Source organism: Phaseolus vulgaris, chromosome 5 (assembly GCF_051622355.1).
Source record: "Phaseolus vulgaris cultivar YP4 chromosome 5, ASM5162235v1, whole genome shotgun sequence".
Taxonomy (NCBI): Eukaryota; Viridiplantae; Streptophyta; class Magnoliopsida; order Fabales; family Fabaceae; genus Phaseolus; species Phaseolus vulgaris.
The window spans coordinates 11471759-11543211 of record NC_143502.1 but is presented as its reverse complement, the minus strand read 5'-3'; the positions used below and the strand labels follow the sequence as shown (position 1 = coordinate 11543211).

At 34.4% G+C, this 71453-nt stretch overlaps 5 protein-coding genes and 1 long non-coding RNA gene across 14 annotated transcripts; 3 read left to right on the top strand and 3 right to left on the bottom strand.

Annotated features, from left to right (window-relative positions):
* Nucleotides 1–4018: 4018 nt before the first annotated feature.
* Nucleotides 4019–5261, top strand: LOC150027481 (uncharacterized). Of its 2 annotated transcripts, none has more exons than XM_090302171.1 (3): nt 4019–4272; nt 4362–4478; nt 4833–5261. In XM_090302171.1, the coding sequence occupies exons 2-3, from the start codon at nt 4396–4398 to the stop codon at nt 4954–4956; spliced, it is 207 nt and encodes a 68-aa protein (XP_090158297.1). In that variant the 5' UTR covers nt 4019–4272; nt 4362–4395; the 3' UTR covers nt 4957–5261. The 2 variants fall into 2 exon arrangements, with proteins under 2 accessions (XP_090158297.1, XP_090158298.1); XM_090302172.1 differs by having other exon boundaries at nt 4061–4260.
* LOC137835163 (E3 ubiquitin-protein ligase RZFP34) lies at nt 4986–7710 on the top strand. Its single transcript, XM_068643538.2, has 5 exons — nt 4986–5119; nt 5372–5405; nt 6589–6680; nt 6836–6905; nt 7283–7710. Exons 1-5 carry the CDS (start codon nt 5085–5087, stop codon nt 7436–7438), a joined length of 387 nt encoding a protein of 128 aa, XP_068499639.1. The 5' UTR covers nt 4986–5084; the 3' UTR covers nt 7439–7710.
* Nucleotides 7711–10254: 2544 nt separating this feature from the next.
* LOC137835162 (protein SOSEKI 3) lies at nt 10255–14115 on the bottom strand. 2 transcript variants are annotated; one of them, XM_068643534.2, is made up of 7 exons: nt 13847–14115; nt 13391–13745; nt 13211–13280; nt 12934–13049; nt 11980–12847; nt 10765–11063; nt 10255–10660 (listed from the first exon to the last, which is right to left on the bottom strand). In XM_068643534.2, exons 2-7 carry the CDS (start codon nt 13581–13583, stop codon nt 10635–10637), a joined length of 1572 nt encoding a protein of 523 aa, XP_068499635.1. In that variant the 5' UTR covers nt 13584–13745; nt 13847–14115; the 3' UTR covers nt 10255–10634. The 2 variants fall into 2 exon arrangements, with proteins under 2 accessions (XP_068499635.1, XP_068499636.1); XM_068643535.2 differs by having other exon boundaries at nt 13391–13761; nt 13847–14113.
* Nucleotides 14116–19975: 5860 nt separating this feature from the next.
* Nucleotides 19976–45996, top strand: LOC137835159 (uncharacterized). 5 transcript variants are annotated; one of them, XM_090302184.1, is made up of 9 exons: nt 19976–20114; nt 20233–20565; nt 42211–42310; nt 42389–42505; nt 42582–42683; nt 42769–42999; nt 43087–43324; nt 45346–45444; nt 45621–45996. In XM_090302184.1, the coding sequence occupies exons 2-4, from the start codon at nt 20234–20236 to the stop codon at nt 42407–42409; spliced, it is 453 nt and encodes a 150-aa protein (XP_090158310.1). In that variant the 5' UTR covers nt 19976–20114; nt 20233; the 3' UTR covers nt 42410–42505; nt 42582–42683; nt 42769–42999; nt 43087–43324; nt 45346–45444; nt 45621–45996. The 5 variants fall into 5 exon arrangements, 3 of the variants coding, with proteins under 3 accessions (XP_090158310.1, XP_090158312.1, XP_090158311.1); XM_090302186.1 differs by lacking the exons at nt 45346–45444; nt 45621–45996 and adding an exon at nt 43421–43598; XM_090302185.1 differs by lacking the exon at nt 19976–20114 and having other exon boundaries at nt 20136–20565.
* Nucleotides 39308–41100, bottom strand: LOC137835160 (uncharacterized). The gene is made up of 2 exons (XR_011085027.2): nt 40753–41100; nt 39308–40613 (listed from the first exon to the last, which is right to left on the bottom strand). It is a non-coding gene; the product is annotated as an uncharacterized LOC137835160 (long non-coding RNA).
* On the bottom strand, nt 45058–53668 carry LOC137835158 (Polynucleotidyl transferase, ribonuclease H-like superfamily protein). Of its 3 annotated transcripts, XR_016520904.1 has the most exons (10): nt 53514–53657; nt 53358–53427; nt 53173–53251; nt 52829–52910; nt 51524–51632; nt 49453–49571; nt 46084–46172; nt 45912–45976; nt 45736–45814; nt 45058–45369 (listed from the first exon to the last, which is right to left on the bottom strand). XR_016520904.1 is itself a non-coding variant. In XM_068643532.2 (9 exons), exons 1-9 carry the CDS (start codon nt 53565–53567, stop codon nt 45199–45201), a joined length of 798 nt encoding a protein of 265 aa, XP_068499633.1. In that variant the 5' UTR covers nt 53568–53668; the 3' UTR covers nt 45058–45198. The 3 variants fall into 3 exon arrangements, 2 of the variants coding, with proteins under 2 accessions (XP_068499633.1, XP_090158309.1); XM_068643532.2 differs by lacking the exon at nt 49453–49571 and having other exon boundaries at nt 53514–53668; XM_090302183.1 differs by lacking the exon at nt 49453–49571 and having other exon boundaries at nt 52829–52902; nt 53514–53654.
* Between the last annotated feature and the right edge of the window lie 17785 nt (nt 53669–71453).

The following is a 71453-nucleotide window of genomic DNA, read 5'->3' as shown; positions in this document are numbered from 1 at the left end:
TTCTTGCGAAAATTTTATAAGCTCAATTCACCCCTCCCCTCTTGAACTTAGACACTAATAGACCCAACACCTGTTCAATGGCTCAAACCACAATGGTGGCGAGCTGCAACTTGAGAGTCGCTATGTACCTGTTCGGGTGCTCGAGCCACAAAGGTGGCGAGCTGCGATCAGGGGTTCCCATGTCCAGATTGTCTCTAAGCCAAGGGTCAGCGCACCTGAGTTGCAATGTCCCTATTCGAGGGTTATAGCCACAGTGGTGGTGAGTTGCGATCAGGGTTGCCTATGTCGAGATTGTCTCTGAGCCAAGAGTCAGCGCACCTGAGTCGCAATGTCCCTATTCGAGGGTTATGGCCACAGTGGTGGCGAGTTGCGATCAGGGGTGCCCATGTCCAGATTGTCTCTGAGCTAAAGGGTCAGCTTACCTGAGTCAAAATGTCCCTATTCGAGGGTTATGGCCACAGTGGTGGCGAGTTGCGATCAAGGGTGCCCATGTCCAGATTGTCTCTTAGCCAAGGGTCAGCGCACCTAAGTCGCAATGTCCCTATTCGAGGGTTATGGCCACAGTGGTAGCGAGTTGCGATCAGGGGTGCTCATGTCCAGATTGTCTCTAAGCCAAGGGTCAGCGCACCTGAGTCGCAATGTACTTGCACGATTCCAGACTTGGCGTGTTCCCAAAGGGAAAATACCTTTGCTTATTCGAACACACAACACTTTTGTGGATATCTTTCCAGCCAAGTCGTCATCCTCCATGTCAACAGAGTATAATGACAAAACATATTTCATAAATCATTCTCCATTAGGTGACCTCGTTAAAAAACCCTTGTAAGGGAAAAAGAGTGTTCCCTTCATTGTTTTAAAGGACAATATGCATCAGTTAATGTAAAACTCGAGATCGGCTATCAGTAGCGATCTCCACACGTGAGTCTTCTTCAACTTTTGGGGGTCGAGTGGCGACCATAGACACCCCTGGTTTGTTCTTCAAGTTGTTTTCATAACACTTGTGTGCCGCCTTCTGGTCAGACTTGATCACAATTACGCCTCCCTCGGGGGAGGGTAATTTTATCTTCATGTGCCTCAATGAGGCCACAACACCCAACCTGTTTATAGCAGGTCTGCCTAGAAGGATGTTGTATGTTGACGCGGCGTTAACCACCAAGTACTTTATATTAACAGTACCGGAGGAGGTGTCGTCGGTGAAGGTTGTCCTCAACTCCACATACCCCCTCACTTCCACCTAATCGCCTGCAAAATCATACAGACAACCGTCGTACGGTCTCAGTCGATCTGGTGACAACTGTAGTTTGTTGAATGTTGACCAAAACATCACATCTGCTAAGCTCCCTTGGTCAACAAGAACCTGATGTACCCTTCTCCCTACGGTAACCACCGAGATCACCATTGAATCATTATCATGGGGGACCACATCCCTCAAGTTGGTATGAGTGAAGCACAGGTCGGGCTCGGCGGGCTGATTAGACGCCCAGGCCCCCACTGTCATTACCTCATTGCATATTTCTTCTATTGGGAAGCGGTGCAACCTCCTCCGAAAAATCCTCCAGATATGGTGTTGATTTCGCCATGGATAGGCACCTCGTGCCTCTGCTCCTCCTCTGACAACTCTTGCTTTGATTCCTCCTGACCTCCCACCAAATAATCTAACAGAAGGCCTATCTTCATCATCCCTGACAACTGATACCCAAGGACTATGCAATTTTCCACATCGTGCCCAAAGGCCTTGTGGAACTCACACCAAGTATTTTTACCTGGCCCTAAAACCTTGTCAATCTTTGGGGGAAACATCAGTTTGCTCACTATGTCGGGCATAACGAGCAACTCCTTGTACGACACCTTGAACTTGGGTCGATAAGGTAGGTTGTCTATCGACTTTAACCTAGACTGATTCTTTTTTGACTTGTAAGGCGTCCGCCGCATCGATGACTTCTTCTCCGTTGCAGTTTCGTGTACCCTCATGGGTTGGGTATGACTTTCGTCGCGTGGCTTGTGTTTCCCAACACCCACGTTCCCGCTTTTCGTTGTCACAGTTTCCTCCGCGGCGATGTGGGTAGTAGCTCGCCACCTGATCTCACCGAAAGTCCTTGGTCGATTCCTTATCAAAGAATCGTTGAATGGTCCTGACAAAACCCCTCGCACAAAGGCGTGGACCATTAGAGCTTCATCCTAGGTGTTGAGCTCTACCACAAACGCTCCAAACCGGTTCAGGAAATCCTTTAAAGGCTCTCCCTGCCTTTGCTTCACCTCAAATAGGTCGAAGGGAACAAGGGGTGGAGGCTGGTTGACAATAAATTGTTCCTTGAACAACGTAGAGAATTGGTTGAACGAAGTTATGTGGACATCTGGGAGGCCAATGAACTAGCGCAACGCCGTACCCGTAAACGTTCTTGTGAGTAACTTACAGTGCATAGCCTCCGTGCCTCCCGAAATCATCATCTGGGCATGGAAAGCCGTGAGATGAGCCTTTGGATCTTTTGTACCTGTGAACGTAATTTTAGGAGTCACGAAGTTCATTGGGACCACGACCTCCATGATTGCCTGCGAGAAGGGCATTGTACGGGCCCTAGCTCGGGCAGGCTGAATCTGCTCTCCCATGGAGCGTTCTCCCAAACATTAAAATCCCTACGCAACTCCTCGTTGGTTTTGCGTAACTCATCATTGGTGACACGCGAAGCCTCCAACTCGAGCCTGAACTGTTCTTCCCTATGAGCCTGTTCAGCCCTAGATGCTGCCACTGACTCTTGGAGAGCGGTGAAGTTCTCCATGAGTAATTGTATGGTGAGGTCGTCGCCCCCTTCTGATCCTGTAGGACCTTGTCTAATTCTCCTCATGCTGCTGAGTAGCTTCAATCACAAATGTGGATGGGAGCTAGTTTTATTGGCCCCACGGTGGACGCCAAATGTTCTTGTCGGTTGACTTGGTCACCGATAGACTTCTGTAGGCGAGCTCGGAATCCATCTGCCTCGTTGTGGAACTTGTGCTTTCCTTAATGTCTGGATGTTGTTCCTGTTAAGACAGAGGGCGGCCTCACGGCCGGTCGCACTCCGGCGGTCAAGTTAGTACAGGGCTATAATAAACAAGAAGTATCTAATTTAATGCTTAGTAAAGTGTTAGCAAGCGTTAGAAACAGCGTACCGTAACCAGGGATCTTGAGTCCCTTTTATAGAGTGTCGTTAGGTTACCTCTTGCGGTAACAACTTTTGTACGAGAATCTTATCTCGAGTAAGGACATATTCAATGGGAGAAAATCCCGCTTCAGTGTGTGTAATCTTAATAGCACAACTGCGCAGAATCTTATCTTCTAGGAGTGTATCAAATCTTAACATAATAACCACCTGGATACCCACTTGGGTATTGTTCCCCATGATCAAATCTGCTTTCAAGTACATTTACATGCTTTGTGTATCATAGTACCATGCATATGCCATTACGTATCCTGTATGCCAATGTTCTATCAAACCCTAGCACACTTGGGCTTAGGTTGACAGAGTACGTTTTACTTATACTAGACCCAAATGCACTATATGCACCCCTAGGCCCATTTAACACACTTTCAGACCTACCGGGCCTTCTATGCGAAAGATTATACCAATGCATGAACGAGAGATAATAGGGACATACCTAAGCCCAAACATGTAACCCCTTGTTCTCGACCCAACGGCCGAGCTGACTTGCTTGTTGCAGGCGCCAATGTCTGATCTCCGAGAACTGAGCTCTACGCGCTCTGGTCCACTACAATAATATTTTAGATTAAGTAATTCATAAGTCATTTTCAAAATTCGTAATTAACTTCTAAATTACATAATCTGTAAGTCTTTTTTTCATAAGCATGATTAGTTTTCGGATTACATAATCCAAAAATATTTTCTAATATGAGATTAGTTTTCGGATTATGTAATTTGGAAACCATTTTTCAAATACTTGTCTGAATTACGAAAAGTTACTCTCAAATACAGACTTCTAGATTAGACTTCTAGATTCGGTGTCTGGAATACAAAAAGTTAGACTTCTAGATTATATAATCATAATATAATTCTCCATAAAAAAAATACTTTCATGGTTAGTGAGAGAAAAAACATATGAAGTTAAAGGAAGAAAGGAATTCGCTCATCTTCATTCTTCACCAAAACTTTCACAGGAATTTGACACTCTGACCCAAAAAAGAAAAATCTGCTGGGAATTAGGGTTCGCAAGTTTCGATTGGGTCGTAGCATTGCAACAAATTCGTGGAAAAAGAAAAAGATTCGGGTGAGGTCCGAGGTAGTTCATTCATCTGATTAATCCTTGCATATTCTATTTTTGATCAAATGTTTCTACGATGTGATTTCATCCTTCTAAATTCTTTTTAGGGTTTGCTATAGCAATTTGGTATCAGATTGATCGATGGCCCGCGCACGCAATCTGATGGTTGCTGGGGGTTTAGTAGCTTTCGCTGCAGCAGGCATGTCATTTCCCTTCTACATGGCGTAAGTTTACACAATTCATTGTTTTTCTTTCAAATTACATCCTCATTACTTAATAATGCGTCATTTTTATTTTTCATATACCTTCATTTTACACTTTCAACAAGTATTTTTTTTTTAAATATAGTTATGGAAAAGTCAATAATTTTACCTTACAGAAGTTAAAATCAAATTATAAATAAGGAGAGGTAATTTGTAATCTCTTACATTATAATTTTTTTTTAAATTATATTTAAGTTATGCATAAACTAATTTTAATTTACGAAGTCAATTTCATTTCTGGACAAGTTCATCTAAACATGTGCTCTGTATGATAGTTTTTTATTGAATTGCGTAAAAGTTGTTGTTATTACTCAGTTCATCAAAGAAGCCTGTTATTGATCCAACAAAGCCACTTTCACCACAAGCAACTTTTCGAGGGCCTTACATCAACACAGGCTCGCGTGATGTTGGTCCTGATGTTGGTTCCCAGAAGAAATGAAACAAGTTGAGTTAGATGATCAAGCTCATATTCATATATATATGCTCATTGTTTGAGAGATTTTTTCTGACCACAGTTTGGTGGATTGTGATTCTGAAGCACAATCTTGGAACTGAGAAAGTTTGGGAATGGAATTCCTTTTCTGGAAGAGTTCACTCAATCTGTATGTATTAGCGATTTTGATAAAAAAGATGAATCATGTTATTTATCGTGTCAATTCTATATGTTTCTTCTGTTTCCGAAAAGACATATAGTGTATTGCATGCCTTTGTGACCACAATAACAATAACAGTTTTTTCTCGCTAGGTTAGGTTGGTTATATGGATTACAAGATACCATTTAGTTCAGTTAAAGACCAAACGAGATTCCTCTTAATCACTTGTTCTAATGTTTTCCTGGTCTCCCTTTTTCATAGGACTATAAAAATATGCAATCTACTATCATCACTGGTATGTTTTATTCTTTATCTTGTGACCATAAAATTGCAAAAACATTAAGCTCTTTAGCAATTTGCGCCTTTAGCTAAGCTTAGTTTGTGGTTGGATTTGAGTTTGCAGATTTGGTTTTGCATAACTGATGCCTATCCTTAACGTAATTAGTTGTTGTTTCTGGCAAAACTCAGGTTTTGTGTTTAAAGAACTGTTTGCAATTGTTTTCTGAACATATGGTATCTATGATGCAAATGCCTATGGAATGTTATGTTAGCTTTTTTCCGGTGGGAATTCAAACAAACTAGTAGTTGCTGCTACTTGCAGTTTTGCACCTTGTTTTGATTGAAAATTGGCTTAATAAGCTCTAGCTTTGGTGTGTGTACATTAAAACCGTATTCAGGCTACTGACTGCAGTTTTATGTTTATGGCAAGTTTGTTTCAGTTTACTTTTTGCGTAATATTTGTTTTTTCTTCTTCTTAAAAACTATGTCAAGAAAAAAAAATATAGAAAATGGTTAAATTGTTTTTTTTTTTATTGAATGATCTTCGAGTGTTGATACTCACATTTTTATTTGGTTTTCATGATTGCTTAATTATTAAAATTGATCCAGTAGCTCTAGATTTTGCCCATTTATGAAAAGGGTCGCAGTGTATAACCCTACCTAGACCACAAAACTGCTCAAATTCTCTAATGGTGTAAAACCACTTCCATAGAGAATCTAGTGTGCGTATGTCTTTGAACGTCACAACAACCAAAGACAAACATTGTTGTGAAAGTCAAATTGAAAGGAGCCAGAGCAACTGAACTAGTTGGACACCTAAAAAGCGAACAGAACAACAGAATATATAGAAAGGGAGTGGAATTGGTCCCTTTTGCTTTGTATTTCTTTTCTATATCTAAAAATTGTTACTGCATTTTTGGATCAGCTTACTTTAAAAAATAATTGTTGTTTTAAAATTTCTTGAAAAATTTAAATTAAAGCTGTTGTTTCCCTAAATAATCTTCAACGGACATGTTCTTCACATTCTTTTTGTTTTCATCTTAAAAAAAATTCCTAAAAGAACTTCACAAATTGAACCAGTTGTTCTGATAGGCAACACGAATTGATGTAGATGCATTATATACTTATTTCAGAAGCACTTAGTGGTAGAAAAAAAATGTCGGATTCTCATTTAGATTACTTCATTTCCCCCCATGCAGTATCTATGTGATACAGTAAGAGAAATCAGTGTCTTGCCTTGCGCGCATACTATACATTTAGACTGTGTCAAAGAGATGGAAAAACATCATAGGTAAGGCATTTGCATCTATCTACATGTTACCAATGAAGGACTTAAATGGTCTACACCTTCATTAGTTTCATCATGCAATATTCTGCCATGAGCTTGAGAGAATTTTCATCATTTAGCCAGTGTTATTAATTCTCGTTATTTGAAAATGGATATAGGTACTCATGTCCTGTGTGCTCAAAATCCATCTGTGACATGTCCAGTTTGTGGAAGAAGCTTGACAAAGTGGTATGTAGATGTCATTTTCATTCTATCAGTGACGGAGCTTTGTTGTGAGTGAGGGGGACCTTATATTTGGTACCCCCAAAATTTTTGTACATCTATTTTGGCATCTGCAAAATATTTTCTGAAGATCCACCACTGCTTTCTATTAATATATTTTTAAACAGCGTATGATTGCATTTGCATCAATATATTCAGTTTTATAACATTCTGGAATTAAAACTTTTGCTGAGATTGCCTTAACTCCAATGCCTGAAACATTCAAAAACAAGATGGTAAGTAACAAGTGCCAATTCTAAAGGTTTAGAGCCAGGAATTAAGGGTAGCTTAGTAGCTCAGCTTGTGAGACATATCTAACTGTATATTTGTATGCAACCAACCAGGTGTGGATACTGTGCAATGATTGTGGAGTGAAATCTCGTGTACAATTCCATATTGTGGCCCATAAGTGCTTAAGTTTCAATTCATACAACACAAGACAAATACAAGGAACATCTGCTACACCAAGTTCGTCTAGAGTGACCGAAATGGTGATATGAACATTAAAGGTCTCTTGTTATGGAAACATTCTAGTTGAGCAGAGTTACTCAGTTATTTATGAAACACTAAAATCAAATTCTAGTGGTCAAACATAGACAATTGAGGATAAACTTGGTTTAGGCTGTGTTGTAATATGGTATTAGTGCTATTAAAGCCTAAGAAACAATTAGGTCTCCTTATCATTGTCATCATGCCATTATCTTAAAATTATGCAAAGATTCGAAGCTCCCAAAGTCAAATTGATAAAGTGAAGAAAATCGTATTGCAAGTTGTCAAAGGCTCATGATAGAAATGGAAAATCAAAACATAGTTCATTAAAATCATACACATAATTGAATTTTTATTCTTTTTTTTTGTGAATTAAAAATTAACAGCGCATAGAAATTAAATGAGAATATAAACATGTGATGATTTTAAATTATGCAATATTTTTTGTGTGAAAATGGGTGAAAGTGAACAGACTGCACCCATCATGCTTAGATCTGACCAGTGTCCCGTGTTAACTTGTTTTCTTTTTAGTTGGGCTTTGCTTCGGCTTTTGGGTCTATGTTCTGATCTGTCTTGTATGATGTGTTGACCAAAAGAAAAGAGGTAATTGTTTTTTGCACCCATTGAATCTGTGACTTGCACCCGGTGATGTTTACGTGAAATGACAAAAATGCTTTAAATAAGAGGGGATACAGATCAGAATGTATATATTCTGAAATCCTTTTTCCTTTTTAGTAATAAGGCTCCGAATTTGGATTTCTTGAACACTTTTTCTAGATTTCAAAATCCCTTTCTCGAAATATATTTTGAGATCTTGTTTTCTATAATATATATTTTGTATTATGTTTACCTTTTCATAATAGAATTTTAAATTTTCAATTCTATTCTAGAATTTTATTTCTGGAACACAAGAATCTATTTTGGATTTATTATTTTTTAATTTTTTTATTTCAAAATAAAGGAAAATTTTAAAATTGGATCGGGCGCAGGTTACAATTCATCGGGGTGCGGGAAGAATTACAGAATGTATTAAAAGTGTTTTAAATTACACCTTTAAAATACATTCATACAAAAAAATTGTGAAATGGATTCCAAATGTGTAGTTTTACTAGCAACATTTAGCAACCAGAACCATCAATACTATTGGGCGAAGTGAGACACCCAAGGTCCATGAAAGTGAGCTCAGAAGTGAAGGAAGAAGCCAAGCTGAATGAGTGAGTATTATGCTTAATCACCAACTTATCATGTTTTCTTCTTTCAATTCTTAGATTCCATTTTCTATTATGAGCCTTTGCTCATTTTTTATAACAAACTTTCAGGGTGGACAAAGTCAGGAAAACAACAAAGTGGCATGAATGAAATTGAGTATTTTCTCTGTTGCAAATTAATTTTCTCTCCTCTCAAAATCCTACAACTTGATCCTTGCTAAAAAAGGAAGACAACATGTGTCTTCTTACTGGATCCTGGAGGATCATTGGATGAGCTATTGGAGAAGAAGGGACCCTTGTATCAAGATGTGGACTCTCAGAAGGTTTATCTACAACAAACCAGCGAGGCATTGCAAAATATTATATTATAGAGTATTAAAGTGGAAAAATTCATTGACACTGCTTCATGCCTTTCACTTCTTCTCTTTGTGTAGCAGCACAATAATTGTTTGTTTCCTCCACCACCCTTCTTCTACGACAATATCAACACAGTCCTTTCTTCTCTTTGCCATTCCTCTTTTCGCCCTTTTCAATATATAGGCAGTAGTCCTTCCAATCAAAGAGACAATCCATGAATGTGTGTGATGCTTCATTTCACTTCTACATTTTTTGTATGTGACATTGTGCTTTTCAATATCTTTCACGTGAAAGAATATGTTCAAATTTTAAAAAACACAACTTAGAACAATAAAAGAGAAAGAACAATGTCAATCAACTATTTTGTGAACAAATGGGAGTGTTTTAAAGAAAATGAAATGATTTCAATCATTAAACAGTGGGTGGTTGATTTAAACAGTACATATTTGAATTTCCTCAAACCAAGTGTGATAGGTCTAGTGCCATCATTTGGATGTTCACAGCTCCAGTAATAATATTACCTCCACTAAAAAAACACCCAGAGAGTTTGATAACAGAGAGAGGAAAAGAGGTAAGATTGCAAAACAAAAATTACTCTATAGGTAGCATAGTGGCCTACCTGTCTTGTGCCTTGAGTAAAACCAAAGATATGTGAATTGCTTAGCTAATGATTTCATGGGTCAAGATCTCAATAGCCAGACAGAAGCATGAAAGTACTGAGCCTGATTTACTGTTCCAGACAAAAGGCTTTTGGACATAACCTGTTTGAAGCTAAAGACACTTCCACGTCAATCTATTCATGTAGCCCATACATTTTTGGAACATATTTGTCTACCATAAGATTCTTATTGTCGTTTCAATTGATGCCTTTTCAGTAAGGTCAACAAATCGTGTAGTGTGCCAATATGGAACCAACAATATATAATCAGTCAAATGTGCCCTCTAGACTATAACTATTAAAATGTCAATTTGTCTACCTAGACATTTTGGTTTCCAAGAAAGAAAAAATCATGACTTGAAGCACCCCTTTTAAAAGGGTTTATAAAATTAGCTTTTCACCAACTTTTTCTAGCTTTGAGAATTAGATCTGATCATATAAGATATGTTACATTTTGATGTTAAGTAGAACGCATCCAATGTCAAAATCAAGGTCACATTCTTGACAATTGACATCAGCTCCAGTGCAAACAGATGGGTTTGAAAACGACTTGCACTAGTTTTTTTTTCTGCACCTGTTGCTCTTGAAGGTGAAAGCTAGGTAGTTTGCAATAACCAATAATTTGAAGCAAGGAAAAGCAAGGGTACAAAAGGAAGTATCAGGAGTTACAGCAGAATGTGCAATGACTTCATATCAGAATACCAGTCCTTCTCTATCCAGCACAATATATATTGAAGGTAATGGACCACTGGGACCACACCTGCTCTAGTAGCTGCTCCATTTGCATTGAGTCAATTGTCAAAATAATTTTAGTTTGTAAACTTAGGAAAATGTCACGTGGACCCACCAAGATATAGATTATATACAATCATGTTGAATTCAAACAAAAGCTGAAAAACCAGCAGTTTTTCTGTTGTCTAGGTTCTGAAACTTGAATTTTTCAACAACTGCTAGATGCTGTGTCTGAAAATGGTTTGGATTGGATTATAACCCGAGCTCCTGAAGCAAGCCTGTTGAGTAAAAACCAATTGTTTCAGTTAACGTTGCTGAAATGTGTAAGAATATAATGATAGTGTTAGGAGCCTTAAGAAACAAGATGGAGTCAACACTTAACTTTCTTCAATTTTGATCACTTCCTCCTCTTCTTTAAATGAATCTATCCTCTTTGATTGTTTTTTCCCTGACAAAGGTTCTGTGATTCTTTTGCTGCTGCCATTAGATGTCACTGAGGATATGCCAGAGCCATCAATTCTATCTGATGAATGGCGTGGTCCATCAGAAACAGGGGATCTCATGGATTCACTTCGGGGATGCTTGGACAATGAAGCCTTAATTGATCGTGGAATGCATTTTGAATGTCCTGAGGATGATGATTCCTCTTTGTCTTCTTGTGGTTTCTGTTCTTTAAATGTCCTGCACAATTGTGAGTTGATTTTGTAAGACATTGGCCACGATTCAGATGCCAATCAAAACTCTAAAAACATGAATCCAATAAACCAAACCATATTTGTATGATGCCAACTGCCACGTCATTTTTAGTGGCATGTTACGTAGATAAATATACCAAGGAGCCTATTTCATAACATAGAAAGAGAACTAGTAACAAAGTTTACATTAAAATATGATAAATGGGTCTCTCTTCATTATTTCACAGATTCTCAATCCAGCTTTTTTTCTAGTCAATGTTTTTAATATTTCAATCATTCCAGTTTTCATATTACACACTAGCATCATAAAGCAGCAACAAAAGACATTTTGTTTGTACCTTTGAAGCCTCATTTCCATGAGACATCTCACACAATCAGAAATAGAGATATAAACATGCATGTATTGTTTGAAATCTATTTGCTTCAAACACCAATAAACAAAAACGTATGAACATATAGATTTTGCAACCATTTTATTGAACGAATGAAATGATCAGGGGTACATAAGATGATCAATTGTTTTTTTAATAAAAAAATGTTGAGAGATATTTTACAAATCTGACAGAGATGAAATCATGCATTTAATGCAAGAGAGAGAGAATTTAACGCAACAGGAAAAAGGATTTCAGATTTGAAAGAAACTCAATTAGCCTTGTATGACCAGATTCAAGCATTATCACCTTTTGGACCATTGCATAACTTGTCTGGCTTTTCAGTCTAATCTGACAATAATCTAAAGAATTACAACATCCCAATTACTATTCCTATTATATTACCGCATCAAGGATCTATAGCTTTGAATAAGTATTAAGAAGTGACTAGTCTTTTCTAGCATAATTAAGAAAACACCAGCAAGTGCTAATTATAATGTCGCTAGGGAAATTTTTAAAAGCAAAAGTTACCTCTCATCACTGTAGGAAGAAGAGCGTTTCAAAACATTGAGTCCATTTCCTTCCTTCAGTTTAGTCTCAACTAAGCTTCCACTAAAATATTCTTTGTCTTCCAATCTGAGGCTCATCAACGTTGGATTCTCAGATAAGCAATCTAACTCCCCCAACACGAAAGAAGTTGAGAACAGTGGGGAAGGAAATTTTGAGCTGGAAAACCTGGGCTTATAGGAAGGAATAAGTCCAAAACTGTGATTTTTCACTGATATTGAGCCACATGAGATCAGTTGCATCAGCAAATTTGAAGCCTTCAGCCTCGTGTTGGTTGGCTCCCGCATGCTCTCCTCTTCAAGAATCCTAAAGCTGTTTACTTTACTAGCATCAGCTCTAATCAGAGATTCCAAAGTTTCAGCCTTCCCCACAAAAGACGAGGAACTTGAAGTTGATGGAGGAGAAACAGTATCCCTACAGATTTGTGGAGTATCTTTCACTTGTGGATCTTCAACTTGACATATTTCATGACATTCATATTCCAATGATCCATCCTCCGTTGATACACCCCTAGTACAAGTTTTCTGACTTCTGGATCTGCTGATATTTTCTTCAGTCTGAGTTGAAGCATCAGCCAGTCCATCAGTTTTATAAATTTTGTATTCTGTCAATGCCAGGCCTAGAATATCACCCTTTTCGACCCTAGCCTCTGGAGAAACATCAGAGGAACCAGATTGTTGTTCTTGGGAAAGCTCATCATCTTGGGAGATTCTTGTATCTTTCCCGTTCATGCTAGAAGAGGATGAGGCTTCATCATGGCTCCTAGAAGAAGCTGGTCCCGGCAACATCTTCACGCTTTGTATTTGAACATTGTTGACGGGACTGAAACGATCTGCGAAGTAAAATCCACTGACTAAGGTTGCACGAGCTTTATATCATTTAGGACCTAACAATTTTTCACCTGTGGAAGATATTTACCTGAATTTGATTCATCAAAGAGCTCAGAACCCTTGAGAACATATTCATTTCCATGAGCTGGAAGAATTATATCATCTTCACATAGATCATGCCAAACAAATCCATGTTTGTAGCTCCTGAATTACAAGAAGAACATATACCAGTGGTGAAAAAATGCCCTAAAGTTAAACAATATAGGTTGTTTATCTTAAATTGCAAATTTAATGCAGCCTTGACTTCTCTAAAACGTCACTGGCACAAAGAAATATGAACAAAGAAAATGCAACAACTTGCTCACCTCTTGCAAGACCATGAGTATAAGGAAGCCATTCCTCTTCCTCTCAAGACATTTAGTCTATCAATCACATCTGCACACAAAACAGCCGTCAAAATCCACAACCCACAAAGTAAAACAACTAAGACAACACCCACCCCAACAAGAAAAAACAAAATTGTGTCTTCCCATTGCTCATTCTACCTCTCAAGTATAGCCCATCCGGTGAAGAAAGTGGGACCTCCATGAAATGAGGGTGCTCTAGCTGCCTGTTTCGACAAAGATAATAAATCACGGGTACCTTCAGACTCTGGTGGTATTTTGGGGACTTCTCAGTCCACACTTTGGCCCTCTCCGGACTCACTTGCCGGTTGTACTTCTTCATCCTCGTTTCCATTCCCACATGCAAAACAACCCCACCACCGCTAAAAATTGAACCTTTCTCGTGTCCTCACCCCTTAAACCCTCTCAAAGAGAACCCCATTTCTCCATTTGCTTCATTCTGCGCAAAATCGTTACTGGGTCGGCGTGGAGATTCTCAGACTTTCCACCGCCATCACTGCAATAAATCAGATCTAACAAGCTGGTAAGACCAACATGCGTGTTGAAAACAGGAACGTTTAACAACAACTAAATAAAGCAAGAAAACAAAAAAAAAACCTTGAAAAAAAAGGGAACTGAATAAGAAGTTGATGAGAGAAAGAGAGAGTAGAAATGAAGGCCCAAAATTGAAGCGTTGGAAAAGAGTGAAAGTGGGAGTGAAAGGGGATGAAACAGAGACAAGAGTGGGTCAAGGAACTCAGTTTGAGTAAGTTTAGTCCTTATAGTATGGTGATGTTTTTGGCCGATTTGATGGACGTTTGTTGATGCGGTTGAGAAGTTCGGATTTTTGTGTTTGTGTTTGTGCTGTGTTGTGTTCGGTTGTCTGACTTTGTTGTTCTTTTTCCACCTTTTATTCTCGTCTTCTGTCCTTTTTCAAACTACCATATTTGCCCTTCAAATCATGCGCGGTAAAATTCAAAGAATATTTATATCAGAACCTCCACATTGCTTATTTACTGAAATAATATTTATCAGTGAAAACCATAAATATATTGTTTCATGGATTTATGTCAAAGCAGTTACAAATTAATTTTGGGAGCTGTAAAGTGTAAAGTAAACCAATAATTTTCTGTCACCCAACAATGTGTCATAAATATATCTCAATCGTACAAAAACTTTGTTTCTTTTTTCTGGTAAACTGTTTCGAAATCTGGGTTTATGGAAATGTCTGATATTATATAACGTAACAAGTTGCATGGAAATAATATTCACTTTGCTGAATGAGAGTTATCCATTGTCGATGGTGGACTTATAAAATGAGTGCAAAAATTAGTATTTAAAATTTGAATAAGTTCATGACTTAAAGCAATTACTATGGAAGAAAAAGATTTGGCCAAAACCTACAAAAGTAGCTTTACTTTTATAATTTAATGATCTTGGAAGTGAATGTTTAGAAAGGAAGAAACATATATGATTAGGAAGAATGGCGTAGTTATGTCTGAAAAGACTTATATATCATTACAGTTTATAAACAATGATTTGACTGTCATGACCTGATTTTTCCTTTTAAAGAGTGATTTTCTTATGGAATAACAGAGATACTAGGCCAGCTCGTGCTTGCAATTAGGAAAATCTATAGTAATGGAAATTGCATGCTCCCAGTTTTAAATAGCATCAAATATATATCATGTAACCACATGCAAATCAAATAAATAGCCATGAGTTAACTTTACACTCTCTTTAGTGTAGGTGAGAATTGTAACACACTCTATGAGAAAAATGAGTAAAATATTTGGGAAAATGATCAGGATTGGTGGACAACCATCAAAATGTTTTTGTATACTTGAGTCTTTAAAGAAGTTCAAGTGGTGTTTTGGATTTTTCGCAACAATAATTCTTAACATAAGTTCAAAATATCTAAGGCATTCATCCACTTGATGGTGGTTTGGTATGATATAAATGTTGATGCTTTTAGGATATTTGTTAATAGCTTTATTGTGTTGAATGTTTTGCCTCTCTTGTCTCACTATGTTTATGAAGTTGTCATAATTTGAATTTTATAAGGAAATGTGTTTTTTTTTTAGAATTTAGTGTTAATACAAACTATGATGTTAAAGTACATGAGAATCATGTGAGTGGTTCTTATGAGTTTAATGACCCTTACACTTCTTTTGCTATTTGAGAGAAAGAACTAAACTATAATGATTGTAGATGTCATTATGAAACACAAGTGATTGGGATAAGAAGAGATCAACAAATTTCAAAAAAAATTGTTTTACATATGTCTTCCTACTAAGTATTTAATATTTGATAATGAAAAAAATTCTTTTACAAATATATTTTTATAAAAAAGAAATGTTTTATTTTTTTTATTTTTCATGACATGAATAAATGTTTTTTTTATAATTACTTGAGTAATTGTCATTTCTTAATTAAGGATAATTCATAGCATGTAATTGAAGTATAACAAAAAGGAATAGTAAAATAACAAAGTATAGAAACACAAAGAGAAATTGTGTTAATTTGAAGTTGCTATATTAATATGTTGGATTGTTGTTCACAAGTTGTATATTTTTTTAAGTAATATAAATTTAATTTTAACGAAGTACACCTTCTATGAAATATTCGTAATTTTCATTTTGTAGAGAATAGTGTTATACACACAAAAATGAACTACAATTTAAAAATTGAGCATGCATTCACTCAAAGTGTAAATTATAATAAAGTTTGAATAAAAAAATATTCAAAATTAGATTATCTCAAAACTAATTTTGTGATATTTTCTTACCAAATATGACAACTTAGTACATCCTACAATGAAAATAAAAAAGTTTGGAATTCATCTATACTTCGAAATACAACATTTTACCGATACAACCATTCTTTAGTTTAAAAAAAAAGTTATGAACATACCAATTGGTAATGGTTAAATCATGAAGTCGATATAAAGGACATTGTAAGTACACGAAGATTGTGTTATAGTTTCTTAATTTTCCAAAAACAACAATTCCTATGAGTGTACTTCAATAATTCTAAGTTTTTCATTCCAAACCTTCCTTTTTGGGGTAACACAAAAATGAGTAAGAACGCAATTATGCAAACACCACCATGATTAAAAAAAATCCAAAACTCTAAAAGGAATAAATTTGCATAATGTTAATTGTTTTTATCGAATATGAGACTGATTCATCTGATATGGAGAATCTGGGCGGAGTAAACGAGTTGATCTCTTCCTTGAAGGATTGTTGAGCTCCAATGATAAAAGTTGAGTGGAAATCCACCTGCAGAAGCCTGTCTGATGCTTAAGTTTGTAAAATTATAATGATATATGAGTAATGAGTAAATGAAAGTATTAAGTGAGTGGGAAATACTCTCTGAATTTACATTTATAGGTTCATGTCTCTATGATGTGTATAAGTAACTATTTCAGTTATTAGGAATAAGATTGATCTCTACGAACATGTTGAGGTGGTTATTTTCCAATATCAACGATATACACATTAACTTGGGATGATTAAGTGTCACATCATATTTTCGATATTGGGCAATACACTAACGATGCCCATGAGACATACCTTACATAAAATTACAATATTTGATTGTGCAAACAAAACAATGAAAAGAACATTTTTTCAAGATTTATAACACACTATCATTACCAATAAATATACACAAAAACTTTTAACAAAATCAAATTTATTGGGTTTCATTATCATTTATCTACTATCCAAAATAGAAAGACATATATAAGCAACGAAAAGTGTGTGGACTCAATCATGAAAGTCATTAACTTGTAACAATTGAGATTACACAGGAATCTGTGTAATCTCTCTGACTCTTTATGAATATGTTTTTGATATTGTAGTGTTTTCCATGAATCAGACGATTTGTTACGAAAAAAATGACTTTTTACCTCTTGAAAATTTCAGTCTTTCAGAAAGATTCTCTCATCTCAAATTTGTAACTAATGCAACAAGTCATAAATTAGTTGTTGTCAAACGAGTTACTTCTAAATTTGTTTCTCAAGATTTGGTCTTACAAAATTATTTTGAATCTCTTTCAAGTGATGAACAAAAGACTCGAGAGTCAAGCATGTCCTACCATCTTGGCAGCGGGTATAGTTGAATTTACCTCAACTGGTATTTTTTTAAAAGAAGTTAGTTTGGTCTCTAAGTTATGGATGAAAAGAGGGATAAAGAAGAATCATTAAGTGAAAATGATGAATTAGTTCAAACTCTAAGGAGACCGTGACGTCCTCAAAAAGTTAGAGTGAAAGTCAATAAGATGACCTTCAAAACATATCAATCAAAGAAAAAGTATAATGGTACTAGGATTTTATTACCACTGCTAAATGAAAACGAGATTAGATTTTTGGAATTCAACCGTTCTTTTGTATTTATGGGAGCTACACAATATAAAATGTTCTTTTGTTTGACTTATTGTCTTTGTTGATTTTTTTTTTCATTTTTTATTTTAATTCTCAATGTAGTTGTTTAGACTACTCTTAAAATTTCTTTTTTTATTAGTTTTTATACTTTTTTTTTATTTTTATGTTATTTTTCATGTGAAATATGAGTTTTATTAAAAAAAATATTTATAAATTCAAGTGCCAAAAAGATAAAAAAGATAGTTATTTAGAAATTTATCACTTGTTAGTTACAACTTTTAAAGACTCAAAAAGTACTTGAAAAAAAATATAGATAATAGTTTAATTATAATATTTGAATAAAAACAATTTAATACTTAGATCGATAACTAATATTAAGTTTTTCAACTTATATCATGAGCCAAAAAAAGGTTATCACACTTAACAGTTATTATCCATTTGTATAAGATTGTAAGCATGGCAAGGCAAATTTTTTAAAGGTTCCCTCCAAACAGACTTACTATCCTCACATATAATTTAAGGCAAAAAGATATAAATGAAAGTGAAATTGAATATCAACTAATTTCTTAATTATTACAAAAACGATCGAAAATGCATATTTTTCGTGAAAAAAGTTAAAATATATATAATTTAGTATCATTCTTTTCAAATAAGCTATAAGTATAATACTATTAATGTGATAGATTAGGATAGATAGGAAAAATATAGTGCAGTAGAAAGTACTGTAGAATTGTATTGCATGAATTACGAAAAAAATTGCATCATTGTTTTATCATTTTTACAGGTTAAGCAAGCATCCTTGACATTAATTATTTGAACTTTTTACGTTATTTTAATATGATTTGAAATAAAATAAATAAAATTATTAGAGTCAGAAACTAAAATGATAAATTTATAAAATCTAATAGAGAAAAAAGAGAGCAAATTCTTCGGTTTTTGTCACTGGTGTAATTTGGTTCACTTCCCTACTTCCCTCACCTACTTCATCATAGGTTTTAATTTCCCCTAGTTAATGATGCCAAACGAAATCAAAGTCACCACTGAAAGTGTTAGCTTTAGAAACCAACATTGACTCTTAAATACATTCATCTATTCAGTTGCGCTCCCTTAATTAGGTTGTTTAATGGTTTTGAATTACCCACATAAACATGGTTGTTAAACACTCATTATGAATAAAAGATGGAATTATGTATAATATTGTTTCAATCACTTCTAAATACAAACAAAAATTACACTGAGTATTTATTATGAAATTGTTGAGCTTCATTTTAACTGCATAAATTAGACAACACATTACCTAATCAAATGAAAACAAAATCTGATAGGTTCACTCGCTTGTACCTATATGCTATCAGTAACTAAACTGAAAAAGTGGTTCAAGAAAACAAATGGGAAAGAGTGTTGTTTTTCACTGATGCAGATTTTTTTTTGTTTAACAATTTCCTCCATCACAATGATCAATCACTCATTCACTTATCACCTTCCTCATGCAGATTATACCACGTAATTATCAGCCATAATAAGCAAACCTTAGTGGCCAATTAACTAGATAATCAAGTGTTCCACATCTGTATATGAATGAGTATATCCATAATGTTTTGGGGCCTTCAAGATCATGACATAGAGAGGCATGGTCATGTACACTTGAGTGTATACTTAGTGAATTATATTCAACCAGCTGTCAACACATAATGTCATTATTTGTCATCAACAATCTCAAAAGGATTTCCCCAGTTAGAGACTCATCACATAGATTCTAGTTGATCTTATTGCTAATAATATTTTGCATGTTCTGTTCCATTTTCTGGTTTAAGGAAAAATAGGATCTGTGAAATCAACACACGAACTTGATATATACCTGATAACAACTTACCATTCAGTTTAAAAAGTAATTGTGTTATCATGAATCACACTCATCTGAAAAAAGGGGTTGAAGTAAAGTGGTGGAAGTAGCATTTGGTGAAGTTACAGTCAACCAAACACACAGATAAATTAATCTGCTTTCATGCAGACATGTGTATGATGCGTCTTTGATCATTATTAATGGCTAACTACAAACTTGTCTAGTGTTTATGATGAATTGAAATGGGGTAAAGTTATATAATGAAACTCTCATCTTAATGGAGGCCCACAAGACAATTCAAACAATTATTCCCTTCTATTCCCTACTTTTCTCACTCGACATGAAATTTGCCACACACAACTGTATCATTTATAAGGTTTATTGTTAAAATGTTTATCTTTTGGGCTCTCTTTGTTTTGGGCTTTTTCCTGCTTGGCCCATTTTTTTACTTTTCTATTTTGCTTATTATATTTTCTTTTTGTAATACCGCATGTAACACACTTTTCTGATTAATGAGATTATTTTTTCTTTTTTTTTGTGCTTCTTTCTTCCTCTCAACGCTTCTGCATTTTTCTTCTTACTGTGCAGTTCCTGCTTCTAGGGTTTTATGCTTGATACGCTTCTTCTCATATTGTGTGATTATCTCTTTTATGGTGGTATTAAAGTTTTTATTTTTGAGGAGCTTTGTTGCGTTCTCTAATTTTTTCATTCTCTTTGAATATTTCTTTTCTGTCTTGATTTTTCGTTTTTATTTGTTGTGTTTGCGTTTTTCAGTATGAGGAAAGAAGAAGAAGAATCGACTTCATACTACTTGTACCTTTATCCGAACGAAAGTCCAACCAAACCTCTTGTTTTATGGGTGTTCGATTCTAATAACTACCGTTCGTGGAGCATATCCATGCTCACTTCGTTGAGTGCCAAGAATAAAGTTGAGTATGTGGATGGCACCGCTTTTCAACTAGCGAAAACCGATTCCACTTTTTCAGCATGGAATCAGTGTGATAGTATGGTGGTTTCTTGGCTTTCACGTTGTTTCCATCTCTATTCGTCAAAGTATCATTTGGATGGACAAACCCCCCAAAAAAATTGGAATGATCTCAGAACCAGGTACGCTCTAGTTGACCTCTCGTGTATTTCTGACCTCCAAATGGAGACATCTTCTTTAAATCAAGACGAGTTTCCATTACCGAGTATTTCACCAAATTAAGGGTTATATGGGATGAGTTAGAAAACTTTAGACTCAAACTTGTTCACATCTATCAAAAGAAATGTTCTTGTAGTGTTTGCTATATCATTTCTTAAAGAAAAAGAGAAGACCAAGCCATGTAATTTTTAAGGGGTTTAAATGATTTGTAATAATATTAAACCTCATATTCTTTTGAAGAACCAGTTCCCATATAACATATTGAAAAATTATTTTTTAATAAATGCTCATGGGTTTTAGATTTTGGAGCAACCAATCATGTATGTTTTATTTTATTTAATTTTACTACTCATCATTGCATGAGTCCTATTCTCATAAAATTACCTAATGGACATTATATGTTTTTGCTAATTATTTTGGAACTATAAATCTTAACCATATGATTCTTCTCACTAATGTTTTATATGTTCAAGATTTTTCTTTTAATCTTATTTCTATCTCTAAACTTACCTTTTCCCTTAAGTGTGATTTGATTTTTTCTTCTAACGAGTGTGTCATAAAGGACATCAAAACCAGAGACAAGATTGGTTCAACTGAGTTGATTAGTAGTTTATATATTTTTGATAGATCTTTTAAACATCATACTTCTCATATCTTAAACTGTATGGTTAAAAATTTTGGTCTTTGGCACCATAGGATGGGGCATCCTTCTGATGAAAGACTAAAGATTTTGAAAACTTTTTATCCTAATTGTTATGTTGAAAGATCTTATTTTTGTGATGCTTGTCATCAAGCTAAGCAAAAAAAGCTTCATTTTCCTTTTAATAGTTCTCAATTTGCACAAATATTTTATTTGATTCATATGGATATATAGGGGCCATGTTTTGTTATCTCTATGCATGATTATAAATATTTTCTCACTATTGTTGATGATTTTTTCCGCTTTACTTGAGTTTTTTCTACGCATGATAAATCTAAAGTCAGAGCTAATGTTGTGAACTTTAATTCTTACATTTAAAACCTCGATAATGGAAAACAATCTTAGTATTTTTTCAACATTGAGTGAGACTCATTATATATTAGTATATGTGTATAAAATGAGAAAAAAATGGATTAGTTTTCTGCTTCCCTCGTTTTGAATGGTCATCGAGAGCCACTGAATATTGACACAGATTAGTGGAAGTGTTTTTTTTATATAACTTATCTTCTTTATGTGCAATTATGCATCCAAGTGTTGTGTAGTCATTATTTCTAAATGAAGTTTAGGTGTATTTAGTTGGAATAAAATAGAGAAGTGTACTAGTAATAATAAATGTTCCTTAAGAGCTAGATATTCCCTTGCATGTGGTGTTCTCAATCTCAGTCTTTGTTTTTTAGTCTTTAGTCTTAATCTTCAGCCTCGGTCTTTGGTCTTTGGGTCTTCGGTCTTAGAGGGATACCTGCGTTTATACTCCAACATTCAATTTTGCTTTCAGTCCGAGTAAAAAGTATATGTAGAAAGTCAAAGATTCATTACTTTTGACCTTAGGGTGTCCACCTATTTATAGTGATTATATTGAGTCCTACCTAATCGAATGATTAAGCTAGGCCCAAGTGCTCCTAATCATGTTTTGTAGGTTGTTTACTATTCAACATTTGTTAATTACATTGTTAGACCCTCAATTTCGGTTGGAAGGACCTTGCTGAGATGTCGAGATACTTACTAGGTTCTCAGTACCTCAAATATTGGGTAGTACACTGATAAGTGCCAATATAGTAGTTTTTATGATTGAGAAAATTGAACACTTTGGAACTTAATTGTTGCTTAATGTAAGAAAATTACCCTAATCTGAGAATTATTGAATCTGATTATATATTTTGAACCAAGAAACAAATGAAGAAATTTAATCTAAATTTTTTTGTAAATTGCAGATGAATATGAAGCATTGAAAGAAAGAAAACAAAAACTTAATTGGATCACAAGAAGAATTAGCTCAAGCTAGAAGATTTAGCTTAAGGTAGAGGATTTAGCTCAAGCTAAAACTGTCCAGATTTGATTAAAGGTGCAGTACTAATCTAGCTCAGACTAAAATTGTTAGCTCAAGCTAAAAATGCACCGAAAGATCTAGCTTAAGCTAAATTGGCTCGCTTGAGCTAAAGTTAATATATAAATTTTGGAACAAAGTGAAAAAATAGGCGGTGGAAAAAAGGTGAGATCTTTAGAGAGAAGTTAGTGAGAGAAGAAGAAGGAGAACTCTATTCTAGGAGAAGAACTTGCTCAGATCAACCCTTCTTATGCAATTCAGATGAAGAATGCAGATTGGAGGAGCTGTCATGAGTGGCTAAGTGCTTTCTAACTTGGGATTGAATATAATATACTCTGTTCAAATGTATTCTTGGTGATATATATATATATATATATATATATATATATATATATAATTTTCTTTTTTACTTGTTCTTGGTATTTTCGTTTCATGCTTATTGCTTGATTCTATCTGATCAGTGGAGTCTTGATTTTGATCGTTAAATTTAACTGGAAAGTACTTTTAAGGATTTGAAATAGACGAAAATACTTGATAACTTGTAATGCTAGGAATAGATTTCAGGTTATTGATTACATCATAATTTCGTTCCTAAAGCTGGATGATTTGTTAAATATCTGAGGAATTAGTGTTTGAGAAATTATCTTATGAATTTCATCTGTGAGGAATCAAGGTGAATGACTTTAAATTAAGCATAAAAAATAAGTAGTTTTGAGTATTATATATTATATTATTCAAAAATACAGATGATTGAGATAGACACAATTCAATCCAAGTATTTTTCTCTATATTTGATAAGTTAGTTTTGGTTTTGGTTGAATCAAACCATAAATCTCTGAGTTATTTGTGAAATCTTTAATTTGGTTATGAACATGTTCTCAAAAGTATTTTCTATACTTAATGAGTTTTATAACAAAACACCTTAATTAGAATTGTTCCCTTTGGGTTCGACATTCGTATTAGAATATATGGCCTTAAACGAGAGGGGGGTGAATTGTTTAAAGGGAGTTTTCGAAAACTTTTTAAGCTAGAACAAAATCTTTTGTATGAAACTCAATCAGAAATTCAATTAGCCAAGATATAAAGCACAAAACAGCAAAGCACCAGAAAAACAATCGGTTGTTTCTTCGAAACAATCAGTTGTTTATACCAGCAAAACAATAACAACTGAATTTAAATGAGTTTGAGGGAAGAAAGAGATACATAAACAGTTTATACTGGTTCACTCTTAAACCAAGAGCTACATCCAGTCCCCAGAATCCACTGGGCAATCCACTAAGCAATCAAATACAGATTACACACAAAACCACCAAAGAAGTGACCTTGAACCCTTCAAGAAACACACTTCCTTTGGCACAGCACACACCAAGAATGTTGATCTTGACAACCTCAAGAGCACACAACACTTCTTGGCTTACAACACTAGAAAATACAAAGTATTCAGAACGAATTACACTTGTTTACAGAATGAACTGAAATCAATACAGATGTAATCCTATTTCACTCTCTCTTGAGAAAACCAAAGTTGAAAAGTGAATGTTCAAATCTTGAAAGCAATCTCTCACAACTGAAAAACTCAAATATGTTTTTCTTGTTTTTTATAAAACATAAACGAACTATTTATAGCTTTCAAAGATTGGTCAAAGCATTTAATACAGGAGTGTATTCAGTTGAAAATCATTTAAAGCACACTCAACTAACAAAACGGAATTTTGTTAGGATTTTCAAACAAACAATCGATTGAAAGCACAAAACAATCGATTGTTTTGGTCAACCAACCAAAACAGTTTTCAACCTTTTCAAAAACACCTAAGAGTAAAACAATCGGTTGTTTCGACAAAATAACATGTTGTTTTTCACTTAGTTTGAAAAAAAAATTAATCTTAAAAGATTTAAAAACACTTTAGTTTTAGATTCAACAAAGAGTGGATTACACAGATAAACTACCCAGATCTTATCCTAAACACAGCAGCAATTTCAGCCTTGCATCAAACACATGGATTTGGATTCTTCAAAGCCTTTGATCACTCTTGATTCAACAATTCGTATTTTAAAGAGTACTATATTACAGTTGATTCGGTACACTTGCCGAGAAAAATCAACATACACTGACCTTATGCTCGAGTGTAAATGAAGAATCTTAAAAGAAAATTTCATTTCTTTGTCAGACCGACATGTTTTTGGACCTATACGGTATATTGGCCCCCTAGGTCCGATAATGTGTAACCTGCAAAGGGTTTAGAATGCTAGAGATGACATGTTGTTAGGCGATGTGAAGCGTTGCGTGATCATAATTGCTGATGATGAAGTGATCTTACGGATGGGGATGATCATGACGATTCACCTTCTCTTTCTTCAAAGCCTACAGTAGTGTGCCTCGTGGCTTCTACACCACACTTCATCATTATGGCACAAATCAAGGTCACAGTGATGATTTGGTTAACCTCCACTTGTCTCTGATCACAAATCGGTACTCAGTGGGGAACTTTCAGGCTGGCAGTAACACTCCCGAGTGGTCCTTTAGTTCACATGTATGGTTACAATATCCCTAAACTCGGGCGGGAACTTCATGGCGAGGTGGGGGATTAATATTATCGCCTCTAACTTGTTCAACGACGATCTTCAAAGGAGGACATTGTAGGACGTATCATCATCCACAATGATATACATGATCTTTATGATTTTATATATTTGGCTTCCCTCGCCAAAATTCATATACAGGTCAATATACCATAACGTATCCACGCGTTCTCCAAAGAAACTAACTATGTGTTTGTCATAAGGGGTTATGGATTTTCGAGACAACCTTAACTATAAGAACGTTTTCTAGTACAAAATATCCCTGGTCCACTAGCATTTTCATCATGACAAAGTTAGCCATTTTTAGGGCTGGCAATGCGGGCTGACCCGCCTCACATAAGCCCGCCCTATGTTTGGCTCACAAATTGTGGGTTGGGTTGGTCCGCCCCGCGCAACGAGTACATGCTCATTTCATTGACCCGTCCCACATAAGAAGTAACTCGCGAGCTTGCGGGCCAGCCCGCATAAGAAATTTTTTTTTTTTTCAAAATTAAAATTTCATTAATTATAAAAAAACTTATTTCTACTACTAAAAAATTAAAATTTTATCCCTGTTTCAATTCATTCAATTAAGATAAAAATATAAATTCAAGTATGAGGGTTATTAGAAGGCTTGATTAAAAATAATTAAAGTTTTGTTTTGCATTTATTTTTCCTATATATGTATGTAAATGTATAAGAATATCTTATCAGAATTTTGCTACAAAATATTTTAATGAATATGACTAATTTTTTAACCATCTTATTGAAATATATTCTTTATATTATTTTTTATTAACAAATTTTAAATATAAGACTTTACTTAAAAATAAATCCACTGTCACTCTTCATACTAATTTCATGGCTCAACTAAAGTCTTAGTCCTAGGTAACCTCTAAAGTCCCTTTTGCTTGTTTTTCCTTTTCTGACTGGTGTCTAGATCCCCTAGTTTGTATGTATTCGATTATATATAAGTGATTTATTTAGGTTGGTCAGATTGTATTTGTTATAGTATGAAGTTAGTGGCAAACTTCTGGGAGGAGGGGTTGTTTGTTTCTGTATGATTTTGTACATGGGTTGGATCACCCCTAAAGTGGTTCTTATGTATTTATTTTTTATTGTTGATAAAAAGAACTAACTCCTTTAAATGATTAAAATAAAACATTCTTCTTTTACTATATTAAATTTAATTTTTTTAAATAAAAAAATAAATGCCACACTACAATAATGGGTGAATGGGGTATAGTTTTTTTTTACAAAAAATATATTTGTTTTTTTATTTATGCGGGCGAGCGAGCCAACCTGCCCCGCCCCGCTGTTGGTCTGTGCAGGTTGCGGGTTATGCGGAACGGGCCTAAGCAGGTTAGCGGGCTAGATTAGTGAGTCTGCCCCGCACTTTTTGCTAACAGGATGCGGCCCAGCCCGCATGGCCTGCCCCGCATTGCAATCTATAACCACTTCTATCATGATAACAATGAGGTCATCTTGGTTGGGTAAATGGCTCTGAATGTGTCGTGAGTGAAAGTTATGGGCAACAAGTTTCTCTATGTTCTCCCAACTACAACATTAACAAATTAGATCGCCCATAAGTGTCTCTTTCAGAAAAAGTTTGTTGTCCTTCCTCCTACGAAACCAACAACAATGGTGTTGATAACGACGCTTAAAGGCACACCCTCGTTCTCAGTCTCGGTCCCAACTTCCTTCCCTTCGGGTTTTGTGACTCTTTTGGCCCTCTCAGTTCTCGATTGATTTTAGCTGAGGGTGGTCCTCTTCATAATTTCCTCTTACAAACCGACGAAGTTGACCGACTTGTATAAGCTCTTCACACTTATCCTTAAGGGCTACACAATCTTCTATCGCATGCCCATAATTATGGTGGTAATGATAAGTGCCAGATTTCAATAATATTTCATATTAAAATATAGGCACTTGTGGATATTAATTGATAAAATAAGCATAAAATAACCCTTAATTTATGAATTTATACCATTTCACATATTTTGTGATTTTAATTTGAATAAGAACGATTTATTCCCAAATTTGTGTTAATATCAGGATTCTATGGAAGAATGAAGATGATTGAGCAAAAGGATAATATAGAAATCTAAAAAGGAACGCTCTAGCACTCACTAAAGCTCGCCCAAACTCGCCTAAGCCAGACGCCCAGAGGATCTAGCTCAAGTGAGCTTAATTCGCCCAAGCGAGATTACTCTAGTGACATTGGGTCTTTTTCGTGCAACTCACCTAGGAAAACCCAATAACACCCAAGCGAGAAGTCACTTAGCCTAAGCTCAATTAGGTTAAATATGAGACTTGAGGCACAACCCTAGACATGCAAGATTGAAAGAAAAACACCATTGAGTGAATTATAATCCAATTGGGAGAATAGGAGGTGTTAGAAACCTTAGAGGAGGCAACCGTCAAGGAGAAACATCTGGAATCTTCTTTTCTTACTCTCCCTGCTTGTAACAGCCATCATGTGTGGCTAATTCAACCCTTTGGGATTAAGAGTAATTTGTTCAAACTTTTATGTATTGAGGTGATATTTAAACATAATATTTTGTTTTTGATTGATGATTGATGTTATCATTTTGTTAGTAATGCTTGTTCGCCTTGATCTCAAAATTTAGATTTGAATGGAAAGTACTTTTAAGTTTCTAACCCAATAATGCTTAACATATTTGAATGCTAGGAATTGATTTGAAATTTTAATTGCTATCAACGTCTGATCTTACTGATAAGAAGTTTTTATAAATATGTGAGGAATCGATATTTAGGAAATATATTAATAATTTTATATGCGAGGAATCTATATAAATGAATTTTTATTCGAGCATCAATATCAATCACAATCCCTATTTTTTCAATTGAAACAACAAACTCTTTGACTTGTTTTTTTATTACTCATTGTCATCATAACAAATCCCAAGAAACTTTATTATTCGGTTTTCTATTTAGTGAATCTTTTACTTGATTATTCAATTGTTCCTTGTGGGTTCGATATTCGTCCTTAGGACAAATTATTACTTTTGACAACACAGTGCATTTGTCGTAGAAAAGTCATCAGGTAACGATAATGATTCATTTGATTTACATTTGGGGTGTATGGGTCTTCCTCAATGCCAATAACAAATCAACATTTAGGGCTTCTTCCAAACCTTGGTCTCAGTTCGCGTTCAAAGGTGTATATTGTATGAAACGTTGGGATTGGAGGAGTTTTTTCTGCCTTATTGGTAGTGGTGGTGACCTATGGTGATCCTTCTCGGGCACTCTCCTCTCGGCAGCGTCATCTGGCGATCTTACCTTGTTATGGAATTCCCTCAACTCCTCGAATGCATGAACTTAATCGCTCTTTGTCGCAACTCATTTAGGTTTGTGGTTGGTTTCTTCCAGAGACTATATGAGAATAGTCCCTGCTTAAGCATGATAATCATGAGATGCATGACCACCTCTGGCTCAAGCTTCGAATGCTAAGGGAAACTTTCCCAAACCACTCCATGAACACACTTAATGACTTTGTTTTTTGTTATCTTATATTAACCAGCGATCGATATTAGGTGATGGGGTATACTCATGGCGAATTACGCTCCAAGCAATCAATTGAATGGGTGGGAGGCATGTGAACCAGCTTAGGGTAGCTCCCTTTAAGGATGTGGGGAATACCCGACATAGAAGCGCATCCTTAGGTATGTGCAGGTTGACTTGTGTGACATAAGTATCAACATGTTAGTTGGGGTTGGTAGTGCTAGGGATGCCAATATGGTGAAAGTTTTTGGCCTTTTGTGTTCTCAACACGATATGTTTTAGAGCATATGGGGTCTCGGGGTTCCTCATAGGGTATTAGGATCGTCCCACTACTTTTGAGGTTTTGTTTCATCCAAGAATTTTTAGTTCTAAGGGCATTTATCTCCTTCACATTCTTCCACTTGAAGGTCTTTAGATCCTTCCCAAGTTCCAACATCATTACCATAGGGTCCTTTCGGTGGTTCTCGATTTCTTCTAGAGTGTGTTTGTCACTGTCCATCATGCTTCGTGTAGTTACCATGTGGTTTTCTCCGACCCCGTGATGGCCGCCAAAATGTTTATGCAGAACCGGATATTCCCTCACACATGGTGTTCTCGGTCTCGTTCTTCGGTCTTGGCAAAGATACATGCGATTATACTCCAACACTCAAGTTAGTTTTCGGTCCAAGTAAATGATATATGTAAAATGTTAATGATTCATTACTTTTCACCTTAGGGTGTTCAACTATTTATAGTGATTATATTGGGATCCTACCTGTACGGATGATTAAAGTAGACTTAAGTAGGCCCAAGTGCCCCTAATAATGATTTCTAGGTTATTTATTGTTCACCACTTGTTAATTACATTGTTAATTCCTTAGTTTTGGTTAGGGATGACAATGCTGGGCGGGCCAACCCATGACCCACTATTGCAACTCGCTAACTTGCTTAGGCTTGCTCTACATAATCCGCAGTTCACGAAGGCCAAGTGTGAGTCGAAGCGAGCTGGCCCACATAACTTGCATATCTTAAAAATCTATAAATTTATATATGCACCCCTATAATTTCTTCATGTAGCCTCATATTCTCAAAAATTCTAAAATTATGCATTCCAAATTCTACAATATGGAATACAAATTTATATTTTGCATTGTGCAAATCTGAAACACAAATTTTAACTCCAAATTCTATAACTCATGAAGTCTCTGAATTCCACATTTTGAAATCAAAGAAAAACATTCAATGAAAAATGTCAATGGATAATTTGAGTATTTTTTGAAGTATGAGGTGCAAGAAAAAGGCATGAAAGTGTAGGAAGAAACTCCCTCAAGTCCCTAATTCATAATACCTTCACAAAATTTGATAATAATTTTTTAATATTTAATAGTGTTTTTTTGTTTTTATGAAATGCATAGATTATTTAGGTTTCAATATTATTCCAATGCAGTAGTTAAACCTCAGATTTTTTTTAATAAATTTAATGATATATATATATATATATTATTTTATATTATTTTTTAAATTAAAATAGTAATAATGTGTCTAATAATGTGTCTACCTGTATTATCTTAAAATATATATATATATATATATATATATAATATGAAATATTTTATTAGTGAATTTATTAGTATGATTAAAATTCAAATTTAATTGAAAATCATAACATTATAATAATACTAGTATGTTATTACACATATGTCATGAAATTAATACTATTAGATTATTTACATAATCTATCTAAATAAAAAAATTAATTTAATAAACAAAAATCATTCAAAATTTATATTTGAAAATTTACTTTTTATTATTTTTAAAAAACATTTCTTATACACCAACATTTGTGCGGACCATTAAAATTAACCCACATTCATTTTCCTATACAAAGTGGATCAACCAAACTTGCGTTTTGTGGATTAAAGATTGTCATTCCATCTCAATGGGAACATCTTATTGTTTATGTTGCCAAAATATCAAAATACCGAATGAGTTCTCAATACCTCGGTTATTACAATAAATAAACGCATAATTACGTTTTTTGTTTTGTTTGAGTAATATGTTGATGTGGTTCCTTTGAAGTTTTCGTTCTTTTATTCTAGTTATTCAAACAATTTGTTGTAAGAAACAGTTTCTTATAACAAAATTCTAGTTAATGTGTATGTTTGACGTTGTTTAGAGTTTGAATTAATTCAGAAACTTTAAAAGGCTTAAAGACGTGAACTATACAGGTAAAAAGTAAAAAATTTATTTAAAAAATAATAAAGTATTAATTCAATTTATTTTAAACTTAGATACAATATTGGTTGATTCGTATAGATTTGATAAATTAATTATAGTGTTGTTTTGTTCTAATCTTCTTACATTAAATAACGTTGAATTTAGAAATTTTCTGATTTGGTTCAGTAACTTCTACTAAATAAATATAATACATTGTTATTCTTACTATTTTCGTCTAAAGTAATTTTAATTTTATTTTATTGTCTCATAATTTAAAATATAATTTAAAAAAAAATGTAGACTTTAATGTAGTTGTGTAGGTGAAATTTTATAGTGTGTAAAGGTTGAAGAGAGTATCCGAAGGGTGATATTCTTCCCGCCATTTCTATCGTCTCTGCGGACCTCCCGCTATGGTTCATTCATTCAAGTTCGCATTGTGTTTTCGATCCTCTTTTCCTATTTCCTTTTATCTCTCTCAATCTCAATCTTTCTGAGTCAAAATATATAAAAAAATACTCTAAATAATTGACAGATACAAATAAATAATGTTGAATGAGTCAATGTGCATGTGGAAATAACTGTAAAATAAAGTTACTCAAGTTTACTTACTTACTAGTTGATGTGATTCCAATAGCCACATAGAACAAGATTCTTGACACTTTGAGGAATCACCTTGAGCTGGAAAATGTAGAGGCACTTTCTTAGAAGTTGGATCATAGTTCTAAGATCAAGAACTCACCAAAACAAGTACCAAATCCCAAACTCATTTGGATGAACCAAATATTGTCAAATTGAATCAACAAAGGAGAAGGAAAAGAACAAACCGAACAGAATTGAACTTCAAAACAAAAGAACCGAACAGAATTTAAAAACTAAACAGAAAATAGGTGCTGGAAAATTAAAGGAACCGAAACAAAAACAACTCAAAACTCAAGGCAATAAGAACAAATTGAAGAAGAAGAAAGGAAGGAGAAGAGAATGCTCATGAAGATGGAGGAATGGTTGGATGATCACGCCACTAGAAGAATGGATGCTCCTAGATGAGTGTGGAAGCCGCCACTTGAGGAAACCATGGTCCTTCAAGATAAGACTAGAGAAGAAGCTCAAAGCTCTCCAAATGCTCACTCCAATTTTGAGTATAGTTTCTTTAGATAAAATTCAAATCTGAATTTTACAAAGGAAGCACCTCTATTTATAGCCTAAGGTGCTGAAAAATAGGTGGGAAATTTCAAATAAACTCATTTGAAATTCCCACCAAAAACAAGTCACATGGGAGGTGTGACCTTTTTCTACTATGACACCTCCCAAAAACTACACCTACACCTATCTACTAATACACCCCCCTAAAGGTCCTATTTAAAACCTAAAAGATGCTATAACAAAAGAGGTTTCTAAGGTTTCCCTCTAAGCACCTTCAACTAAAGACACTACAAAAAGAGAAAATAAATGTCCTCTTGCTCCCAAGGCTTTGAACATGCTTCTTGTAATCCTTTGAGGTGGACTTTGACCTCCATGGGCATCCTCCATTTGTGCCTCCACCTCTTCTTGAGCTTGATGAGTGGCCTCCATGTTCTCTTGGGCTTGATCTCCATCATACTCCCCGAGTTGGAGAGAATTCGACCACGAATTCTGGATACCTATAGAAAAAGGAGTTAGATCGCTGACATTAAAAGTATGACTACCTAAGAATGTATCAGGCATATCTAACTCATAAGCATTGTCATTAATCCTCTTGAGGACTTGGAAAGGTCCATCCCCTCGAGGCATTAGTTTGGACTTCCTTTGAGTAGGAAAACGATCCTTCCTCAAGTGAAGCCAAACCCAATCGCCCTCATCAAACAACAATGCTTTTCTCCTCTTATTGGCAAGTTCAGCATACTTGCCAACCTTCTTCTCAATTCTCTTCTTGATGTCTTTATGCAAAGTTTTCACAAAAGAAGCCTTTTCATCCCCATCTTTGCACAAGACATCGTCAAGAAGGGGAATAGGAAGAAGATCAAGAGGTGTTAGGGGATTAAACCCATAGACCACCTCAAAAGGAGAATGGGAGGTGGTAGAATTTACTACTCGGTTATATGCAAACTCAACATGGGGTAGTAAATTCTCCCACACTCTAGGATTCCCCGAAATAAAGCATCTCAATAGTTGTCCCAAAGTTCTATTTACCACCTCGGTTTGACCATCGGTTTGTGGGTGGCAAGTGGTAGAAAATAAAAGCTTAGTTCCAAGCTTGCCCCACAAGGTCTTCCAAAAGTGACTCAAGAACTTAGGATCTCTATCGGACACTATAGACCTAGGAATCCCATGCAAGCGAACCACTTCTTGGAAGAAGAGGTTTGCAATGTGGCATGCATCATCCACTTTGTGGCAAGGAATAAAGTGAGCCATTTTTGAAAAACGATCCACTACCACAAAAATGGAGTCCTTTCCCTTTGATGTCTTGGGTAAGCCTAAGATGAAATCCATAGATATATCTACCCAAGGCATTGAAGGGATAGGAAGAGGAGTATAAAGACCATGGGGATGCATTTTAGATTTAGCTTTGCGGCAAGCTATGCATTTATCACACAAACTATGAACATGTTTATGCATATGAGGCCAAAAGAAATGTTCATGCAACACATCCAAAGTTTTAGCAACCCCAAAATGTCCCATTAAGCCCCCCTCATGAGCTTCTCTAACAAGAGATAATCTAATAGAGCATTGGGGAACACAAAGACGTTTTCCTTTAAAAAGAAAGCCATCTTGAATAAAAAAATCTTTGTGTCCTCCCTTAAGACACTCTTGATAGAGGAGAGAAAAATCAAGGTCATCATGATAAAGTTCCTTAATGTGATCAAAACCAAGATATTGAGAGGTTAAAAGATTTAGCAAGGTGTATCTTCTAGAAAGAGCATCCGCCACAATATTTATTTTGCCTTGCTTGTGTTTGATCACATAAGGAAATTGCTCAATGAATTCCACCCACTTAGCATGCCTCTTGTTAAGTTTGTTTTGGCTTTTCAAATATTTAAGAGATTCATGATCACTATGTATCACAAACTCTTTGGGAAAAAGATAGTGTTGCCAAGTAAACAAAGCCCTAACAAGTGCATATAATTCCTTATCATAGGTGGAATAGTTGAGATGACTTCCCTTCAATTTCTCACTAAAATAGGCTATGGGGTGGCCCTCTTGAAGGAGAACAGCCCCAATACCTATGCTTGAAGCATCACACTCAATCTCAAATGTCTTAGTGAAATTAGGAAGGGCCAAGATGGGAGCATTAGTCAATTTTTCTTTCAAAGTATCAAAAGCATTTTGTTGTGCTTCTCCCCAATGAAAGACCACATCCTTTTTCACTATGTCATTGAGTGGTGCGGCAATGGTACCAAAGTTTGGGACAAATCTTCTATAGAAAGAAGCAAGCCCATGAAAACTTCGGACCTCATTCAAAGATTTCGGTGTAGGCCACTTTTGAATGGCCACCACCTTGGTTTTGTCCACATGGACCCCTTTACAACTCACAACAAACCCTAGGAATTCTATATGATCAAGAGCAAACATACATTTAGCAAGGTTAGCATACAAATGTTCCTTCCTAAGGGTTTCCAAAACTTGCCTAACATGCAACCTATGGTCATTCAAAGATAAGCTATAAATGAGAATGTCATCAAAGTAAACCACAACAAACTTACCAATGAAAGGTCTAAGAACATGATGCATGAGGCGCATGAAGGTACTTGGTGCATTAGTTAAACCAAAAGGCATAACTAACCACTCATATAAACCAAAGTTGGTCTTAAAAGCCGTCTTCCATTCATCACCCGGTTTGATACGGATTTGATTGTAGCCGCTTTTAAGATCAATCTTTGAAAAGATTTTTGAACCATGTAATTCATCCAACAAATCATCTAATCTAGGTATGGGATGCCTATACTTAATGGTTATGTTATTTATGGCCCTACAATCCGAACACATTCGCCATGTGCCATCCTTTTTTGGCACTAAGATGATAGGCATAGCACAAGGACTCATGCTATCTTGCACCCACCCTTTTTCAATCAAAGCCTCAACTTGTTGGCGAATTTCCTTGGTTTCACTTGGATTGGTCCTATATGCGGGACGATTTGGTAAAGAAGAGCCCGGTATCAAATCAATTTGGTGCTCAATCCCTCTCAAAGGTGGAAGGCCATTTGGAGGATCTTGAAACACATCTTTGAACTCTTCTACCAAATTTTCCAAGCAATGAGGACTATCAACAAGTGTTTCTATGCTAAGAGTTCTAGGGATGGCTAAAAAAAGAGGATGATGAGCCACTATTTCCCTTTCAATGTCACGCCTAGACACAAGGAGTGTAGGCTTAGAACTCTTATCTTTTTTATCTTTTTTATCTTTTTCACTCTCCCTCTTTTTCTTCATGATAACTTGGTCCTCATGGACTTCTCTTGGAGAGAGAGATTTTAAAGTAACCTTGTGACCATGGAATTCAAAAGATAATTTGTTGGTAAAGCCATCATGTAAAACTTTTCTATCAAATTGCCAAGGCCTTCCCAAAAGAACATGAGTGGCTTCCATGGGCACAACATCACATAATACCTCATCTTTGTATTTTCCAATGGAGAAATGGATGAGGACTTGTTTATTAACAATTATTTCTCCTACTTCACTAAGCCATTGTAATTTGTAGGGCTTTGTATGAGAGATAGTAGGCAATCCAAGCTTATCTACTACTCTTGTACTAGCCACATTTGCACAACTACCCCCATCCACTATCAAGGAACAAATGTTGTTTTGAATAAGACATCTTGTATGGAAAATATTTTCCCTTTGACTTTCATCAAAAGGTTGTGAAACTTGTCCAAGAAGTCTTCTCACAACTAACAAGTCCCCTTCAAGTGGACATTCACTCTCTTCCTCACTAGATGCATGAGAATGCAATGAATGCTTTGAAGAATCCGAATCATGCTCACTAACTACAATGCCCTCATGCATGTACATACTTCGTTTTGAAGGACAATTTGCAGCAATATGACCATAACCCATACATTTAAAGCATTTAGTGTTAGATGTTCTAGTGGGAGACTTAGGTCTAGATGTTGATGGCTTAGATTCCTTGGGTTTGAAAGAAGAATCTTTGGAAGGATGTTTTGAAAAAGAAGTTTTGTTTCTCCAAGACTTGGAGTAGTATCCATTATTGGAAGCATTTTTAAAAGAGTTTTTCTTAGCAAGTTGGGCTTCCACCTTCATTGCAAGATGAACTAAAGAGCCCAATGATGAATACTCTTGTAACTCAACAATGTCTTGGATATCCTTCCTAAGACCACTCACAAACCTAGCAACCATGGCTTCTTCACTTTCTTCTAATTCAATTTTAAGCACAAGCGTCTCAAGCTCCTTATAATATTCATCCACATTTAGCGTGCCTTGTTGAAACCGTTGGAGTCTCAACATGAGGTCTTTCCTAAAATGTGGGGGCACAAACCTAGCGCGCATATGATCCTTTAAAGAGTTCCAAGAGTCCACGGGAGGACCCTTGTGATAGATAATGTCCTTTACAATCCCATGCCACCATTTCATGGCATAATCACTAAACTCTAGGGTGGCTAGCTTGAGCTTATGCTCATCTTGGATCTCATGGATCTCAAAAATTTGTTCACACTTAGCCTCCCAATCTAAATACACATTTGGATCACTAGAACCATTAAAACAAGGTAGTTTGACCGAAGGAAGCTTGGACTTTGCATCATGGTAGAAGCCATTGCCGTAGTGAATTCTTTCCCCTTGGTGATGATGTCTTTGTCCATGGACTTGGGGTGGAGGTCTCCTTCTCCTATGCTCATCTTCACGGCCAACATCATTTGAAGAAGCTCTTGAAGATGGTCTATGAGAATGATGTCCATCATGGATAGAAGGAGATGGTCTAGTTTGTTTGACCTCCATCTTTTGCAATTTCTCTTCCAACCTTCTAATTGTTCTTTGAGCTTCATGTAATTCACCAAGAATTGAAGCTTTGGAAGGAGAATTCTGCTTGGAGGATGCATCACTTGAAGATCCAGCCATTTGTAATTAAAAAACAGCAAACACACAAAACAGCAAACAAGTTAAAAATTAGCAAAAACAGTGAGCTTTCCAATTGAAACTGCCGAAGTGAATTTAAGGCTGAAAAGATATCACTCTCAAAGAAATAATGTTCTTGCACCAATCTGATCTTGAGGCCTTGGAATCCTCAAATGAAATATGTCAAAGCAAGCACACCAATCTTAAGAGCAAACCACCACAAAACCAATGAAACAATAAAGACAAACAAGAAAAGGTATAAGCAAGGAAAGGTAATTGCAAAAGGAAAACTATGTGTAAGACAAACTCAAAGAGTAAGAATGAAAGACAATCAAGAAAATAAAGAACTCAATGAGAAAAGTAGGCACACAAAAGAATACCTAAGGAAAAGCACTAGAGTAGATGAAGAAAACAAAAAAAATTTAGCTACTGGAAATTTTTTTTAATGCAAACTGTGTTTGATATTCACTGATTTAACTGGAACGTTGTAGAGCGAACTGGATTATGAAATTTATACCACAGAAACTTCAAGATGTTAACTCAAAAATGGCACTGGAATCAATTAAAAACAGTAAGCCAATTGAGAGAAATAAATTTTTTAAAATCACTGCCAGATTACCGTATTTTTTTCGGCAGGAATGTACACTTTTTTTATTTTATTTATCATTTTTTGTGTACTTCATATTTTTGAATGATTCTTTTTTCTATTCTTTTCTAACACTTTCAATATCTCAAATCCAGAATTTCAGAATTTTACAGTACGTAAATCAATTGCAATAAGGAAAAACAGTAAGCACTTTTTTCAGAAACAGAGGAATCCTAATAGGAATAAAAAAACAGGATGATGAACTAGCAAAGACATAATAGAAAATGATGTATTGGAACTTGTATAGGTCTAGAATACAAGTATGAACTCAATGCTAAAAAGAAAATGCTCAAAGGATCAACATCAATTCAGAAAAAATATATGACACCAAAGCAAGAAACAATCAAAACAATAAAAGTACTACTAGAAGTAATGACATATATGGAATAACATGACTAAGACAAAACTTAACAAGATTCAAAAATTAAAAGACACAACACAAATTGTAACAAGTGGAAGGAAGCTTAAGGTAAACTCTAGGAAGGATAATGCCATTCCAAAAGAGCAACCATACTCATAAGAATTATGAGTGCCATAAACCTTTCCACAAACACTTGGAGCAAAAGAAAAACAGCAAGAATACTCAATTAAAATTCTAAAACAGAAACTTAAATTGCAAGAAAAATTAAAGAGCTCTTGAAAATAAAGTGCACACAACTCAACAATTAAACAAGAAGAACCTAAGACTCATGATACCACATGATGTGATTCCAATAGCCACATAGAACAAGATTCTTGACACTTTGAGGAATCACCTTGAGCTGGAAAATGTAGAGGCACTTTCTTAGAAGTTGGATCATAGTTCTAAGATCAAGAACTCACCAAAACAAGTACCAAATCCCAAACTCATTTGGATGAACCAAATATTGTCAAATTGAATCAACAAAGGAGAAGGAAAAGAACAAACCGAACAGAATTGAACTTCAAAACAAAAGAACCGAACAGAATTTAAAAACTAAACAGAAAATAGGTGCTGGAAAATTAAAGGAACCGAAACAAAAACAACTCAAAACTCAAGGCAATAAGAACAAATTGAAGAAGAAGAAAGGAAGGAGAAGAGAATGCTCATGAAGATGGAGGAATGGTTGGATGATCACGCCACTAGAAGAATGGATGCTCCTAGATGAGTGTGGAAGCCGCCACTTGAGGAAACCATGGTCCTTCAAGATAAGACTAGAGAAGAAGCTCAAAGCTCTCCAAATGCTCACTCCAATTTTGAGTATAGTTTCTTTAGATAAAATTCAAATCTGAATTTTACAAAGGAAGCACCTCTATTTATAGCCTAAGGTGCTGAAAAATAGGTGGGAAATTTCAAATAAACTCATTTGAAATTCCCACCAAAAACAAGTCACATGGGAGGTGTGACCTTTTTCTACTATGACACCTCCCAAAAACTACACCTACACCTATCTACTAATACACCCCCCTAAAGGTCCTATTTAAAACCTAAAAGATGCTATAACAAAAGAGGTTTCTAAGGTTTCCCTCTAAGCACCTTCAACTAAAGACACTACAAAAAGAGAAAATAAATGTCCTCTTGCTCCCAAGGCTTTGAACATGCTTCTTGTAATCCTTTGAGGTGGACTTTGACCTCCATGGGCATCCTCCATTTGTGCCTCCACCTCTTCTTGAGCTTGATGAGTGGCCTCCATGTTCTCTTGGGCTTGATCTCCATCACTAGTGCCTAGTTTTTTGTTGACAAGTTATACCCATGTATGGATTAATTTGAAATTATTATTACAAGATTGAGTGATTGAGAATGAATTCGTCTCTGTGTGCGTTATGCAATACGTTAGAGGAATCCTCTCAACACCTCTTCCTAGACTGTCTTCCCACAACGAGTGTGGTCAATGTGTTATTGTTGGATTGGTATTTTGGGGGCCAAGACAGGGTATTAAGAATCACATGGAGAATTTTCACTTAATCCATCTCTCTAATAAACAAAACCAGGTATGGCTAGGATTGTGGGCGGCAATTGTCAGTTGCATTTGGAAACAGAGGAATCTGGTGGTTTTCAAGGAAGGGTCCCTGATGCTAATGAGATTTTTCAGAATGCCCAACTACAGTCCTTGGTTGTGGTTAAAACACAAGGTAGTTGGTTTCTCGTACGCTTTCTCTGACTGAATTTTAACCCCAACCAGTGTCTCCTTGTTGTGGTGTGAGTGTGTTGAATCTTAGGCTGTAAAAATCACCGTGTAATGGTACATGGCTCAGGTGTGGAGTCAACAGGGAGGTGTGGAGTGTTAAATGGTGTATCGGTCACAGCTGGGTTGATTTAAGTGAGTAGCAGGGGAATCCTCTTTGATTAGAGTAATCGATGCTCAGCTAAAGTTTCCATCCAAAGCTGTTGTTAACACCTCACAAGTTGTGTTTTCATGCATACTAATTTTGTTCTTTGCTTTCAAAAGGCTGATGTTAGGAGGTTGCAGGTTGTCTTGAGTATCTGTATAAGGAGAGGAGGGACCTAGGAGTAGGTTGGTAAGAATGGAAATAGTTATGTTGAGCAATGGAAAGGCTTCATATTCATTGGTACAGAGGGATGTAAACAGCTTCTGGTATTTGCTTGGTGGTTATCCTGCTGCTGGTTTCTAACCTTGCTGAAGGAGGATGTGGGTGAGGTTTTGGGTTGTGGTTGCTAAATCATAAATACATCCCAAACAGGTGCTTGTGGCTGGTGGTGCTTTATCCGTTTCTGGTGTGGAATTGTGGCCATTGAAGGTGTTCCATAGGTGTGGATGGGGTGCATAACAGGGTATCTTATGAGGGACAAGTGCCACAGATCTGTCCATGAAGTTGGCTTGGATGGTTGAAGTTTGGGATCCACTAATGGAACATAGCTTGCTTCTGGAGTTCTTGAGCGCGGAGCTTTAATGTCGCCAAGGGGAGCCAGGAAGGATTTTTTTCATATGCTATGCTGGTTTTATCCTGCTTCCACATTTGCAGTTTTTGTTCCCTTGCACCTACTTGTGTTTGCGTCCTTGAGGTACAACGTTGTGGGAGCCACTTTTGTAGTTACAGGGGCCTGATTTTAAACCAGAAAATTAGTTGTCACTGTTGTAAAACAGAATCTCTATTTGTAAAACAGATTCTATAATATTGCAAAACAGAAAATCTAGAAACAGAGTATGTGCAGAAACGGAAATCTGAGTGAGCGCACAAACCTCCGAAACCCTCGTTCGTAGAGGACCAACGTTTGAAACCCTCGTTTCGCAGAGGTTGAACGTGGGATAGAGTCCCGACCTTCTGCAACCTAAGGGGACCTCGGTTCCTACCTTGAATGGGTCTCTCAGAACGTGCATGCTCTCAACAGATCCAGATCTGCTCCGCACTCTCCAGGAAGACGTAGTCTTTCTCTCCGCAACAGCTCGGAACCGCCTTGACCGTGGGAAGCAGAGTTGCTCATGTAGTGGGATGCAGTTACTTTCTTCATCTATAAAAGCCGCAACCCTTTGCTTCAGAAAACACCCAACTCTCACTCACCTTCTTCATCTTCTTCACCCAACACCACCGTGAAACTCCTCTTCCTATCACCTTTAAATTTTTAGTTTTCTCTCTCATCATTTATTAGATTATTTTAATATTATAATATTTCTGGGTTCTATTTTGTATTACTCTTTTAAAAAGAAACTTGCTAGTTTTGATCCTCGGAAATTATCGGGAAGTTCCTGTTGTATCCTGGAGGACTTGCGCAATACACCGAGGATAAGTCCTTACGGACAGTGATTACTTACGCCTTGGGAAATCTTTTTGTTCGTTTTAAAGCCTAATTTACTACAGTCACAACATCATCTGCTGTTAGAATTCTTGGAATTGGCTATGCTGAATTGTCCAGCTGCCTACATGCAATCTTGAAGCCACCAGATTTGTCTTTGCTGTTTGTTATTGGTTGTGTTTAGCTTAATATCACTCTGTTGGGAAGTGTGCTTTTGATCTTTGGTAGTTCTTAGGAATGTCATTGCACTTGTTCAGCAGGTTTTTGTGAGTTTTGTATGTGCTCTCTGTGGTCTAGAACCAGTGGTCTAGAACCATGTATACGGGTTGGGACACCCCTGAAGTGTCTTTTTTTTTTAATTTATTAATTCTTTGCGGATAAAAAAAATTGAGTGATTGAGAAAACTAAGCACAACATGACCATGGGCCTTTGGTTTGGGATAACTAGGTTTAGTGCATTCTCACGTGGTATAACAGCATGAATGGTAAAAAAAAGAGAGAATTTGCAAAAGTAAGTTCCGAGTAAACTGATATTGAAGACTTGGAGGGTGTTATTGGTGCCTTTATCACATATCGTGCATAGAGCACAACAGTCATTTTCAGCTCATTTTTTAATTTTCTATTATGGTTAGATGTTTTTTTTGGAGTTTAATGGGTTGTACAAGAATAATGTGCCTGAGAAGGAGGTTCGTTTCTGTATCTTTTGCTGAAGCCATCGCTTACTAAATATACGTTTGTTTTTATCTTTAAATTTCTTGCCATCTGTTTGGTGGCCATGTTGGAAGTTAGTATGGCTTCGTGTATGTACTACTGTAAGATTTGTTGTCGGGATTTGAACACCTTTTTGTGTACAACTGAATGTTGCTAAATTATGTTGTTACTTTTTCTTTATTTCTGAATGTGTTCAGGAATCTGGAAAAGACAGTCAAGAGAAAAAAAAGAACCATATCAAGGCACTCCCTGTTGCTGCAACTGAGTGTGAACCTCTATCTAATTCGTTTGCTTCAGGTTGAAATTTTAATTCTTTATTGAAATGTTCTGGTGGGCTTACTTCTCCATGTTAATTGCATCTGTCTTGTTTTGCAGGTGAAGTTGCGAATTGGTTAAGCAGAGCAATCTCTATTGGCTGCATTAGGCCAAGCTGCAGCATACACTGAAGAACACTCTAAACCACCTCCTGAAATTCAGTCTCCTTTCGACAAGGTAAGCTAATATGATTGAACTGGGAAATATGCTATAAGAGTGAATTGGTTTACATGGCTTAGTCTTGTGAGTTCAGGTTGAATAGCATATGCGCTTTGGGTTTTCAACATTTGAAGTGCTTCAGAACTAAATTTTGGGGGTAGGGTTCTGCTGCTGTAGTTGGTATCAGTGAATTCTGGTGAAGTAACCACCCACCTTTTCCCTATTCATTATGTGTATATGTGTGTAAGTATATATTTATTTCTGGTTTCATTTTGCATCAGGCTTCGGATATTGTTAAACAAGTCTATTCTGTTCTTCCTGACTATGACAAAATAATATCTGCACTGCTTACGGAGGGTCTATGGATGCTTCCAAAGAATTGTAAATTTACTCCTGGTGTTCCAATTAGACCTATGCTATCAAAGGCAGCAAAAAGTGTAACTGAAATTCTAAACAAATTCCAGGATGTGGAGTTTACTTGTGAATACAAATATGATGGAGAGCGTGCCCAGGTGGATACTTCATGGTCAAATCTTCCATCAGAAACATAGCTATTAAGATACTAACTATGCACACTAACATTATCTGCATTGAAACAGATACATTATCTGGAGAATGGTTCAGTTGAGATTTACAGTAGACAAGAAGAATGGAACATTGAACACTGACAAGAAGAATGGAACAATGAGTGGCATCAGATCATAATAGTATTCCCAACAGTATATGAAATTCCGTCCATGTCTTCCATTGAAGTACTAGGAAATTCAAAACAAGGATACAGTTATAACCATTAGCCCTGTCCACCATGCTGCAGCGGGCATAGTTGATCCGAACAAGGTAATAGAATGAATTGATGCGTAACATTGTTTAATTGCTAATAATAGCTGTATGTATTTAACTTTTTTGGTGCCATTTCTACATTTTTCTTTCAAGGGCATATCTCTATTCTACCTGTCTGCTTTGTAGAAGACTGTCCATGTGATTTCCCTTCACCTGACCTTCACACTGTTCTACAACATGGCTACACTTAGTATCAAATACTTGCTTGTCATTAAATAAATGTAACTACCAAATCCTTAGTCTTACCCTTAAAAAAATTTCAATTTACTAATACTTGTACAGCCAACCTACCAAAACATTGAGTCCGTACCAAACTTTTCGGCACCTTACACTTAACCTCGTCAATAAGACACGAAAACAATTTTTTCTGCAGTCTTATTCATTTTATTATAATATAAAAAATATATATTAAAGCATTATATTTATATTTATATTAACATAATTTTTATATATCATCAGTTTGAAAGAACAAAGATGTATTTTTTTCGTGTTTTCCAATCATTTCTTTTTTGTTTTTCTAACTTTTTCTCAATGTTTTTATCTACACTTTTTTTTTACCTAGAAACAAACATGTCATTATTGTCATGAGAATAAATTTTTCAATATCTCGATCATCTGACTAGTGAACCACAATATTTACGACTAATTGGTCTCTCGATTCAGCAAGTTAAACCTGTGATAAAGGTTAATTACATAAGAGAAAAAAACTTAATTATTCTCTAAGAACATAATTAAAAGAGCATTAGACCTACTTAAGCCTAAAATTACTTCTTATAGACAGGGTCTATGACAAAAACTATAAATCTAAATGAGATCTACAGGTACCGATAGACCGAGGAGGATTGAGGATGAAAAAATATTAAAATTGACCAATTATTTAGTGAGGAATATTGACCTTATAAGAAGAGTACTATTGTATTTTCCATCTGTATTAGTCATTGAATCCGGAGGTTATACCAATGTTATCATTATAAAAAAATAGCATTGTAGATTGTATACTTTTTAAAACTTTAAACTGTGTACATAGAGAGATTTGGAGCAAAGATACTTATACTCACAACATATTTCTTCTTAACACAATCTTACAGAAAAAAAAAAAATAACCATCCACGTCTTACATTCCAATGAACGAAAGTGGTAACTACACAAACCAGGAAAACTACACAACTCTAATAAAAACAAACTGCATGATGTACTTAACAAATACGCATAGATCCGACTGCTTCAACTATCACATGTTTCGCTCGTTACACACAATTTGCTTAGCTTTGAAGTGCATTTAAGCGACCATTCCTTTCAATAATTGGACAATCATAAAACTGTCATTTCAATATTTCAAAATAGTTAAAGCACCAATGATAGAAATTTACAAATAGTATTTCTCAGCTTTAAGATTAATCACTGAAAATGACTTAAGGTGAACCTAATCCTTTATCCTCTAGAGTAAAGATTAATCTTAATTATAGTATTATGGTGAGTCCACACAGCATATAATAAAATATGAAATTCTTCCAAAATAGTTCATTCTCACACTAAAACATACAAGCTATAGTGAACTATAGGGCTTTGAATAAATATTTGCAATATTAATTTTTATTTTTGAATACAATAAATTCTAAAGTTGTTTGTATTTCAATGAAATGTAAACAGTTTTTACTAACTAATACTGAAAACAGCTTTTCCAGACCAATTATACTTATAGAGAGAGTGCAAAACAGAACAAGAGTGTGTGACCTACCGCGAAAATCTTGATCTTATAACCATGAAAAAACGGTTTCTTTTAACTGTATTTGGGAGTCCAAATTTAAGTAATACAATCAGCATTAAAGAAGTGGTCCCCTGACCAGATGTGTTCAAAAGGGCACACAAATCTATGATCCAATTTCAACATGGTTTGCATTTGAAGCATCTTCAATCTTCTGCTTCTTTTTCTGCTTCAATTTCCTTTGCTTCTGATTGAACCGAAATTGATCTTTTATGCTCTTCTCCCATTCCTTCTTATTTCTTTGGTAAAGCAGCATAGCAGCACGAGCATCTTCTATCTGAAACAATACGGTGGTCTAAGACTTTTGATTTCATGTTTTAGAGATATAGCAAGCTGACACAACAAGATACAGGTTTGCATAAATGAAAAAAAAAAATTCAAACTAATGACAATAGCACAAACTTAAGTGCTTGTTATTGGTTTTGTTATTAATTGCATCTTTGCAAGTTTACATATCTTGTATATTTAATTGTATGTTACATTTTTTAATGTTTATGAATCTTACTATTCTCTATACAAAACATTCAGGATTCAGAAAATCAGCTTTATGATATGATACACTACTTGTATCTCGATTCAACTACCATGTTGGTCACTGATCACATAAATAACAGGAGACGGAAAAAAAGGTAGACAGACTAACTGGGCAGTGCTCTCCTGTTTGGATCGTCACACCAAGATGTTCGGCAGCAAGATGTCGCAGTGCTCTTCTGCTATTTGATCTGCCAATCCCAAAGGCAAATTTATTATAATGAATTACATAAACACTTGAATGTAAACCTAAAAATGATAGGTAGAAGCAAAATTAGGTGACAGCACCTTAGAAATGGTTGATACTCGGAGGTATCTCTTATTTCCTTTTTGGGGTGACTTAATAACAATGCCTGCAGAAGTACAGTCCAAATCTCCGTTTTAAACACCATAGGCTGATAAGAAAAAAATATACACACAAATCAAGAACGTCAAAGAACATAATCACTCAAATACAGACCTTAAGGTCATTGGACAAGGCATGACCAACGAGGATCCTTCCGTTGATCAACTCTGACACTTTCTTCTGAGCAGCCCAAAAATCCTTTGCTACAAATGTAATTATCATGTTGAAAGTTGTATTAGTTTATTGGCATAAGAATCATAGAAATGGTTAGGAAACCTGGTCCTCGTAGTTATAATAAAGCTTTTATGGCTGCTTTTAAAATTTGAGACATGCTAATGGCTGAGCACCTGAACCTTAACATCTAATACTAGTGTGGACATGGCTCATTTTTTTTTCAATTTCAGTTGTTTTGAGGAAAAATTCATAAAATAAGCTCTATGTTTGATCAACTAAAATTTAGTAAAGGCATTTTATGAAAAATAAGTTGTTTTCATGAATCTGAACATTTGTAAGTGATTATTTTTCCTTTCAGCTTCATACACGCTCTTACTCTTGTGTAAAAGCTGATTTTTTTACATCCGGAAAAAAAAAATCTTCGAATAATTTTCAGCAAATATATGCAAACAGAAACTGATTTTGATTATAAATCATTATAACAATAATTGATCATTGAAATAACCAGTTGTCCCAAACACACCATCCCACCAGATAAGCCAGATCACTACTAGTTCAGGAGTACTACAGTACAGTACAGCTCTAGAAACTTTTGTTCTAACAACTTGATTAGTAAGGCACTGAACACATGATTTGCTTTGGTTAAGTCACTGAAAACTCCAATCAAAGATAAAGACAAAAGAAGAATCCAGTGGCTCTTGAAAAATGTCAGAACTTTATCAGTAAAAAATGATATCCAAAATTTTGAAACTCAGCTGGAGTTGTCCAATGAAGAGAATGTTATATTTCATAGCCAAACCATTCCCCTCTATTCATAACTAACAACATAAGAGGCAAAAGATTCTCTCATAATCCTTGAGGCAAAAGAGGCAACATAAGTAAATAAATTGTGACTCCTAGAAAATGAAAACTTTCAAAGAATATAATGAAATTGATGTTTCTACGAGGAAATTGAAATGTGGTATAATTCATATCATAGGAATTTTCAAGTTCCAAAACGTTCAAGTGTATTTATTAAAATGGTAGACTGTTCAGAAGAGAGAAACCAAGAAGGCATATGATGAATTCCATGTGTCTAGAACACAGCAGAGCTATTCAATTTATAGAGGACAGAACATAATTACATAATATTCAGTTACCCTATTTAAGGCTAATAACATAAATATAGAATCATTCTAATTAATCCTAATATAATCAGTTATTGTATCTATAGATTCTAACATATTTGCAAGATTCTAACATTCCCCTCAAACTAAAGCATATAGGTCATAGACACCAAGCTTGTCACATATGTCATTAATCCAAGGACCCTTTAACAACTTAATGAATATATCTACTAATTGATCATGGAAATTGACAAAAGGTAGTAGATATTTTTCCGAGCATGACTTTCTCTATGTAAAAAATGATAATCAACTTCAATATGTTTCATCCTTTCATGGAATACTAGATTTGAGGCAACATGCAGCACAAACTGATTACCACATATACGTGATAACTATGTAACCTCTCCAAACTTTGGATTTTAAGCAACTTGAGTCATAAGCTTTTGATTGGCTATGATAGCCATACTAATACTCTACTTCCATTCTAGACCTAATTACAACATTTTGCTTCTTTTTTTGCCAAGAGACAAGATTATCTCTGGCAGGTATACAAAAACCAAAGGTGGACCTTTGTCTTCATACCCACAATTAGAGTGTCTTTCGTCATCATACAAAAGAGCTTTTCTAGAGCTTGTTTGATGTATTGATTAATGCAAGTCATTGTGTTCCAATGTATCTTGCACAAGTTGAGGAACTTACTACGCCTACTGTGAACAGGATATTCGTATAAGTATCAGAAGGGCAGTTCAACTTCCCTATCAACCATATGTACCTTTCAAATTTGAAGAGGCTTCCTCTGATTTGACACAAGTTTGACGTTAGGATCCATAGGGTGTCGATTGTCTTGGAGTTTAACATTACTAATTCTTCCAATCATTGGATACTTATAATGAACTCATTTTTTATTGTGCTGCCTCATCCCAAAGAAATATTTTAGTTCATCAAGATCTTTCATTTGTGAATGTTTATAAAGATGATGATTTACCTATGCAATATCAACATGATCACTATCTGTGATAACAATGTCATCAACATGAATAACCAGATAGATGCAATCAACAGGTGAGAGACGATAGAAGGCAAAGTGGTTAGCCTTGCTCTGAATCATACCAAATTATTGAATCTTAGTACTAGATCTATTGAACCATGCTTTGAGTGATTGCTTGAAGATATATGTAGACATATAAGACTAGAGGACACCCTTTGAGCAAAAAAGCAAGAAGGTTGCTCCATGTACACTTCTTCAAGCATATCTCCATGTAAAAAGACATTTTCCATGCCCAATTAATAGAGCAACCAATGGCAAATGACAATAATGGACAAGAATGGTTGCAAAGAAGTCATTTTGGCAGATAGAGAAAAATTATCACCGTAATCCAACCCGAAGATCTAGGTATAGCCTTTTGCAATGAGACAAAAGCCTTAAGTTGGTCAACATTGTTGTCTAGACCAACCTTGACCGTACACACCCATCGACAACCTACAACTAACTTCCCTAATGGTGGAGGAACGAGGTTTCAAGTCTCATACAAATTATGCCAGCCTAAAAAATGAAATTGTTTCAAAGGAGACACTTTATGAGATTTTGGATACTCGAGGAAAACACAATTATGATACCGAAAGAGTTTGTCAATGCCAGAACCAAGAGCATGAGTGAAACACGTAGAACCAAAGACATAAGGCAATAAAGGATGAATAGAGTGATGAGTATATGGAACTTTATGAGGGATTTTACGTTTCAAGATGGATGAATGCATGTGATTGATGAGATAACACGCAATAAGTACTACATCACCCCAAAACTAATGAGAAACATGAAAGTGTCTCAAGAATATGCCTATTTTTTTGTTTAATAGCCTCATTTTGTTGGAAGGCACAAGGATAAAATCTTTTATGCAACACACTAAGATGTCATAAAGGTCTAGAACTGAGTAGACAGATACTCACATGCATTATCACTTTGTAAAATACAAATAGTACACAAATTTGGTTTTTGATTTCATGAAAAAGGATTGACACAGAAAAAATATGACTTGATCCCCAAACATCACAACTGACTAAAAAAGGGGGGTGAATCCTAACTAAAAATGCAACTAGAAAAAAAAAACTACGAATACGATTACCAAATTGACATGACTCTCAAGACAAAGATTCTAACATGGAAAGACTAGTGTTAATTGTTATCAAGACTTGGGTGTCCTACCTAAGCATGAAGCAAGCGTGAGGATGTTGCCACCGATCCAATAAGAGAAAGTCCTTTTAATTAATATAGGCTACTAGACTTGCATCCAAAGCCAATTGTCCACCCCCCCTCCTTTAATCCTACAAGAAAACAAAATCTTTAGTAAAATAAAAGACAAGATCGAAAGGCCTTATAAGTTTACTAATGGACAATAGATTAAAGGGGGCCCTAGAAACAAAAAGAATATTATGAATAGAAAGAAAGAAGGGGATGGACAATACCAACACCTTATAACTATTTTTGAGAACCATTTGTCATGGTGACAATAGGTAAATAACAAGTAGAAAGAAAAGGAAAAAAGGATTTATTACCAATTATATGAGCGATGGACCAAAAATATAGGACCCAAGGGCCCAAAGAGTAAAAGATGCCAATAGAAGAATTACCAGTGTGACCAACAAAACCAGTGGAACTAGAGACTTATGGTCTATTGAAGGAAATCATTGAAGATTGTAAGTATATTGTTACTGGAAGCATATTCTACAGGAGCAACTTGTGCATAAGAATCGGTAATAGAGTTTACAACATTAGTTGTTTTAGGGGTCAACCATGCCGAGAATAACAGTAATAAATGGTGTGACCAATTTTGTGGCAATAGTCACTTGAATCGTGACCTATGATCTCCATTGTTTTTGTGAGTGTGCCCATGATCACCTCCTTATGACAACATGGTTGAAGAACTAAAAAAGGTAGATGGCACATATAGGTCGGACTAACTACAGAGTTGATGGTTGCTTTAGCAAGAATGCAAGCAATGAGGACCAAGCAACAATCATATCAGGGTAGAAAGAGATCCTAAAATCTAGTCTCGAACCTGATAGTACTTTGCAAGTAAGACATACAACAAGAGAAGGGTAAGATGATTCTCCAATTCCTTGTCTGGGGTCACAGCAAGAGGCAAAAGTTGATTAAAATCAAGAAGACTACTTATACAACCCAAATAGGTCAGCTTGGTTCTATCAAGGGTTTGCATCATGATCGCATCCATGAGGTGTTGACATATTCTATAGAAATTTTGTAAGTCATCAGTATAAATTGACTTGGCCTATGTCCAAACTAATTCACACATGTCGTGGGAGCAAAAAAATTGTTTAACGGAGGAATGAAGTAGACTTGATGACATCACAAAGTTGAGCATAAATTTCACTACATTTAGGCTCGTTAGGTTCAACAAAAATTTCTTCTTTAGTGGTGAGATATGGTCCAAATAATCTTGACTCTTGAGCCAAAGTTTGATGTTTAAGGCCCAAGAATCATAGTTATTGACATCCAACTTGTTAGTAGATAGTAAGGCAATGAGAAAGTTGGTGAAAACAAATGCACAGATTTCAGAGTTGTCATGGATCAACCTCAAAGAGAGAGAAATAATCAAGCCGTATGAAAAATAGAAAACCAGCCAAGTAGAAAATAACTAGTCAACCAAACAGAGGATAGCAATAAAAAATAGATCACAAATGGTGCCTGAATGGAAGAAAGACCACAAATCCAGAACCAGCAAGGAGAGTCTGGCTAAAAGATTTGACAGAAAGCTTATCAAAGGCACCACCACATGCAGCGGAGGTGGTGGAAAAAGGTGAAAAGTCAGGTGCGGGGTTTAGGCACATGAGATACCAAATAAATGAGAAATTGTTAAGGTTGGTCATTGAAAGGCAAGCTGAAGCCAATGGTCATCAACGGTCGAAGAAAGCTCATCAGAAAGTAGCTGACAGTGAATGGTGACAGACGATGAGCCCACAGGGAAAGCACATATTAGGGTCCCCTTCTTGTTAGGCTCTCGAAACCAAGTTGAAAAGATAGAAACTGAGAAGGCATATGAAAATTTCATGTATTTAGACCATGACGAAGCTATTTAGTTTATAGGGAAGACACAATTACAGAATATTCAGTTACCTTCATTTAGGCTAATAACAAAAATATAGAATCAATCTAATTGATCTTAGTATCATTAATTGATTTTAATATCATCGGTTACCATACTCATAAGATTCTAACATATCTACACAATTCTAACATAAACAAAAGAATATCAAACCTTTTCTAAGATCTCGAGGCCTTATGCCACTAATTTTAGTGCGGAAGTCAACAACCCGTTCAATTGGCCGAACAAACTCGTCATAAATAACATTTCCCCACTTATTGACCTGCCATCAACTAAACCAATATTAGGAATAAAAGACTTAACAAGGCAAGGGGAGATGAGCATATTAACGATAATTGTAAAAAATACTTATGCCAAAGAAAATTGGAAATTGATGTTTAGTTGTTTAGTGTTATCAATGTACATGGGAGAATGTGATGGAAGGCCAAAATTCTGCCATAAAAGCATGTCATTGTGGCACTGCCGTAACCTCCCTTCACAAACTGCCAATGAATTGGCAAAATATCTGTCATGCATTCTACCATGGTGACCATGGAGCCACCATTTAACAACATTGGTTTGGTTTTTTCTGTTAAATGTGAAATGATAATTCCACTATGTAGGAGCAAGTTATGAATTCTTACATATTAAAGTTAGAATTGATTTGGTTTCAAATATATACAGGATGTAATGTTCTTGGTGCTTTTCAATCTAAATTTTTATGTACAAAAAAATAGGCCCCCAAAAAATTTTCACACAATATTTTCATAATGTTATCAAGCATGGGTTCTACTTTGCATGGATATTAATAGTGGGAGTTCATTCAACTAATGCCTAGCTAACACTTGCACAGTTGCACTTACATAACGTGTTCATATAAGGTGATAAAATACAAGAAACAAGTTCTCGTGGCCCAATATAGTATACAAGAGACTCAAACAACGTCTGGGAGAAGACAGTCAATGATGACATATGTCCAAATAACATCTAATCTAGTTTTTATTGGGTCTATCACAAGGTGTGGCCATGCCCACACCTTTTGGGGGTGAGACTAATTTCCACTTAAAGAGTCCGATGATGTAGCCCAAGACATTTGGTACTTCCAGTGGGATTCAAAATCTTTCAAAGCAGGTGAAGTCCACTCATGTAGAGCTCACATCAATTGAGCAACACTTCATGATTAAACAACAGACAACCTAAGTGTACCTAACTATGGTATTACTTCAGGAAAAAGCATGTCAGTCTACAAAATCGTGAGCATTGTGTTGGGAATGAAAAAGTAAAATGCAACACTAATCAATAGTCCATAAAACATAAATTGGATTACGATGAAAAGGGAAAAAATTATAAGTTACTAGTTAATATTCGCAAATCAGACATTCTTTGTACATTGCAGTGACATGAATTAATCAATGTAGTAACATGAGGGAGAAAAATCTAAAGATAATAATCAGATGATGGAGAGGAACAAACTAATACCAGAGTTACTCTTCCAAGAGCACTTTTGTTTCCCTGACCAACACCCACCATTTCACAATCCATGCCCACTGCATCTGTCAGACTGCCAAATGGTTAATAAGTTAAAGGATCTTGAACTTTAAAATGAGCAGAATGCTCCATAATAACATAGCACGCCTAGTTAGGATCAACAAATTCTATAAAAGAAAAAATAAGTTCTAACTCAAAATAATGAAGTATTAAACTCTTGTTCAGTTAATCGTATAGATGCAACTCAAATTCACTCACACACACAAAACAATACAAGACAACCAACCCCCCATCCCTAAACTACAAAGTAACACATAAAAATTCACTGGAGTCACCTTGAATCAGCATTTACAGGAGTAAGAGGATTAATCTGACTATCATTGGATTCCTCATCTGGTCTCTCTTTACGTTTGCCTGTAAGAAAAAAAAACAAAGAAAGTCACATACGACTACATTATTTTCAAGGGTTAACCTCTTATACCAAACAATGCAACCCCAGAAGCAAAAATCATTTTTTTACCCAATATTGATTCTGGGGTATCTTCATCTGAACTTTTGAAGGCCCTTGAAGCCTTTGAGCCATTCAGCTTCTGCACATTAACAAACACCAATAAATTGACGTAGAAATATGAGTATGTCGAATAGAAGGTAGAAAGAAGAAGAATAGAGGAGGCACTTGTTGGAGTTGAAGCCAATTGGGGTTCAACTGAGTTTGCTTCTGTTTCTTCATGTGTTCGCCGCAATTGTGCGTCTTCTCCGCGCTTCACTTTCAGGGTTCCCGAGTTCTAAGGTTTCAAGTTCAAACAAAAGAAATAAAATAAGAGGCACCCAACGTCGTCGTTGTGTTTTTAAATATTTAAAAAATAGGTATTACAAATTATATTAACAAAACCATCTTAAATTTTATTTTTATATGATAATTTTAATGTGATTTTCATACTTAAATTATATTAATTATTAGTATTTCAATAAATATTTAAGTAATTGAAATTATAATAAATAAATATGTTTTAAAATATATTGTATTATAAAAAAAGGCATACATTATTTTCAAAATTAATTAAAAAAATTAAGGGTTAAATATGTTTTTTTGTCTTCTATAACGCAAAATTGGTTTTCGTCTCTAGTCCAAACTTTAGATCATTGAGGTGATTGTAGTATGGAAGTCATTGAAATGGGTCCTTGATAACAAACGACATTAATTTTTTTTTACGTGGCGCAGAAAGGAAAAAGTGACAATGCTTAGAGATTCACCTGATTTTTCTTCCTTAAGAAATTCTTGTATTTGGAGGGAGAAATCAAGGAGAAAGGAAAAAGTGATAATGTTTGGAGATTCACGTAATTTTTCTTGATTTCCTCATTAAGTTGTTTGTGCAAACCCTTCTCGCACAACCCAACCCACTTCATCAAAATCAGAAACTGGTTCACAAACCCTCCTTGGGCATTTAATCCTAACATGAACACAAGGTTGTGGCATCATTCGTCCCTCTTAATCCTCAATGCTTGCTCCACTTCATTTGAATGTCTTCCTAGAAAATATTTAAGGAATAAAGGAGAACACCAAGGTTTATGTGTATTATAACTTTTGTTATTTGCTATTTTGATGTCCACACCAACAATGACATCAACTAACACTAAGGAAATAATATTTTCAAATTAATCATACAATTAATAAGGGTTCAAATAAGTACGAAAAAGAGACATTGATAGACAAAAATGAGTAGGAAAGAAGGAACTAATAGAGCTGTGGATGAGAAATCAAATATTAATATATTCAATTTATTTGGATTCAGATTTTTTTTTTGTTTTCCTTCATCAATGTTGTGAATTGTAAATTACTTTACGGGGGATTGTGATGACTTAATGTTAAGGCGTTAGCCTTTTTCCTATACTTTCTTTGCCATGGACATCTCTTTGTGATTCATAATGCTCTTCGCAATCTCAACCCATGGGCGACCACCTTGGAAGGACTAGAGGCAAGTTTCACATCTTCCATAATGACAATTACATCTTCAACTTCACAAGAACTCCAAGAACACTCGTACTTCTCTCACACAACATTCCCCCTCTAGTCTTCTCTCATATCATCTTTCACGAGCTAGCCACGACAACTCCTTAAAAACTTGTACTTTGTTAAAAATTTACTTCATTGAATCAACAAATTAGAAGATTTAGGAATAACCTTTTAACATAATGATTTACTAAGATTACAACAAACAACAAATTAAGGCAAAAATAAAAAGATGAATAAATAGATAAAGACACAATAAATTTTATACTAGTTCAATAATTATCAAGAGGTACATCTAGTTGCTTAGCCACATTAGCTAAGGACACACTAAACACAACAAAATCATATTACAAAATGATCAAGAATCAACTTTTTACATCCTACAAGAACTTATTCAGTACAATTCTACAAAACCTACATTGAACACCCTCTTTAGCAACATAACTTGTAATCTTCCCAAAAAATCAAAGTAAAAAAAAAGATATCAACTGATTTGGCTCATAACACCTAAACCAAGAATCAAACCAAATGTTTTCTCTTATTGAACAATCAAAATTGACCTCCATGATACTAGAAAAAGTTTTCATAATATAAATTTTAATCTAAAAATTATAACCCAAAAAAAAATCTATCAAAACTTAATTATTTTTAAATGTTTTAGATTTGAGAGTTATATATATTAACAACCACAAAAACAACTTGATATGTATTAACAACAAATTAATATATATTAGTTGCAACAATAACATAATACATATTAGTAGTAGGAACAATTTAATAAATACTAGCTATAACAGTAACAACTTAATAAACTTAATATATATATTAGCAACAACAATAACAATATATATTTAGAAACAAAAATAACTTTATATATATATATATATATATATATATATTTTGAACTGACCAGTCTTCGAACATCGTTGACTGTTAGTAATGGTGGGTCACGTAAGTTGGGTCCCACAAGCGGCATGAGCTAGTGTCTCACAAGCGACACGAGCCAGGGTGCCGATTAGTGGTCGGGTGTGCCGATGTGTCCTCGGCAGCAGAGTGAGGCCGATGTAACATCGGGCATCGGCAACTCAAACAGTTGAATTGGACCACGAAAGGTGAGTCACAGAAAACACACCAGTTATCAGTAAGACCATCTAGAGTTAAGGGAGAAGCCCTAGGTCACGAAGACTCCATGCGTGTGGTGTGAATAATGCATTCAGGCGCAACACAAGTAAAGAACCAGTGGAGGCGCTAAGCCCTGTTAGGGTTGCATTTTCCAGGGGTAGGCTGTATGCATGGCACGTGAACAGTTAGGGCACCCCCACGACGGATGGCCCCAGAGATTAGGTGCACAAGTTGGTATCCAGGTGGCTATTCCGTTAGAGGTTGCACTCCAGTAAGGGAGTCTTACGCGCTAGATTGCACTAAGATTGGGTAATAGCGACGCAAGGGCATTCCCTCAGAAACCCTAAATGCGGGTAACGGAAACAGAGGAAACCCTATACTATATAAAGGGTAGTAAGAAAACCCACAAGGTACGCAGGTTTTGAGACTAGAGTTATTACACACATTATTGTTTCTTTGCCCTAGTATTGACTTGAGCGTCGGAGTGCAAACGGCCTTTAGGGCGCCCCTTTGTCTTTGCAGTGCAGAGTGTTTCGATCCAAGGAAAGCACAAACCTAGACGAAGATAAGCGGGCGTGTGATCGTCATTAGAACTAACCGGCGAGAGAGTCAACCGACAAGAAAACACACATATATATATGCATTAACAACATTTTAATATATATTAGCAGCAAAAGCAACTTCACACTAACAAATAATAGTAAAATACAATAAACAAAAAGTTTAACTACAATAAATAACAAATAATTTTCTAAATTTTGAAAATAAAATATAATTATCAAATTTAGTGCATGAGATTTTGCTTCCAAATAATTTTCTTCAAAAACTATCCATTAACTATTTTTTTATATTCATTTCTTACTCCAACTTTTTTTTATACTCATGTCATATAGTAATCTTACTTAAAATATCAAATTATTTCATACCTAATAAAATCAAACCCTATTACACTCAACCATACATATACCATACATATACTTTAGCATATCAAAATTAGAATATATACTCCATTCAAGAAATGATTATAGCATAAAATCAAACAACCGTCTAAAATCATTACAATAGATATCACTTTAGGCAACAATTTGACTATAGTTTTTTCAGTTGTGGAGTATTTTGTTGTGGGTGTAGCTTAAAGACAATGATTTTTGTCATATGTCAACACCTACTTTAAAAAATGTTGTTTATACTGGTAAAATAGTCAACACTTTTCTACCAACTTTTAGATAATGATTTTTTAATTGTGACAATTGTATTTCTTCTTCTTATTATTATTATTAACAATTTTTTTGTTAGAGAGAATCGAACCTAAGTCTGAGTAAACATAACACTTCTAACTACTACACAAAACAAATTTGTTGTTATATTATAATTACATTTAATTACCTTATTTGTCCCTATATTTGGGGTCAATATTCAATTTAGTACCTTGGTTTTTAAAAAAATCAATTTGGTCCCTATATTTTTTAAAATGTATCCAAAGGTCATTTCCGTTAAGTCCCACCTAACGGCGTGAGGTGTTACTTACGTGGTAGAGAGAGAATGTCTATGTGGCACATAAAGAGTGTTTATGTGGAAAGAGATGTGAAATTGAAAGTTATTATTATTATTATTGTTGTTGTTGTTATTATTTTTTATTACTACTACTGTTACTATTATTATTATTATTAATATTATTTTTCTTATTATTAATATTAATATTATTTTTCTTAATATTAATATTAATATTATTACTATTATTATTATTATTCTTAATATTAATATTATTATTCTTAATATTAATATTATTATTCTTAATATTAATATTATTTTTCTTAATATTAATATTATTATTATTATTATTACTATTTTTAATAATTATAATAATAATAATAATAATAAGAACAAAAGTAATAATAATAATAATAATAATAACTCTCAATCTCACCTCTATCTACATAAACACATTCTCTCCCACATAAACACTCTCTCTGCCACATAGACATTCTCTCACTGCCACTTAAGCAACACCTAATGCAGTTTTAAAAAACATAAAGACCAAATTGATTTTTTTTAAAATCACGGTAATAAATTGAAATTGACCCCAAATGTAAGGATATTAAATCTTATAATTATTATTCTTATTCTTATTATTATGATTATGATTATCATGATTATTAATCATTAGTATTCTTGTTATTGATAATAAAAATACTTTTATTTTTATTAATATTATTATAAGTAATAATAATATTTTATTAATATTATTAATGATAATAATAATAATAATATTTTATTAATATTATTAATGATAATAATAATAATAATATTAGTAATATAAATATTATTATCAATGTTATTTTATATTACTAATAACAATATTAAAATTAAAATTATTATTATTAATATTATTTTTTATTATTATTAAAAACATTAATTATTTAGATTTTGATTTTAAAATTAGAGTTTGTTTTGAATTTTGATTTGTAAACCAATGGAAGTTATTTAGATTTTGGGATGTGTTGGAGAATGGAAAACAAAACAAAAAACATATTGTATATTTAAAATTCAAAAGCATAATTTTTTAATTTTACAAAATAGATGAATTAAACGTGGTTTAATATATTCACAATCTCAAAAAAGTTAGCTAAAGTAACCATGTTTTAACAATCGTTTCATATATTAAAGACAAATTTAATTAAATATGATTTAAAATGTTCATAATTAAATATCACATTTGTATTATAATTTATTATTTTTTAAAAGGTCACACCAAAATTGTAACTTAAACATCCATGACCCAAAACATGTGGACTATGATGATTTCTAAGTCACATTTGTAAAAAAATTGTCTTTTCCATTTCTATACTATATTTATATGCTTGTGGCCACTTTTAAGCCACGATTTTATTATTTAGTTTACACATTCCAAAAGTAACACTTAAAAAATGATATATATAAACAACGGTTTTGAAAACATGGTATTGGATAATCGTTAAACCACACTTGTAAAATCATTGATTTTTCTATATTTATCATATAAGTATGACCTGGTTAAGTGTTCTTTAAAATAAAAAATGACAAAATACATATCTTTTCTAATATACTACAAAATCTCAATCCAAAAATCCCTGCCTCATTTTAACTAAATATTTTCTTATATTTCACATCAACCTTTGAAGAATAATTACTCCACATTTTTAAACTACCTTTTCTCTTAAAAAATTAACAATCTTTTTCTTTTCTCTAATTGTAACAATAATTATAACCAACATAATAATAATAATAACAAATTCTTTATATTCCATATCAATTGTAAAACACTAAATATCACATGCTCTCAAAACATTAATAATATAAAACAATTTTAATAAAAATAATAAATAACAGAAGAAAAAAACTTCCCATAAATAATAAACTACATAAAAAACTTCCTATAAATAATAAACTACATAAAAAACCTCCCTTACAACTATAATAAAATAATACTTCCCTTAAATAATAAACTACATAAAAAAAAACTTCCCTTAAATAATAAACTACATAAAAAAAACTTCCCTTACAACTATAATAAAATAATAAACTACATAAAAACCTTTATTTTCAGTATTTGAACTGAAACTTTGTGCAACTTTCTTACTAATCAACACCTACTCCTTTCTCTATCTCCCTCCAACCTATACCCTCCTCTCAATTTCTAAAACATTTGTTTTTTTTTTTACATATATGCCTTTATGCTGTGCTCAACCCCTTACTAATAAACTACACTGTTATTTTTATTATTTATCTTAAATGTCATTGATGAGTAGTTATGCTAATTTAAATTCTTTTTAATGGATATTAGTGTTAAAATTGTATGTATGCTAATTTAAATTATTTTTAATTGATAATAGTAGTAAAATAAAACTGTATGCTAATTTAAATTCTTTTTAATTGACATTAGTGCAGTAAAACCGTCCACCATTCAACTTTATTCTCCTCTGACAGTACCTATATTTTCTTAATTAAATAATTAATTTTAAAAAATATGTATTTATTCTTCTATTTTTTCAAACTAAAAAAAAAACTCATACATTAAAAAAAATAACAAAATAATAAATTGTATATTTATCAACTTAATTTATGATTGGTCCTTACATCTTGTTGAATGAGTTTGCTTAATTTGAATCATCATTTATGTTGGGTTTGAATTGAGGTGGGGATTTGTGGAGAGAGGAGGGAGTGAATTAAAGATATTAGGGATGATGTTTGGATTGAGGGATGATAGAATGGATTTGTGAGGATGATTTATTGAAATTTGTGAGTGATATGATAAAGGTGTAAAATGTAAGTTTACAAATTTAACTTTGTCATTAAAAAATATTTTAATAATGGATTATGGTATTTTTTTTAATAGGTTTGAGTTAATTATTTTTTTCTAATATATAATATTCATAATTACTCTTATTTTGTAATAAAAAATATAATAAAAAATAATTTTGTGTTAAATTCAAATAAATTTATTAAATATATTACAATTTATGAAAATAATATTTATTATCACATACATTTGTTATTTTATATAACTATATATGTTTTGTTGATATTATAATTTTATTTTATTATTTTTATTATTTATAATTATACCTTGTTATTAATAGTATAATTAAATATTTTTAAAATTATTAATAAATTTATTTAATATTTAATTTTTATATTGTATATACATAATTATAATAGTAATAAAATAATTAATATTACTAATATTTTGAATAATTTATATATTTTAAATAATGTACAATTTAAACATGGTAGTACAATAAAATTCACGTATTTTTCATAAATATTATGAAATATTGACTAACAACATGAAAAAAATTTATATTTTATTTTTTATGTATAATTTTTATTTCAATTTGTATCCAATAAAATAAAGAAAATAAAATAACAACTTTCGCTTATCATGAATAAACATTGGATGAACATGAAATAGTCGGTGATTATACTAAATATATGAAGTTATTACATTAGAATCCTAAATTATGTTGTGTCATGAAAATTAAAAAAATTACAAACATAATAATGCCCAATAACATATTAAATTTAACTGACAAACAAAATAAGTTCAACATAAAAAATAATAATAACACAAAGCCTTGAAGCTAGTGAAGCCCCCCCCTTCCCAAATTTGTGTTAACATTGCCGAATCATGGGGGATTTCGGGTTAAGGATGCCTGTAACATGTTCTTGAGGCAATGAAATGTCTTCGTGTTCTTGTTCATGTTCGTCGTTAGGCCTTCCAAGTTGCCACACACCATTGACATCAATGTGTTGCATGATATAATGAGGTCAATTAATAATTACATTACTTTTTAGGCACCATAACATGAAAACATTTTCATGAATCAACTGCGAGAAGTTGCTATCCCGAGGACAGAACATGTGCACCCATGTGTAATGAAGTAGTTTGTCATTCATAGTCAAACTACCTACGTTTCTTACATTTTGACCGTGCACCTCTTCTTTTGTCATGATTAATAGGGTCGGCTGATGATCAAAATGTATGTCCTCAGGGATGGTATCAGGGGTTAACAATAAACCATCATATTTCAGATTCGCCACGTACATCCAATCCCTATGTCTTATTATAATATTGTGTGTGTCAATCTGAGTATCAAGGTAACCCTGTGTCGTTAGATGAAAATTTGAATAAAAAACCCTAACCATATTCTCATAACATGGTAGTCTTATACTAAAAAACTGTTGCAATTCTTGGAAATTTAAATATTTTTGAAACTGAAAACCAGATGAGGCAAAAAATGGGAAATCTAAGACTTTTGGAGCTATGATTGGTCTGATGTGAAATTTTTCCTCAAATGCAACCATCTAACGTTTCGTTTGGAAATATCGGGAATAATCTAAAACGCCCCCACCCCCTCTTTTGTAGTCATAGGAACTTCATAATCATTTGGTTCGCCTTTACCCTTACCTTTAGGCCTTTTTTGTTTCTTCGTGGATGAAGATGCCATGGATAGGGAAGTTAAAACCTATAATGAAAATGTTATGAAACAATGACAAAATAATAGTATATTACAAAATATTCTCACATATAAATTTCAAATGTAAAACAATTCAACAATAATAATATTAGAAGTGATGTAGCTCGGTCCTACTAGCTATAATTGGGAAACGTTTTTTCTTGACACCCAATGTCCTTTCAATTACATTTTTAAGCGATGAATGAAAATGATTAAGCAATTCTCTCGCATCATGTGGTCCTCTTCGAGAATACTCTTTCAAGTGGTATCTAACCCCAGGATAAGGTGTTTAATATTTGTGGTTTTAACATAAAACCTGCATCGCCAAGATAGTATTTTCCTACATACATTCCAAGGAAACATCCAATAGTTATGTATATTATGACCTTTGTATCTATTCTCAAACACCTTCAACTTACCTTCTAGAATAATCAAAGGATCATCTCCTATGAAAGTCTCCTTCAATATTTTCGAATCTGAGGATGTTCCTTCCCACCCGGCTAGAACATATGTGAATTTCATATCCAAATCACAAGCAACAAATGCGTTTTGAGTTGGTCAATCTTTTCTTCCTAAAAAATGAGGTGCATCAACACGTGAGACCCTCACACATACATGAGTGTCATCAATGACCCCTAAACAATCCTAATGGTAACCAAAATTTCATGTCTAAAGAAATAAAAACACGAGAGACATTATGAGAATTATAAAGGAAATTTGTAATAAACAAACCTTAAAGTACATAAAAAATCGATTGTTGTATAAGATTTGGGGTTGGACATCAATACCATATGCTTGCTTTATGAATTGTCCTTCCAACATCAAAATTGCATTTAATACATTGTAAAAGTGTAGAGAAATTGTTTCTCCAAACCGATGGAAAAAAAAAGAAACACTTCGATTCTTGACATTTTTGTCCAATAATATGAAGAAATTTAGCAACTTGTTCTTCAACTATTGAATGATATGCATCCTTAACAACTTCGGTTGCCCTAATCTGTTCACATAATTGAATGAATGTTGTTGGTCCCATGCGAATAATGTCACGAGAACGTTTGGTGTGCACCAAATACTTCATCAATTCTTATATGTGGCGCTCTTTTCTTGGTTCAAACTCAGTAATAGAGTTCGTTGTATCACTTAACATACAGAACAGATTCAAACCAAAAGCAATGATTCAAAGGATCATCACTTACGCAAGTTGAGTATTTCTTTTCAATTGTTCTTGTATTTTTTAAATTAGATTCATGTCCGCACGAGAAAGATCATTTATAAATTGCAATTGTGTCCTCAATTCTTGCATGTCGTCGTCGTCCCAAAGTGATGGACAATTGTTCTTGTTATCCATGTAATCTTGACTTTATCATTGACAACTATAAAAGAGTTTATGGATACACTTGAAATAGTTTATGCTACAAATAACTCTAACCACTTGAAGTTGGAGTTACTATAATATCATTAGGGTTAGGGTTATGAAAATGATAATATTAGGGTTAAAATTTATTTTAATCCTTATAATTAAATCTATATATGACTACTACTAAACAATTTTTTTATAACTAATTCTAAATTTATTTTAAATATAATGATGTGAATTTAATTATAATACATAATAACACTACACACTTAACAAAATTAAAATCAAATTAAAACAGTCCATATTTAAAAAATTAAAATCAAATTAAAAACTTAGTTATAGTTCTAAATAAATTTATAAAAATTCAAAACAGGAAACGCATAATATTAAAGAATGTAAATACAATTATTAAATATAAAAAACAGTAAACACATAATAAAAAAAATGTAAAAACAGTAAACACAATAAACACATAATAACAAAAAAATATAAATATATTTATGAAAATAAAAAATAGTAAACACTTCAACTAAAAAAACTAAACAGTAAACACATAATAAAAAAATAAAAATATATTTATAAAAACTAAAAACAGTAAATACATAAAATAAAAAACTAAACAATAAACAAATAATAATAAAAAATATAGAAACAGTAAACAAATAATAAAAAATTAAAACAGTAAACACGTAATAGTAAAAAATAGTAAAATGTAGATACGTTTATAAAAATTAAAAGCAGTAAACATATAAACAAAATAAACAAAACAATAAACACCTGAAAAATATAAACACAATTATTAAAATTAAAAACAGTAAACAGATAATAACAAAATATGTAAAAGAGTAAACACAATAAACACATAATAACAAAAAAATTATAAATATATTTATAAAAATTAAAAACAGTAAACACATAAAAAGAACCTAAACAGTAAAGATATATTAATAAAAAATATAAAAACAGCAAAAAAATAATTAAAAATATAAAAAAAGTAAACACATAATATAAATAAATGTAAATACATTTATTTTAAAATTAAAAATAAGAAACACATAACAAATAAACGTAAACACATTTATAAAATTTAGAAACAATAAATACATAAAAAATAAATAAAGCAGTAAAAAACTAACAAAATTTTTTAAATACGATTATTAAAATTGAAAACAGTAAACACATAAAAAAACTAAACAGTTTCTTACTAATAAAAAAATGTAAAAACACTTAACACTTAATAACAATATATATATATATATATACATACATACATATATTTATAAAAATTAGAACGGTAAATACATAAAATAAAATATTAAACAATAAACACATAATAATAAAAAATTAAAAAATCGTAAATACATAATTAAAAAAATGTAGTAAATAGATAATAAAAAATATAAAAACAGTAAATACAATAACACATAATAAAAAAGTATAAATATTTATAAAAATTAAAATCAGTGAACACATAAAGTAAAAAACTAAATAATAAAGAAATAACAATAAAAAATATAAAAAAATAATAAAAAATATAAAAATATAATATAAAAAAATGTAAACACAATTATAAAAACAGTAAGCAATTAAAAAAAAAGCTTAACAGTTTCTTGTTAATAGAAAAATATAAAAACAGTAAACACATAATAATAATATATATATATATATATATAACAATTAAAAACAGTACAAAATAAAAAAAAACTGAACAGTAAACACATAATAATAAAAAATGAAAAAACAGTAAATACATAATAAAAAAATATAAAAAAATAATAATAAAAAAAATTAAATACATTTATAAAAATTAAAAATAATAAACACATAAAAAAAGTGTAAATCTATTTATTAAAATTAAAAACAGTAAACGCATGATAAAAAAAATGTAAATATATTTATAAAAATAAAAAGCAGTAAATACATAAAAAACAAACAAAACAGTAAAAATCTAAAAAAAATGTAAATAGAATTATTATAGTTAAAAACAGTAAACACATAAAAAAAATTAAATAGTATCTTGTTAATAAAAAAATGTAAAAAGTAAACACATAATAAATATATATATATATATATATATAAATTAAAAATAAAAAACACATAAAATTAAAAACTAAACAGTAAATACATAATAATAACAATAAACACATAATAATAAGAAAAATGTAAATAAATTTATAAAAATTAAAAACAATAATAACATAAAAAAATTTAAATGTATTTATAACAATTAAACATAGTAAACACATAAAAAAAATAAACAAAACAGTAAACACCTAAAAAAATTAAATAAAATTATTAAAATTAAAAAAATAAACACATAATAGTAAAAAATATAAAAACATTAAACACGTAATAAAAAAAAAATATAAATATGTTTTAAAATAAAAAACTAAACAGTAAAACATAATAGTAAAAAATATAAAAACAGTAAAAAAATAATAATAAAAAAATATAAATACATTTACAAAAATTAAAAACACTAAACGCATAAAAAATAAACTAAACTGTAAATACATATAAAAAAATAAATATATTTATTAAAATTAAGAACAGTAAACATATAGAAAAAAATCTAAACACCTTTTAAAAAAATAAAAACCGTAAATGTACGACAAAAATGCTCGGGATCTCAGTCCAAACATTTGGTCGGCTCAGTTTTGGACCCAAAAGCGGATCATGGGCTCGGTCTAATTTTAATAGTAAGCTTGGTAAAAGATAATTAAAGAATAGAAAAGATTAAGTTTGGTCTCATGTTATTATAATGCATGCGAATATAAAGTTGTTAGTTGAATATATATTAATGAATATATAAGTTGTTAATTAAATGTAAGTAAAAGTTGTTGGAAATAAAATAGTTCACACACGAGAGTGATGGTGCACATATAAAACAAAATGTTTTTCGGTTGTCACTTGAAGATAAGAGGTGCACGTGGACAAGTGATTTTTGTATTGTGATTAAATGTTTTATGTTGAGATTATACTTTCGCCAGTGAAAGTTGTTGAAGGGATATCTATAAAAGGGACTTGAGTCCCCCGGTAAAGGTACGCTATTTCTGAATACTTAGACTGAAATTGATTACTTATTTAGTATGTTCTCACTAACTTGATCGTCGGAGTGTGATCAAAAGGTAGAGTCACCTCTGTCCCAACGGAGCGTTGTTCTAGTGCACCAAGAGGAGACAGGCTAGAAGCAGAGCTCTCCATTTAGTCCAACCGAAGGTCAACCAGAGAGAACATTTGGCGCCCATTGTGGGGCTCGATAAAACTTGATCCCATCCGCATTCGTGATTGAGCCTTCTGACGTGATGAGAAACACAAGGCAAGGGTCGCTGGGATCTGAAGGAAGCGATGCCCCCACCTTACAACAACTCATGGATGCCATAAGGGCCCTCCAAGAGGTCAATGAGGAGTACAAACGAGAGCTAGAACGAATTCGAGAGGAAGCCAAAGCCGAGCAAGAGCTTCTGCAAGATCGTCTGATGGCAGAAGTTGAGACCTCTCGGGTGCGTATGGAGGAGCAAGTGCAAGCCAATGAGGAGTTGCACAAAACCAATAAAGAGTTACGCAAGAGCCTGCACCAACATGCCCAACATCCCAAACCATTCTCGAAGGAAATCATGGATGAGCCCGTGCCAGCTCATTACATCACACCCAATATCACTTTTTTCACGGGGATAGAGGACCCTAAAAATCATCTCACGACATTCAATGCTCAGATGATTATCTTGGGGGGAATGAACTCCATCTGTTGTAAAATGTTCATGGGCACTTTTACAAGGACAACCCTACAATGGTTCAGTTGGATCCTTGATGGTCAGATTGCCTCTTTCTCTTAGCTTTCCAGGATGTTTAGAGAGCAGTTTTCTGCCAACAAGGTCAAGCCCTCGAAGACGTATGACCTCTTTGGTGTTAGGCAAAGGGAGGGAGAGCCATTGAAGGATTATTTCAATAGGTTCAGCGTGCTCACGTAAGACTTCAAACGCATGATGAAGAAATGATGATCGCCGCTTTTGAGCATGGGATTGCGGCGGGATTGTTCAATGATGAGTTAATCAGAATTCCGACGGAGACATTTTTCGAGGTATGGGAGCGAGTTGTCGCCCACATCGAAGCAGAGGAGGTCATGGTCAGAAAGAACGACAACTCGCATTTAAGGCAAGGCCTAAGGAAAGCAACCGAGCCTGACCCTTGTGAGTCAACAAAACCTTAACCGAGAAGAGAACGAACTCGAGGTACGTGTCATATGTAGCCAAGAGAGACGAGCCTAAGACGAAGGCCAGGGAGGAGTCTGCATCTCGGCCCAAATTCCGAGTGTCTTATAAAGAATTGTTAAGCATGCTAGGGGTAGCAGTCAAGCTGAAGTTTCTCCAGAAGACAAACCAAAATCTGGTATCACAAAGAGATGCTTGGTGTGAGTTCCACAAAACATTTGAGCATAATGTCGAGCGATGCATAGCTTTGGGCCACCAACTGGCTAGCTTGGTGAAGGGTTCCTAAAAGAGTACCTTGAGGTTGACCAGGAAGAGCCAAAAGGAGAGGTTTCTCTCAAGGACCAATCACATGAGACACCAGTCCATGGAGAGCTGAAAACCATCTCAGGAGGATTTTTGGGAGGAGAAAAATTTGATTCCAAGCGTAAGCGATATGCGCGAACAGTGATGTCCCTGGAGGCGAGGAGACCTGATCATCCACCAGAGTCCACTTTATGCTTCACGAGCTACGACCTGGAAGACGTGGTTCCTCACGAGGATGACTCAATGGTGATATTTGTCATCACCATAGGAAAGAAAGTGCATAGAGTCTTGATTAATCAAGGGAGCTCGACGAGTAATGTTATGGGGAACGTTTATCAATTTGCAGTTGTCCCTTGACAGTTGAGGCCATACGATGGGTGCTTGGTCGACATCGTAGGAGATCAGGTAGAGGTACGAGGGTACATTAAGCTAAGGATGACCTTTCTTTGATGAAAACGCGGTCAGGATGGTTACCATCAGGTACATTGTAGTTAATACATCTTTTGCTTACAATTTACTTTTGGGGCGACCCTCCCTGAACAGGTTAGGTACGGTAGCTTCAACTGCCTATATAAAGATGAAGTTGTCTTCCTTTGAAGAAGGGGTGATCACCATAAAAGTTGAGCAGAAGATGGCGCGAAAATGCTACAAGAGTAGCCTGAAAATAGAAGAGGGACTTACGCAATCACTGTTCAGACATGAGAGCCAAAAAGGGTTGTAGAGGTGGAAGTCGTCAATAACAGACGACCTGGACCTGTTGGAGAGGTTTAGGGAAGGGAGAAAAAAGGGAAGAAGTTTAAGCTCGACACCTCGTTTGGTAAAGAACTCGAAAACAAGATAGCCGATGTGATATCGAAGAACATGGATGCTTTCGCATGGTCATCCACGGACATGCCCGGGATAGACCCAGACTTCCTATGTCATTGGCTTACCATGAATGAAAGAGTCAAGTATGTGGTCCATAGGAGAAGGAAGTTCAATGAGGATAAGCGCCTCGTCATCCGAGAAGAGACTCAGAAGTTGTTGGTCGTTGGCCACGTAAGGGAGATTCAATATCCTAAGTGGCTAGTGAATGTTGTGTTGGTAAAGAAGGCCAACAGGAAATGGAGAATGTGTGTCGACTTCACTGATCTAAATAAGGCGTATCCCAAGGATTCATACCTCTACCGAGCATAGACTCCTTGGTGGACAATGCCTCAGGTTGTCAGTTATTAAGCTTTCTGGATGCTCTCTAGGGGTATAACCAGATTCGTATGCACCCTAAGGACGAAAGCAAGACAACCTTTATGGTTGAGTTCTCCAACTACTGCTACAAGATCATGCCCTTTGGCCTTAAAAACGATGGCGCTACTTGTCAAAGGTTGATGGATCAGATCCTCGCCCCGATGCTCGGGCGAAACGTACATGCGTATGTAGACGACATGGTTTTCACATCAGAAGAGAAGGACCAACATATTGCCGACCTGGAAAAGCTATTCAGAACAATGACAAATTACAATTTGAAGCTTAATCCAGATAAGTGTGTATTTGGGGTGAAAACTGGGAAGTTCCTTGGTTTCTTGCTAACTGAGAGGGGCATAGAGGCGAACCCCGACAAATGCACTGCAATCATAGGAATGAGGAGTCCAACCAATGTGAAAGAGGTTCAATAGTTAATTGAGCGCATGACCATCTTGTCTCGTTTCTTGTCAGTTAGTGGCGATAAGGGGTATCCTTTCCAATGTCTTAAGAAGAACAATCATTTTGTATGGACCAAAGAATGCGAGGGAGCCTTCACCAAGTTGAAAGAGTAGTTGGTCAGTCCCCCTGTTCTTCGTAAGCTAGTCCCAGGTACCCCTATTCGTCTTTATTTTGTGATTATAGATCGGGCGATTAGCTCGGTCATCTTGCAAGATCAAGATAAGGTCCAAAAATCAGTTTACTTTGTGAGTAAGGTACTACAGGGACAAAAAAATCAGTATCAAGCTATCGAGAAAGTTGTCTTAACTGTGGTATTTACAGCTCGGCAACTTCACCACTACTTTCAGAGCTTCACCGTGATTGCGATGACTGATATGCAAATTCGCAAGATCCTTCAAAAGCTCGATATAGCGGGTCGAATGGTCCGTTGGGTAGTGGAGTTATCTAAGTTTGATATACAGTATGAACCTAGAGGGTCAATCAAGGGTCAGGTATACGTTGACTTCATGGTAAAACTTTCATCTGATGATACCCAGCTCGATCCCAATGATTTCTAGTGGGTTCTTTCGGTAGATGGATCCTCCAATCAACAGGGGAGTGGGGCTGGGGCCATTTTAGAGGGATCAAGCGGGTTGTTGATCGAGCAAGCCCTGAGGTTTGCGTTCAAGGCGAGTAACAATCAAGCTGAGTATGAGGCCTTGATAGCATAGATGTTGCTAGCCAATGAGTTGTGAGCTTTGAGTTTGTTGGAGAAGAGTGACTCCTTACTTGTCATTGGGCAAGTCACGGGTGAGTATCAGACCAAGGATCTACAGCTAGCCTCATATCTCAAGTATGTAACGATCTTGAAAACAACTTTCTCTATGTTCGACAACGTTCACATTCCTAGGAAACAAAAATCTCGGGCATACCTGTTGTCTAAGTTGGCTAGTTCAGGGAAGGGAGGACAATTGAGGTTAGTAATCCAGGAGACCTTGAGGTCCCCTACGACAACAGAAGGAGGACTATCCGAGGTCAGCCATGTAGAGGTCTTAGGGGTCAACTCAAAAAAGGGGAGAAGGCATCGATCGATGATTCAGGAGACCCTGAAAGTCCCCAGGATAACTACCTATGGGTTGTTGGGGGATGAATTTCTTGAGGTTTTGTAGGTCGACACCATAGAGACTTGGATAACCCCTTACCAAAGTTACCTAGCTAATGGGTTGCTTCTTGTCGAGCCTGCGAATGCTAAGATGGTTAAGAAGAATGTGGGGAGGTATACCTTGATAGATGGCATGCTTTTTCGTCATGGTTATACCCACCCAATCCTCACTTGCGTAAGTGGAGATCAGTGTACCTGCATCATGTTCGAGCTCCATGAAGGCATTTATGGTAGCCATATCAGAGGACGAACTCTCTTGTTGAAGGTCATTCGAGCTGGGTATTACTTGCCAACCATGAAGGAGGATTGCATGAAATATGCCCAGCACTGCGAGCAATGTCAGAAGCACACTGATTGGCACGGCGTGCCAGGCGAGGAATTGTGCTCAATTTATAGCATGTGGCCTTTCCACACATGGAGGAACGACATTTTAGGTCTTTTCCCTTTGGCGATACATCAAATGAAATATCTCATTGTGGCCACTGAATACTTCACCAAGTGGGTTGAAGCTGAGCCAGTTGCACAGATAACTGCTCACAAGGTGCAATATTTTGTGTGGAAGAACATTTTGTGTTGCTTTAGGATTCTGAGGCATCTAGTTTCCGACAATGGAACCCAATTTTCTAGTCAACATTTGGGTAAGCTATCTTCGGAGCTCGGGATAAAGCAGATATTTGCTTCGGTGGAACACCCTCGGACGAATGGTTAAGTTGAATCAACTAACAAAGTCCTGTTGAAAGGGTTGAAGAGGAGGTTGGAAAAGTCAAAGTGAACTTGGTCAGAGAAAGTTCCCAG

Excerpts from the sequence above, each read along its gene's own strand:
- LOC137835162 (XM_068643534.2), bottom strand. The coding sequence starts at position 13,583 with ATGGAAACGAGGATGAAGAAGTACAACCGGCAAGTGAGTCCGGAGAGG. Across the intron at positions 13,050-13,210 it reads TACTCATGGTCTTGCAAGAG|GAGCTACAAACATGGATTTG; the intron begins GTGAGCAAGTTG and ends CTTGTAATTCAG. Across the intron at positions 10,661-10,764 it reads AGTGATCAAAATTGAAGAAA|GCTTGCTTCAGGAGCTCGGG; the intron begins GTTAAGTGTTGA and ends TTTACTCAACAG.
- LOC137835159 (XM_090302184.1), top strand. The coding sequence starts at position 20,234 with ATGAGGAAAGAAGAAGAAGAATCGACTTCATACTACTTGTACCTTTAT. Across the intron at positions 20,566-42,210 it reads TGGAATGATCTCAGAACCAG|GAATCTGGAAAAGACAGTCA; the intron begins GTACGCTCTAGT and ends GAATGTGTTCAG. Across the intron at positions 42,311-42,388 it reads ATCTAATTCGTTTGCTTCAG|GTGAAGTTGCGAATTGGTTA; the intron begins GTTGAAATTTTA and ends CTTGTTTTGCAG.
- LOC137835158 (XM_068643532.2), bottom strand. The coding sequence starts at position 53,567 with ATGAAGAAACAGAAGCAAACTCAGTTGAACCCCAATTGGCTTCAACTC. Across the intron at positions 52,911-53,172 it reads CCTGTAAATGCTGATTCAAG|TCTGACAGATGCAGTGGGCA; the intron begins GTGACTCCAGTG and ends ACCATTTGGCAG. Across the intron at positions 51,633-52,828 it reads CTCTTGGAAGAGTAACTCTG|GTCAATAAGTGGGGAAATGT; the intron begins GTATTAGTTTGT and ends AGTTGATGGCAG.
- LOC137835163 (XM_068643538.2), top strand. The coding sequence starts at position 5,085 with ATGGAATTCCTTTTCTGGAAGAGTTCACTCAATCT. Across the intron at positions 6,681-6,835 it reads GAGATGGAAAAACATCATAG|GTACTCATGTCCTGTGTGCT; the intron begins GTAAGGCATTTG and ends AAATGGATATAG. Across the intron at positions 6,906-7,282 it reads GGAAGAAGCTTGACAAAGTG|GTGTGGATACTGTGCAATGA; the intron begins GTATGTAGATGT and ends GCAACCAACCAG.
- LOC150027481 (XM_090302171.1), top strand. The coding sequence starts at position 4,396 with ATGGCCCGCGCACGCAATCTGATGGTTGCTGGGGGTTTAGTAGCTTTC. Across the intron at positions 4,479-4,832 it reads TCATTTCCCTTCTACATGGC|TTCATCAAAGAAGCCTGTTA; the intron begins GTAAGTTTACAC and ends GTTATTACTCAG.